Source organism: Mytilus californianus, unplaced genomic scaffold, assembly GCF_021869535.1.
Source record: "Mytilus californianus isolate M0D057914Y unplaced genomic scaffold, xbMytCali1.0.p SCAF_8, whole genome shotgun sequence".
In the NCBI taxonomy this organism is placed as follows: Eukaryota; Metazoa; Mollusca; class Bivalvia; order Mytilida; family Mytilidae; genus Mytilus; species Mytilus californianus.
Window position 1 is genome coordinate 33,531,850 of NW_026262734.1, and position 72,089 is coordinate 33,603,938.

General features: G+C 32.2%; 3 protein-coding genes across 3 annotated transcripts in view; all 3 read left to right on the forward strand.

Moving 5' to 3' along the window:
* LOC127711983 (peroxidase-like protein) overlaps nt 1–10,826 on the forward strand; it is an 11,333-nt gene extending 507 nt beyond the window's left edge. The window contains exons 2-6 of the mRNA XM_052218138.1: nt 4–81; nt 1,503–1,604; nt 6,331–6,336; nt 9,621–9,924; nt 10,652–10,826. Of these exons, the coding sequence (XP_052074098.1) occupies nt 4–81; nt 1,503–1,604; nt 6,331–6,336; nt 9,621–9,924; nt 10,652–10,826 (665 nt within the window). The remainder of the gene's footprint in view (nt 1–3; nt 82–1,502; nt 1,605–6,330; nt 6,337–9,620; nt 9,925–10,651) is intronic.
* A 12,609-nt stretch (nt 10,827–23,435) lies between these two features.
* Nucleotides 23,436–35,324, forward strand: LOC127711789 (protein unc-119 homolog B-A-like). The gene is made up of 5 exons (XM_052217928.1): nt 23,436–23,774; nt 24,023–24,136; nt 28,145–28,250; nt 30,135–30,307; nt 30,963–35,324. Exons 1-5 carry the CDS (start codon nt 23,612–23,614, stop codon nt 31,073–31,075), a joined length of 669 nt encoding a protein of 222 aa, XP_052073888.1. The 5' UTR covers nt 23,436–23,611; the 3' UTR covers nt 31,076–35,324.
* A 26,574-nt stretch (nt 35,325–61,898) lies between these two features.
* Nucleotides 61,899–65,112, forward strand: LOC127711770 (toll-like receptor 7). The gene has a single exon (XM_052217892.1). It carries the CDS (start codon nt 61,942–61,944, stop codon nt 64,216–64,218), a length of 2,277 nt encoding a protein of 758 aa, XP_052073852.1. The 5' UTR covers nt 61,899–61,941; the 3' UTR covers nt 64,219–65,112.
* Nucleotides 65,113–72,089: the final 6,977 nt, after the last annotated feature.

The following is a 72,089-nucleotide window of genomic DNA, read 5'->3' on the forward strand; positions in this document are numbered from 1 at the left end:
AAGTTCCAAAAGGTGAATTCGAAACAACGTGTATGAGTTTTGTCAGATCAGATTCAGCGCCGTACAAACAATGTGGACCAGGTATTATCATTTGCATAATGAGAAAAAGAAACAAACTTAAGGTTAAAATTATAATTCAGGAAATCTGTTTTCTTTTTAAGGCTGAATGAAATATTTAACTTAATGTGTCAAGTCTTAAATAGACCTTATCGCTATTTGGGAATCTGCGATACTTGACCTGAGAATCTGGCGACACTTGAACTTTTGAGGTCATACAACAATTACTCTTCCTTTGTGGCGTCAGACATTTTATATTGTGACGTCAAAATTTTACGGGAACCTTTGTGATGTCCAGTAATGGCGGACATATAGCGATAAGGTGTATTGCACTCCTCAAAATGTAGGCAATTCTGTAGAATTGAAAAAGATATGAAATAAGCAGCAAATTTTGTTATTACACAAACTATAATTTGAAAGCGATATCAACGGAACAATTTTCGCGATATATGGTAGGAACAGACAGTAAAAATGTTTGAAAGGTTTTGAAAGAACGTAATTCTACCCCTATTAGCAGCATCAGAAAACAAATTTGGAAACACGAATAACGTGCTAGAATAGTCAAATCAGATAGAAATCTCCGTTAATCTTTTGGATATATAAATATCTGTCTTTACAAGAAAAATAATTAATATATAAACAGTATCGTATCAAATATGCTTGAGGCTGCAGAAAATTATATTACTTTATCGGTTGACAAGATAACCAATTTCTTTAATACTCGAAAAGTATACTTTTAAGTAGGTCTTTCTTTATTCCTTTTAAAGAAATGACAGAAATGTCATTAAAAGCTTTAGAGACTCACGTGTTTTTTTTGTGAGGCATGTAATTATAGCATAGATTAGCAACTTCTTGAATCATTCGACAAACTAACTTCTTCAGGTACACACAATTTATGAATTTGTATGAAGCATAGGAACACTAGATGACAAACTAAAATTAACGACGGATCTTATGTTGTGTTATCTTTAACAATAAATTCACGTTAGTGAAAAGTTCTACAAATGAGGCCAATGATATGGCTTTCGTGAAATTCTTAGTTCAGTTAAGACATGTATACTTTGTGCTATATGCCATTTTGTTTTTCTTTGTTGGCATATTTGTTTGTTTTTGTAGTGATTAAGATTAAAACACAATGTTGACTTTTGTACCCTTATTTTTTTACATTTTTACCTATTATGTCTGTTTGTTTTGTTCACACAGTGTTGTCAATATAATGGAATTTTATGCGACTGTCATACAAGTGAGAGGTTTAGCTTGCTATAAAACCAGATTTAATCCACCATTTTCTACATAGGGAAATGCCTGTACCAAGTCAGGAATATAACAGCTGTTCTCCATTTGTTTGATGTGTTTGAGCTTTTGATTTTGCTATTTTGTAAGAGACTTTCCGTTTTGAATTTTCCTTGGAGTTTGGTATTTTTGTTATTTTACTTTTTTTGTAGGTGAAAGAAATCAGATGAATCAGGCCACATCCTATTTAGATTTATCTGTTGCATATGGAAGTACAGAAGAAGATACGTCTCGGATTGTTGACCAAACCACAGGTTAGTAATCTAGTTATAAACACTCAAAAGATCTCAGTCCACAGGCAAAATAACAGTGTGTAAACAATAGCAGTCTATTTAAATGTTAAAAATATTCATCATTTCCAAAAACATCACATATGGTTGAAAATACCGGTAATTTGATTTAGAAATAGTTCTATTTATCATTTTGTGAACTTATTTGACCAACCATGATCACAAGTACAAGTAAGAAAAGTATAACCTTCTACCTTTAGCGTATGAGTGTTTGAAATAAGGTAAATTAAGGCGGCAGTAGTTTACCGATGTTCAAATCTCGTCAATGTATTAGGAAGAGACAAATAAAGAAAACTAACAGAAATTGAAGGAATCGAATGAACTCCAAAAGGAGCGAGACCGGGTGCGTAAACAGGATACGCGTCTCCTATTATACATGCAATACCCGCCATGGAAATTCACACTTAGTCAAAATGTCACAATCGGTAAAAATTAAAGATCAGACTACTATACTGGTAACTAAATATATTAGACCAGGAAAATATGTCGCTAGTGAGTTTAGACACAGACACATCGTATCGATCAACCAATTCGTGATGGTGACCGTAAAACTTATGTACTGTCGATTTCAGTCGTTCTTCCTCATAAATCTGTTGGAGCAGTTTTTGTGTAAGGAGCACATACCTGTTAACAAAGTCTGTATAGTGTACATTCACGGGCATAACGTATTAACTGAGATATGTAAACACCATACGATGGAGCTAGGGTATGTAATTGCTGAGAAATGGGAAGTTGACGATTGGAAATTTGAATCATCACGTTTGTCAGAAAATGCGATAAAATTCGCAAAAATAGGATACGTTTTACTTTGATTTAATTCAAAATAAGTACTGGAAAAGGAAATTATTTTCTACCGACATTTTAGACCACTTTTTAGTCCTACTGGCTTCTAGTCTCACAATGCTTTTCTTCATTTTAGGAAAACTTGTCAGTGGTGGTCCAAAGGGCTGTCTTCTTCCTGATGGACCTTCCGAGGATTGTATGGGTAATTCCGGATGTTTCTTTTCAGGTGAGTCAATATTATTAAACTAAGGACGTAAGTTTATTGCCATTACAGAAGTTGTTGATTGATTGATTGTTGACTGCTTAAAATTAAGTGGTAACTATATACAGAAAATAGAAAACCTTCTATTGTGGAGGAAGAAAACGTTCTTCAATTAGGATTTGCCTTCCTTTTGTTTGTTGATAATAATGTATCGAATATGCAGACAGTTAAACACGTACAAATTAAACTCTATCTCTGCGCAATTACGAATTGTCAGTTTCCTGCTAAAAGGGGGATTGATTTATTGATTGGTGACTTCTTCACGCCGCATCAGCACGAAAAGGGGTATATCGCGGCGAGCGCTATTTATATATTTAAAAAAAGGCAGTTTTAAAAATCAGACAAAAAGTATTTTGATACTAGTATACTAAAACATTAATTTAAAGCGAACTTACATGAAAAGCAATACAAATCAAAACACTGGACGACCGTGGAACAAATATGAACTCAGCGACAACTATTTTGATAATGATTGTCAGCATATAAAGAATACATTAATTTTTTTGACATGACAATATATCATAACTCTGAAAGTGTGTAAACTGGGCCGATTAGCTCACAGACTGATTCAGACTTTTATGTTAAGTTATTATTAATGAGTTTAATCATTATTATTCTCAACACAGACATTTGTAATTTTTAAATTTCAACTTACTTCAATCAGGAAAAAACTTAACGGACCAATCACATTCATGTTTTTGTAGATATGCAAATCAGAAAAAAATATGTCATTTTGTACAATACTTTTAACATTAAAAGTTCATTTTGTTTTGTATCACAACATGACCTTCTGAAGTTGAAGGTGTAGCGTATCATGCATTGACCTATAGTAGTTCAGTAATATTGTCATTAATTTTCGGTTTTAAGGTTAAACTAAATAAATTCCAGTTTGTAGCGTTAATCCTAGCAAAGTCTGTTTATTTCTAAGTCACAAGCCAGATTTACTCTATTTAAGAAAGGATGCTTGATAGTCCATTTTTTATTGAAGATTTCAACATGGAAATGCACTACGGTCGTCAAAATTTCACTCAAATATCGCGATTGGTAAATTTACAAAACTATAGGATCTACCTCTATCAAAATTAAAGACAAACAAAAGACTGCAAAAAATATTTCGATTTAGTAACAAAATGTTCTAAAATTGATCTATATTTGTCTTTTCTCTGACAACTTCATTAGTAAAATTTAATGTTTTTTGTGTGTACAAAATGTGTTGTGACGTTATCAATATCTTCCAGTAATGATTCATTTAATATTTAAATTTGGAACATACATTAAAGGAAAAACGAGCTGTAATATAAGAATTGTCATATATTTCGATAAGAATCGTCTGTTTATAAAAAGTGTCAACATCCCTTTTTCTTATGTACATATAAGACCTCATCATTTCTGTGAGAGTAGGTCGAACGAAGAAGTACTACACTGAAATAATTTTATATCTAAAGTGTTCTTCTTTCAGCGTGATCAAAAGTACGATCAATTTCATACACATTTAATTCACTCCAGTGCCATTTTCAAAACGTCTTCCAATATTTACTCTTAAATTCAAAGTATCATGACTTCCTGAGTGAATTTGATATTTAAGAATTTTATGCTATCTCCTAATATGTAAATAGATGCAATGTTTGCACACTTATTCAAGGAGTGTACTTGGTATTCTGGACTGAATTGGATATTTTTCTAGGTTTTTAATGTATGGAACCTTGCATTTTGTTAGAACTAAAACACAATCAAAATACAGATTCGTATACATGTGTATTGTCCGTACATAGCAATTTGTAAAATGGATAGGAATTCCACCTATTGTACACTTTGCAGTTTGTAGAGACATCTTATAAATACATGTTTATGCCATCACCATGAAACTTAGATCAAGCTTTTTGTTTGTTTTACTGTGCATTGTTGTAATGTAGTAATGGAAAGCTAGTGGTCCGGGAACACAGTTATCGTCCTTTGACTTGTCTACAAATATAGTCCCTCGTTTGGACAGTTGAATACTTGCCAATTTTTTTCTTCATGTTTTATGCCTCAAATAGCAAGTAGGGGGATGAAATTACACTGTAAAAATCTTTTGGCCATGAATTTTACAGTAAAGTAGTGATTCGGTCCAGTTGAAAAAGGTAAAAAAATAGTATATTTGAAGCTGTCAAATAGAATTCAAAACCCCCTTAAGGCATCTTGGATTTTGAAGTAGCAGAAAACAATTGGTCTAGATCTTTAATGAAATGTGCAAATTTTGAGAGTAATATGTAATTCATGTTTAAGACTTTTCATGTTAATATAGAAAATTATGTTTTTTATCATATTTACGGCTAAAAAACACAATATTTTTGTTTGGTTCTTTATTTTCAACTTTGCAATATAAGGGGAGATAACTCAGATAGTAGGGGAGATAACTCAAATAAAGTAACTTTTATAATAGAAAGTGTTGTGTATTTACCTATTTTAATATGTAGCAAGAAAACAAGTCCGGTGAAAGTCCAAATGTTCATATTTTGAGTTACAGCTGATGGAGAAAGTTTTCTACAATGTTCATACATTTTGTCCCAAAAGTAGTACATCACACTGTGAAAAATGTTTTGAGAAGTGCCTGTGCACCTTTTATTTTTTCTGATTTATTTTCTAAAAGAAATGCACCACGAAATAACTGTGTTATCGGGTCTAGTGCTGTAATCGATGTTACATTTTATTATATGATAACGGGATCTTATGAAGCAGTTTTAAAAGTTCCTAATGGATTGATTTCTTTTCTATGAGAAAAAAATTCAATAACTCGAGTAAAAGTGTATGGATCTCTATGAAATTTTAGCACAAGGTTCCATACCACAATGCAAATGGATTGTTTTTGGGGGTAATGACCCAAACCGTTTAGGAATTAGGGGCCGAAAAGGATAAAAAAAACTAGGATTTTCTGGTTTCTGGACAATAGATTGAGTGAAACTCTATGGATTGCTATTCGATTGTGCCACAAGGTTTTATACCATTAAAGGAAGGTTGGGTTCTTTGATATGCTAAATCTTACAGTGTAATTAGATTTTTTTATTTTGGGACCGGTTTTCAAAATGGTCTACAGTGGGGTCCAAAAATAAAATTTGTTTGATTTCAACAAAACTTGAATGTATGGGGTTCTTTAATATGCTGAATCTAAATGTGTATTAAGATTTTGGATTTTGGGCCCTGTTATTAAATTGGTCCATGTTGAGTTCCAAGGGTCAAGTACCGTTGGATATTGGACCATAATAGGTAAATGCCCAATTTCTAATTTTTAAGTTCTTAAACAAAAGAGGGACGAAAGATACCAGAGGGACAGTCAAACTCATAGATCGAAAACAAACTGACAACGCCATGGCCAAAAATAAAAAGACAAACAGACAAATAATAGTACAGATGACACAACATAGAAAACTAAAGACTTAGCAACACGAACCCCACCAAAAACAACCTTCATTTTGTGTCAGAAACTTTGCTATGTGAAATATATAATCACAATCCAAATTCAGTGCTGTATTGCACAATTAATAGAAATTGTAAGTAAAGTCATAGTTAAAAATATATATAGCATCAAATCAACCTAATTTTAGATAAGACATTATGAATAAATATATTTTGAAATTTAATCTACATTATTAGATATTTTGAATATAGTTAAAGGTAAGTTTTGTAGTTTTTTAATGACTTTGTATTCAGTCTTAAATCTGTAAAACCCATCAGAATGAAAGTTTCATATCTTCTCTCAATTATGAAATGGTTAGGTAGAGCTGTAAATCTGTTATTTCATGCTGATAAAGGGACCGATATTATTACTTAACAAACAGATGTTTAAAACAAAAAACTGAGTTTGTTAACATGAAGGGATGATTGTGTCCAGTTTCTGATATTACCACTCCAGGACAGGAACAATAAAGTTAATTAAAATTTTGTTTATTTTAACATTTTAAAGCTAATCATGGAGATTAAAAATTAAAATGAATGAAGGAAAGTGTGTAATGTATTATTTCCCTACACATTAGCTAATGTGTGTATTTGTTTGATTATTTTGTAATTCTTTGTTTGTTATATTTCAATGTATTTCATGAGAGCCTCAGGGAAGATTAGTCTACAGCTTACTGTGTAACCCTCTTTAAATAAAGCATTATTATTACTATTAAAGAAAATTGAAATTTTATTTTGGCTTCCTATAAAAACTTCACACAATTTGTGTTACATATTTACATTTGTAATTAACTAAATATTCACATTTATTAATATGGATAAGTGTTGTGCATTAACTATTAATTCATTCATGCAGCAATTACCACCTATTATTAAGAAAACAAAACATGTGGTATTCATCAACAAACATACTTATAATTGGAGTGACAAATTTATTTGAAAATTTTGTGTTTTCTAAGTGGTATGACTGATAAGCTGATTTTCAATCCATCATCATTTTGATGCGATTTTGTAGGACTACATCAATGAGAAATGATATTTTAGAAATTGTTTTTTTTTCATAATTGTGGGAATTGTTTTTAAGAACTTCGTGATAGGTTTGTTTGTTATTCTGCATAAATTAATTTTCGGAATTCTCTCTCTCTCTCTCTCTCTCTATATATATATATTGATGAAGCGAACCCCTTGAAAAACTTAGCTTATATTGTCCATTAATGAATAGATTAATTAAATTCTTGGTGTACTTGGATATGCTGAATCAGTCCATTTCGGGGTTCAAAATTAACCTTTGTTTGATTTCAACAAAAATTGTATATATGGGTTCTTTGATATTCTGAATCTAACCTTGTATTTAGATTTTGAATTTTCGGTCCTGTAATCACATTGGTCCACATTGAGGTCCAAAGGGTCCAAAATTAAACTTTGTTTGATTTCATCAAAAATTCATTTCTTGGGATTCTTTGATATGCTGAATCTAACCGTGTATTTAGATTTTAGACCATAATAGGAAAAAGTCCAATTTCAAAATTTTCAGTTCTTTAACCACATTTATTCTGTGTCAGAAACCTATGATGTGTCAAATATTTAATCACAATCCAAATTCAGAGCTGTATCATGCTTGAATGTAGTGTCCATACTTGCCCCAACTGTTCAGTGTTCGACCTCTGCGGTCATATGAAGCTGCGCCCCGCGGAGCGTTTTATTACAAATACAGAATATATTTTTGTTTGATTCAATTTTATCAACTTTACTATAGAAAGGGAAATAATTTATCATATGTAACTTTTATAAGGGAATGTGTTCTTGATTTACCTATTTTGTTTTGTAGCAGGAAAACGAGTCCCGTGAACTAAATTTTTCTTTTTATTTTCTAAAACCATATAGTTCGAGAAACCTTCTCATATTTTATCTTAAAATTCAATTTTTTTGGTTTTCTTTATATCAGACAAAATTGTGTTTTCCATGTATAATCTTTGCAAAATCTAACAATTTTGCACAGCCTGTAGCTTGAAAAACTCCCCGTGACCCATACTTTTCATTATATTTTTGAAAAAAAGCATGATATAAACTACTTTACTGCAAATCATTACAAAATTCAATGAATTTTAATTTAGACGCCCCATCTACCTTAAGCTATTTACAATGACATACTTAGGTTAGGATGAAGTTAAACGATTATGAAAATTTAAGAAAGTGGGCTTTCAACAAATTAGTATCTTCGTTTGTTTATGTTTCCATGATTTGATTGGAGGTCCAATACACAATGACAGACCACATAGAAATAATAATAACCTTACCCTATATAGATTACTGGATATTGGTTAGGTTTGTTTCCCCCTTTATGGCTACACTCCTTCCTACCGTTCCATATCACATCATAACCAGCACACAGTATGATATACAAATCTTTTAACAATCTGCCATAAGTATATGAGTAAATTTATAAAGGGAATTCTGAGATATTTGGTCATTGAGTAACCTTGATCTGATATTGTTTATATTTATGAAGGTTTCTTGATTTGTACGTTTTATTTTAGCCACATTCGTGCATTTTTCCGTACAATGTTTATGTTCTTACGTCACAGCTAGAGTTGATCGTTCGATGACGTCATCTACACCGATTGACCTAGGGTAACTCATTCATAAAACAGCCCAATCAGCTGACAAACAATAAATTTATATTTTACAACGGGTGTGTGATCAAAGCGTTTAAATAACGTCATATAAGTATTTTTCTTAGATTTTATGCGTTTGAAATATTGTAACCGAATGTTTCATTTTCATTAGATAACTGTTTCTGTTTCATTTTGATAGCAAGCAATCAATTGACTTTTTTATATGTTTTCTATCTGTTGATAATTGAAGTTCCATAGTTTACTGCATTACTCAGGTTACTAATATAGTCAAATCCCAATGGTATGTCAAATGTTTTGCAACTGATAATATTGGCATGTACCGAAATGTCTGTAAATGCATATTACAATACTTTCTTTTATGAAACCTTTTTGTGCTAATATCTAATGAAATTAAATGAAACCGGAGAAGAAAAAAATACCAATTATAAAAGTGGAAGGGAATTTCCATTTCAGGAGATACAAGACATTCAGAAGTTCCAGAGCTTACCACATATCATATCCTTTTTCATCGTGAACATAACAGAATAGTCGACATTCTTTGTAAATTGAATCCACATTGGACTCCAGATCGCCTGTTTCAGGAAACAAGGAAAATATTAATAGGAATATATCAACATATCGTTTACAATGAATACTTGCCAATTGTACTAGGAAGAGGCCTAATGAAAAAGCTCGGCATACTGCCAACAACTAAAGGCTACAATACACGATATGACAAAAATATTGATGGAACCATTCGTAATTCATTTCCTGTAGCACCTTTACGTTTTGGACATGCACAAATTATCAACCATCTCGGATCGGCTAACAAAGACCGAAGTTTAAGAGCCAAAATTCCACTAGAACAAAATTTTTTCATAACAAGAGCTACTCGCGACGAGAAATTATTTGGAGTTGATGGAATTAGCAGATGGATGACAACTGAGTTAGGTTTTCACGCAGACAGGTTTATAGCAGATTCAATGAGAAACAAATTATTTGAAACAAGACCAGGAAATGGATTTGATTTGGCAGCAGTTGACATTCAACGTGGTAGAGATCACGGGATACCGTCATATAATGCTTTTAGAAAATTTTGTGGTCTAAAGCCAGCCGGCTTAATTAATTCTGGACCTTTTGGTTTGCCTGATCACGATCCAGAAGCAGCAAAGTTACTTTCTACCATTTACAAGTACGTATATTTTACTATAATAAATAGAAATTAATTAAGATCCTCGAACTTATATGGAAATGTCAATAGAAGCAATAAAATAATGTCTTAATATTTGATATTAATAGTAATATGCATCAAATGTGCATTTTGGCAATTAATGTCTCTTCATTGGTGCTAGAGAGGAGTTTAAGAATAAGACTGAATGAATCAACTAATCCTTTAATCCACACATAGTCAAAATGTCACAATCTGGAATAGAAGTAATGATGTATGCATATGAGGAGACGCCTATCTTGTCGACGGACTTGGTCTCATGATTTTTGGAGTTCATGCCATTCCCTAAGTTTTCTTTTTTTACCTTGATTTGAATCTTCTTAATAGTTTATGAGATTTAAACATCGGTAAACTATTGCTTAAATTTATGATATGTGAACTTACATCAATATACTCTGTCATGTAAATCATTTCTAAATTGACTATTGATTTGAGATTCGCAAATATTCTTTACTGGCTCTGACTAGCCATCTCAAGCAAAATTGATTTAATGTCCAAGTGATGCTTTCAAAATCTTTATCTGCTGCAATCCACTACGTTAAACAATTCTTATAAAACTTTTGTATTAAGTCATGCATAACTATTTGTGAAAGAAACTAAAATTTATTATTGTCATCATTACAATTACTGTCAATTTATTGGTTTAAACTTGCCATGTTTCCTCTTCCTTTAACGTTTGTTTTACTCACAGACATCCAGACGATATAGATTTAATGGCTGGTGGTATTTCGGAGATAAATATGAAAGATGCTTTGGTCGGACCAACTTTTGGTTGTTTGATGGGACTACAATTGATGTACTCCAGAGTAGGAGATAGATTTTTTTATGAAAACGAATTCTTACCAACAGGATTTACTCCAGGTTAGTTACGAAATGATAGTTTCAGACCCATAACTTGACGGATCACGCCATACCATATAGCTAAAAATGACCAAGGTGTAAGAATAAAACGTATAGCACGAGTTTTGTAAAACTTAAATGTCTTTGACAAACTCGACAAACTCTTGGTAGAATATCCATATATGCCGTTAACTTTATATTTTCAATGATGTTTACCAGTGTTCTGTTTAATTGCCATAATTTCACATACGATGCGTTATCGTAGAAAAAGTTGGGGCATCATCCCAGTTTCAAAGAGAATTATCATATTGATGCTTTCAATCTAACATGTCGCACTTTATAAATCTCATGCGTCCAAAGAGCTTTTCTAGATTTATCTGGAACGCTCAAAGCCGAATATTTGAAAGCCAAGGATGTATAAGAAAAGAAATAGATGAAGAGCTGTATGACCAAAAAGGACCTAAAATAACAGCCAAAAAGCGCTTTATTCGTACACAACAGCTACAGACGATATAAATTCCCATTCTTATAATGGAAAGATAACTTCTGAAGAATGTCAGTTTTCAGCAAAGCCAAATGATACAAGATGAATGACGAAAATAATACTTAATAAATCAGGTGTTTCGAAACGCTTTTTCTATTTTTCTGGACATTGGTAAATTAGTTTTTTTCTAGATTTATGAACATATGGTAAATTAGTGTTTTTCTAGATTTATGAACATATGGTAAATTAGTGTTTTTCTAGATTTCTGGACATATGTATGCCCCCACCGTAGTCAAAATGGGCACTAAGTGTTTCCCTTGACCGTCCGTCCATCCGTCCATCCCATTTTCGTTTCCGCACTCTAACTTAAGTTTTTCTCATCGAAATTTTATGAATCTCATACACAATGCTAAGAACTAAAACTCGCATACAGTGGTCGAAATTGTGCAGTGAGTAACTTGCCGTTCTAGAGTTATGCCCCTTTAGAACTTGGAAAATTGCATTTTTTTTGTTTCCGCATTCTAACTTGAGTTTTTCTCATCGAAAATTTATGAAACTCATACACAATGCTATAAACCAACACTCGCAGACAGAGTTTGAATTTGGGCAGTGAGTCACTCATTGCTCTAGAGTTACCTCCCTCTATAACTTGGAAAATTGCAAATGTTTTTGTTTCCGCACTCTAACTTCAGTTTTCCTCGTCGAAAATTTATGAAACTTATACACAATGCTAAAAACCAAAACTCGCAGACAGAGTTTGAATTTGGGCAGTGATTCACTCACTGTTCTAGAGCTACGGCTATTTATAACTTGGAAAATTGCTTACCTTTTTTCGTTTCCGCACTCTTACTTAAGTTTGCCTAATACAAATTTTATGAAACTCATACACAATGCTAAAAACCACAGCACGCAGATAGAGTTCGAATTTTTGCAGTGAATCATTTACAGTTCTAGAATTATGCCCCTTTTTAACTTTGAAAATTGCAAAGCTTGAGCGGGGGCATTCGTGTCCTCAGACACATTCTTTTATTTAAATTAGTGTTTGTTATCTCGTTTTTACAGCACAAAACAAATTAATCAAATGACATACAGGTTTTTCTAGTGGTTTATACAAATAAAACATCTAGTAAAATGTAGAAGTACAAATGTAGTTATAAAAGTTAATATTAGCATTACAGACCAAAGTTAGCCAAATAAAAAATGAAAACTTTTATAAATTTCGTCCATCAAATAATGTGTCATATAAACATCAACATATAATCAGGTATTATTTCATATGTTCGACCCAGATACACAATTTGTTTTTTTTCTGTTTTCAGATCAGCTTGATATAATAAAGAGCCAAACACTGTCATCGTTGTTTTGTAGAAACTTTAAGATGGGCGTAATGCAACCAAATGCTTTTGTATCATTACTTGCAGGGTAAGTTACCGTAACACATTGCTTAAGACATATGTCATAACATTACCTTCATACCGTTGTTAACAAACAATGCATGGCAATGATGTATGGCATTGAGGGCCATATGGCAATTTACTGACAGGGTGGTCATCATAAATAAGCATTTCGTTCGAAGAGGAACTATTCATTAACCTGGCAAAGACATGCCTTAAAATGAACAGTTACCTTGTGAGATAGGACATTAAAAAATCCAGCTCAGCGTGCCAGCCTAAAACAGACGAAACTATCTTCATATAAAATTAAAATGGCATTGCCCTAAAAACATGGGATATTTATCACTAGACAATAGACAATCACCAATCAGTTTATTCGTTTGGCCAATATCCGAATTTTACACATATTTACGCACATAAGATAATACAAAGTTGGTGATGAATGTCAGTTGTCTAATGCGCATCTGGTGCAGTAAAAATTGTACCGTTAATGTTATTGTTTTCTTTCGGCATCTGAAAGTCTGAAAATGAAATGCTCTTTGTTATTCACTTCATTAAACCAAAGTTGTTTGCTCAACAAAACATTTTAATTAAAATATCAGAAAATATTGTAATAAACAATTTTAAAAGAAATTCAAATTAACGTCACATATAAAATGTAAAGAATATTGATTTAATATTCATCTGTTCATAGTATGGATCACATTTCCGACCTGTAAAGTATATTGATCCAATATCCGTCTGTTAATAGTCTGGATCACATTTCCGACCTGTAAAGTATATTGATCCGATATCCACCTGTTAATAGTCTGGATCACATTTCCGACCTGTAAAGTATATTGATCCGATATCCACCTGTTAATAGTCTGGATCACATTTCCGACCTGTAAAGTATATTGATCCGATATCCACCTGTTAATAGTCTGGATCACATTTCCGACCTGTAAAGTATATTGATCCGATATCCACCTGTTAATAGTCTGGATCACATTTCCGAGCTTGAAAGAACTCGAAACATTGTACACGTAGTATGTAATAAATGTAAGGTCGGAAATGTGATCCAGACTATGAACGGGTATATATTGGATCAATATATTTACAATTTATGGAAAGAACTCGAAACATTTTACACGTAGCACGTAATCAGTGTAAGGTCGGAAATGTGATCCAGACTATGAACGGGTATATATTGGATCAATATATTTACAATTTATGGAAAGAACTCGAAACATTTTACACGTAGCACGTAATCAGTGTAAGGTCGGAAATGCGATCCATGTACGGGTGGATATTGGATCAATATATTTTACAATTTCTAACGGATTTTTTTTTTTATCATAAATGCATTTTATTTAATAGACTGTGTATTCGTTCTTGTTAATTACAATTCAGAGATGACAATGAGTAAGAAATACCCCAGTACGATATTGAATTATACTAGCTACGATTTTATTGGTAATACTCTTGATCCTACTAGAAATTGAGTACACTACAGGTCCTCCAAGAATAAGTATCTCTATCTTGATTTATACCAGTAAATTTGGAATTCTTATTTGTACAAGTAAAGTTCTGGACCCCCATTGAATTTCAATTTATAATGTAACATTTGTATAATATGTACACATTTTCGCCAATAGAAGTACTAAGTTTATTTACAGACGTATAAATATTATTGCTTATAAAAGTCAGACCAATATAATAATAAAATCCGATATGAAAAGAAATAGTAAGTTTATTTTGGTCGTAAATATTATTGTTTATAACAAGTCAGCCCAACATAATAATAGATTTCAATATAAATAGAAGTGCAAAGTATATTTTCAGCATAAATATTATTGTTTATAACAACTTAGACAAATATGATTGGCTGATAAATATTGTTATATTAACACCAAGGCAATGTGAATAAACTAACCATATATACACACATATGATATACATTTAATAAACTCACCATAAATACACACATATGATATACATTTAAGGTGGATCATCACTATACATTTCCTCAGATAGAATTTTTTTATACTTTGCAAAAATGGAGATTGCCCCATGCTTTTTTTAAAAATATAATCAAAAGTATGAGTCACCGTGCTATTTTTCAAGCTACAAGTCGTCCATAGATTATTCATGAAAAAAAACCACTTTTTTGAGAATAAAAAGAGTTCTATGAGATAGAATGTTAAGCTAAAATATGAGAAGATAGGTTTTATATTATTCTTTAAGAAAATAAAAGAAAAAATGGGTTCACCGAACTTGTTTTCTTGCTACAAGTAAAATCTGAAAAATTCACTATCATTCAAGTATATAATGTTTACTTTAAGAGTTATCTCCCCTTATATGGCTAAGTTGAAAAATTGAATCAAACAAAATTGTAAGTATTTGTTAAAACAGTCTAAATAATGCAATAAATCAATTATTTTTCTTTATTTTAACGAACAGTCTTAAACCTAAATTGCCAATCGGTCTTAACATTTGCAGATCTATGCAAAGGACTAGACCGATTGTGTACTGCTATTATACAATCCAAGATGGTGGTATACAGTTAATCTACCTTAAGTAAAGATGAAACGGTACCAAAATCCCTTTGCGACATTTTGCGTTTCTGTAGTTTTTATTTTTTTTTTTATATTTCTATTTGTTTGCACAATATTTTAAGCTATTCGTAATGGAAATTAATATTTATAAAGTAGAAAAAATAAAAAAGGAAATGTCCGTGAGGTCGCTAAAGAGAGACGAAAGATACAAAAGGGATGTTCAAACTCATTATTCGAAAGCGAACTGATATGTAATAGTAAAAAAACGAAAAACGACCAAAAGATAAACAACAGTATACAAAACACAAAATAGAAAACTAAAAATTGAGCAACACAAACCTTACTACTATTTTTAACTTCATTTACATGTTACCATAAATAGCTATGAATGAGTATAAATAAAACTTCTGGAGGCAAAATTCCTCTTACTAAGGGTATGTCGTTTGTGCATAATACTCCTTTTTAAAGAAGCGGTAAAAACAATCGGCGGGTTAGCCTATTTACCTTCAATACCTTTGTGTGAGTATAACTATCAGGCGACACAAAGCTTCTGACTGATGATCTTTTACTTGGAGTTGAGGGATGTCTTTATAAAAATAACCACATTATTTCTGTTTTTCAAGTTCACAGCTATAGTCCATTTATTCATGAGCCATTTTACATTTTAAGTTGTATGATCTAGGGAGCTACCATTTGATTTTTTAGTGGGGGGGGGGGGGGCTAGGATGAAATTTGAAAAAAAGGCAGGACAGGAGTTTTGAGTACAAAAAAAAGCAGGATGAGCAACTTTAAAAAAAAGGCAGGATGACAATTTATGTAAAAATAGTCAGGATAAACTAATAAAGCAGGACCGAATAGAGTGAAAAACAAAAAGGCAGGACAGAGATTACAACTAAAATAAAATGAAGGAAAAATTATTCATCCATAGATATACAACCAACTCAGTTGGACCGCGCACCAACATTATTTAAGTCTATTGAAAAAATATTCCTATGAGAATCTTTAGATTTCTCACAATTTGCCATCATGTACTGGGTGCATAATATTTTAAAAATATACTGAAGTGAAAGGAGGATATGGGGTATATTTATTCATGTTAACCATCGTGAATCACTATATGACATATAGCATATCTCTTATCGTAAGAGACAAATATTACAATTTTTAAACCCAAGATCACGGGTTATTCATCCTCATTTTGGTTTTTTTTTGTGTTGTGATTTGTGGACCGTTGTGTGTTTCTTCCTCGTTTTTCTTTCCTCTTTTATGTTGTCTATTTTTCTTTGAAGTAGGTGTTTTGTTGCCTCCTTTGTATTAATAGTTAATTTGTATGCTAGTTTGAAGTTTTTAGTCAGTTGTGTTGTATGTCTGTGATGTATGTTTACACACTTTTGGCTGCTGGATCCAAATTATTTTCACATTTACCTTTTATGTCTGCTTGTGTTGGTTACCCATTTTGTCAATATAACGGAACCATAAACAACTGTCATCCAAGTGGGAGGTTTAGGTAGCTATAACAACAGTTTTAACCCACCTTTTTCGTCGGAAAATGCCTGTACCGAGCCAAGAATATGGCAGTTTTTTTTCACTTGGTCCATTGGTTGATAGCATTTGATTTTGTCAGTTTTTATGGACACCCCTTTTTGAATTTGCCTCGGAGTTTGGTATTTTGGTATACGTTTTTGTATATCAACTCCCATATTCTTAAATCCATTAAAAGACTTGTATTTAAAAAAACTGAATTATGTGGGAGGCTATCTTTGCATTAAATTGCTCTAATGTAGTTGTGCTAAAGCTAAGGTTACAACTCCTTCGGGCAAAGTTAACCATAGACGTGTTTGACTCTCCTATTAAGGTTTGGATATTTTGCTATTCGGCGTTTTATATTTTTGGCTTCTCCTAATTTTGTTTCGATGGTACAAGATGAAACGTATTTCAGAGACGCGTGGTGTGTGCATGGACATTACAATATACTTCTTGTTATAAACTATAAGATTTACTATTTTAAATATGTTTTTATTTCAGGCAACAACCAGCAGTTCCATGTGAAAAACTACCTCAGCTGGGTCCACTTCAGTTATCAGCTTGGAAGGAAATTCCTTTTAAACATTAACGACTAGCACCGTTACATATCGAGGGGACAATTTATTAAGTCTTAATAAAGTCATATGGATAAAACTTACTGAATGTTTCCTTTCTTATTATAGCCAATCAGATTTACAAAACGTGCATGTGTTATTTATTCGTTGATTAGTTCATTATCGTCTTATATCATCTACCCTTCTTCTAAGTTTGTCTTTCAGTCATCCATTGTTTACTTTAAGCATGTTTTAAGTTTCCACTACAAACCAGTAAAAGTTTGAAATGGGCATTATTTCCAACACGCGTCCTGATTTTTACTCGACCGTCTCGGGGGTTTTTTGAGTTTAGGTTAACAATTCAAGTGTTTCAGTTTTTCCCCCCCAAGTTTCTTTCTGATTCTTTGCCGCTACATCCGTCCGAACTAAATAAATCTATGAATATATAACTTAAAAAACAAAAAAAAACAAGGTTTAGATAGCTATAAAATCAGGTTTAACCCCCCCCCTCTTTTCCCCCACTTCATTTCCTCTAGATAATGGCTGTATAGGAATATTAGAGCTGTTTTCTATTCGTTCCGTTGGTTGATATAGTGACATTAGTCTAACGTTTGATTTTGTCCGGTTTTATGGATCCCCTTTTTGAATTTACCTTAGAGTTCGGCATTTTTGTTAATACGTTTTATGGTATAAAAGAAGTTGGGGGTTTGAAATCATTAAAAAAAAATACACAAATTAGTTATTGATATGACTACATTGTCGGATAGACTACATAGCCGTAAATGATGACTAAAAGAAACGTTTAAAGGAAAAAGAAGATATTTTACTGACTTTCAGCTTCCCTGCATTGCAATATATATCTTCCACTTGATACGATATTTCATAGCTTAGGTTTCTTATCCTGATTTCAATGATATAAATTTGCTGCTTACAGGGAAGCTATTAAAACATGGATTCCAAGTTGTAAGGTTGAAGTCATTCCTTCAAAAGTTTTACGGACGATATCACGAGTTGGTTGACACAGATGACTGGTCAAATATGAAATTTATTTTTATTTTCTGAACTATTTTTATTTTTATTACGTTAAGACACATTTCAGATCATGTCAAATATCTTATGACTGCTGCTACTACTTTGTCATTAAAACTGTCAATCAAACTGACTTTTTGCATACAAAACTAATTTATAATAACCTTGAATTGTTTACTTAAATTATTATATGATTATCAATATGATATCGATATTTGTCCGTTGATCAGTATGTGACTTCCATTAATGAATAGTTGCACATTGTTGCTTCTACAACTTGACTCCAGAAACACAACATACATATTATATACAAGAAGGAGATGGTGTATTTTCATAATAATTAGTCCAAATAATCATGACGTCTGCAGAGGATATTTTGAATTTGATAGTTTCCGCGTTGGAAGTGTTAAAGAAAAAAAATAAAATAGCCTTCATATTTGTGTCAATAAATTTCAGATTTTCACTGTCTTAATATTCTATAGAGCTGTTTCATACAATGTTGAAAAAGTGAATTAAAAACCTGCGACTCTTTTCACAAAAAAATCTTAAGAGAAAAAAAATACTTGAAGTATTGAAAAAAAGTCATGAACATTTCAGTATAACTTACGATCATTTTTTATCGTAAGATTTTTTTGTGAAAAGAACCCCTGCTACGTCTATTTTCCAAGTGTTCAGAAGCGGTTATTTCTTTGTACTAAACAATTTTAACGAAACGAATTGTGCGAACTATAAAATATCAAGCAAAATATTTAGTATTGTATCTGTTGAATTTCTTCACAGACCTTTGATGATTTAGAGCTTGTAGTATGATTTTACACTTGACATTTGTTGAAAGCGTTATGTTAACTCTCTCAAGTGCAAATTTCATATATTGGTCTGTTTCGTTATTTACAGTCTTATTACCTTTTATCCCTTGGTTCTTTTTCTTGTTTTTCATAAAGCACCTTAAAAATCTCCTGCTGTATTCGTTTTCCGAAACTCGAGAAATCGATAAACTCTCCGTCACATATTTTATATAAGCATTCAGTTAGCCTGTCTATCATTATTTTTGGAGCAAACAATTCTTCTCTGTGTTTCGCAAATGTGCGTTGCGTAGGTATTTATTATTACTCGTTTTCATAGTTTTAGCTACTTGTAGGGAAAATCAGCACCTTTTTTTATAGCACTTTATTGAGAAAAAACCTAGTTAGCACTCTGTGTGATCTATTTCACACCCATCTCCTAGTTGATACGATATTCCAGAGCATGTGTTAACTATCTTGATTTCCTTGAAAGAATGTAGCTGCTAACACGGAAGATTATGAACCAAGGCTTCCTTGTAGTGATGTCATATTGAACATTTGACCTAAACGGTTTTTTTGACCGGTTTATCAGTATAAAAATAAGGAGATGTCGTATGATTGCCAATGAGACAACTATCCACCCAAGTTCAAATGAAGTGGATGCAAGCAATAATAGGCAACCGTACGGCCTTCAACAATGAGATACTGTATAGTTGGCTATAAAAGGCCCCGACATTAAAAATATGAAACAATACAATTGAGCAAACAAACGGCTTAATTTATAACAAAACAATTTACGAAAAACAAATATGACAGACATGAACCAACGACAACCGCTAAACTACAGGACAGGCACATAAAGAATGTGGCGGGGTAAAACATGTTTGTGAGAGCTAAAACCTCCCCCTAACCTAAGACGGTGATTTAACAGCAGAAAATAAGAACAAACTATAACAATCAGTTGAAAAAGGCTTAACTCATCAGATCGATACAAAGCCGGAAAACACCAAACAACAACAGAGATCGGACGTGGCAGGGTATTTATCCATCACTCATCCCTAACAACAAAAAAGACACTAAGTACAGATCTGAGAGTACTCGCAGTCACTGACAGCTAGTTCAAAGCCAATCACAACTAATAAACAAAAATCATGTATCTAAGACTAAAATTAGTAAAGTAGTAAAGTTTTAGTTCAAATACCGTTCTTGTTTTCAGAACTTTACGAATGGCACGATGTATTGTTGTGCACCTCTACCTATGTTTAATTTTGTTCATTAATAATAAAGTGCAATTGATTTGTCAAATTAATCATGATGATGTTCGTTTAAATTCAAGTGTTATTCAGTTTTCAATACACATTTTTATCAAATCTTTCAAATCAAAAACCGATTAATTTGTTAAAGATTTTGGTAATCGGTATCCGACGGTTAATCGGTCAACCACTTAACCGTTGATACCACTAGACCCTAGTGGTAAAGTTGAGGTCTTCCTTTCGAAAGTTTTACGGACGCCATTATGAGTTGGTTGACCTTTAAGGAATATCTATGCCACCGATGACAACGGATATGTTCCAATTATCGTAAGCGCAATCCCGTTCTCTTTTCCTCGATTGTGACATCAAAACATGAGATTTACCCACAAATTTTTACTAAAGAAGCTACACGACTGATGCAACATGCATGTTGCGCGGGACCTGCTTAAAATCCGGATCACAGAAGATCACCCCCGGGTTTTGGCGTGATTCGTGTTGCTCATTCTTAAGTTTTGTATGTAGTGTGTTGTAGACTGCTGTTTGTCCTTTCGTGGTTTTGGGATTTTTTCCATGCTTTTTTTAGGTGTCACTTCGGTTTAAGATTGTTTCTTGCTATCATCCGTCTCTTTTTGACATCCACAACGTAGAAAATAAGAGAATGGTTTTGATGTATGGGCCGTATAAATATGCATCCATATTGGGGTCATTAAATTAAACTTGTTAGCGAGTATTCCAGACTCTCTGGATGTATAAAATTTTGTAAACATAAAGAAGCCAAATTGTTCAAAATTATATAAGTCTGAAGTGCCAGTTTCCTGATGCGTCTCACTTGTAGGGTTAAAATCTTTACGTTCTCGAGAAGAGTTTCAGAGGATGATAAATATATAGTCATTATATACGAATCTTAACGCTCTGCTAGAGCTAAGGTTACATATACAATTCCCTCAGACAAATTTGACCGTTTATGGTTTTTGACTGTCATATCAAAGCCATGGTTTTTGTGCTCGTCAATGTTTTATATTTTTGTAAGCTTTTCTTACTTTGGACTTGTGTGTGTGGAAATCACAGAATACGTCTTTGTTATAATCTGTAACTGTAATAAATATTATTTGATATGCTTTTATTTCAAGCAACCAGCAGTTCTATGTATAAAACTACCCCCAGCCGGGGCAACTTCAGCTTTCAGCTTGGAAGGAAATTCCTTTTAAGATTTAACGACAGGTACCGTTTCATATTGGGGAGACAGCCGTTATTAAGTCTTTCATGAAGATTTTAAATAAAGTCAAATCTATAAAAATCACTGGTTATTTCCTGTTTTACTATAGTCGATCAGATTTAAAATCAGTACTAGGGGCCAAGAGCTCGACTTCTAATGTAATGGTATATTATGAATTAGGAAGATTTCCATTGTTATATGAGCGAAGTTTCAGGATGACCAAATTATAGTTTAAAATTCATGGTAGTAAAAATTGTATTATACAGTCATGCTACAAAGAATTAGTAGCAAATAGTAATTTATGTAAAAACTGGATAACTTGTATTAAAAAACTAGCATATGATCTTGGTATGAATGATTATTGGGACAATCAATGGGTACTTTGTTTGGATAGTTCATTTTCACAATTAACCAAACAACGGTTATATCACCAAGTTAAGCAAGAGTTACATTTTACACTGTATGGGTTTCAGTGCAGAAACAATATTTAAGACATATTTATATTATATGTATTTTGAAGCTCACATACTGTTTAACATGTGACTGATATTTCTGACGTTTATTATTTTTCTTTTTGTTAATGCTAGTTACAACTTGTAAATTGTATATCTATGCATACTATACTAATTAATTGTTAAAGAAAAACGATTAAAAGCTTAACATATTGTATTTTTTCAAAACTCACCCCCGGAGCCGTCAATCCTTGTGAAGTTATGTTAAAGTACTACAAACTGCTATTTTATATAAAATAATGCGACGTGGTATGATTGCCAATGAGACAACTATTCAACATGTGTCCAATGAATTATAGGTCTACGTAAGGTCTTCAACAATGAGCAAACCCATACTGTAAATTCAGCTATAAGAAGTACCGACATTAGTCAATTTGTTTACGGAGAACTGTCAATATTGCATATGAGTAAACTAACTACACGTAACAACAAGCATGTTCTTTTAATTGTTACCTAAGAATCAAAAAGTGATTGTTTGATTCGCCCGACCCTTTTGCTTACATAAGTTATTCCCAGTTTCCTTTAATAATATTATCTTGGTTGAAATAAGGAAAATGACAACGGTTTCTTAAAAAATAGTCAGTATGGGGACACATTTTGTACAAAGGAATAAACGGAATACAATTTTATTTTCCAGGCACCCAGAATGGGATAAACGACTCGAAAGAATGAACGAATTCGAAAAAAAACCTATTTTTTTCCCCCCAAAAACATACTTTTGATTTGACATGTATAATTAAACTTTCCATATCAATATCCAAATTTTGACATGTCTATCACTTTATTTATATCGGCATATCCCTTCTTTTATCTTTTATGCTGTGAATTTTATCAGCTTTCTAATCATGTTAAGTTTACGCTTTTACTTGCTTTTTGCTTTGATGCCTATCTTATCATGCTTATTAATTCCAGGATAATTTATAGCGCTTCATTGGTGTTTTTATTTAACGTATTGCTGCTTGTTTAATTGTATTTTTGTGCCTTTTATCTGGCTTATTTAATATCTTTATTTTGTAAACAAATTTGAAATTTCGATCTTTCCTGCCTTGTGGAAAGTAATAATAGAGGGTCAAAATTTAAAAGCATGAAAATATTACAGAATATTGAGTAAAAAACAAAAAAAAAATATTAGAAAAAGTGTGGTCCATTCCCAAGAGCCTCTGTTGCAATGTGGAACTCTTTCCAATAAATAATAAAAATGAAATTAAAAATGTTTGATGTGGTGCCACGTTGAACTCTTTCCAATACGTAATAAATAAAAACAAAATTCTATAACGTTACGATACGGAATCATCAAAAGCAAGGTTTTAGTAAGACCACAAGATCTGAGACCGGATATGGAAGGTGCTTCCCACAATTCTCGTTGCCATCGCCGCCATTCAGCATAATTGGAGATACGACGCTTTCTGCCTAAATCAGTCATTGTTTACATGACAGATGCACAAAACTACCTTAAATTCAGAAATTTTACCATGTTATAACTGAACTGTCATTAGTTAGATAATTTTTAATCCACAAATAACATTATGAGTGCAACAACAGGCAAAAAGAAAGGTGGAGGATTTTTGTCGCGTCAAGCCAAAACTAAAGACAAAGGTCAACAGTTGGAACATATTTCAGAAGACGAGTTGCTTAAGAAAAATTCAGTTTGTCCAGATGATGTACTTGGTCTTTGTAAAATTACAGACAGTGAGTTTTTCGAAATTTGTGGGAGACGTATATGAAATGATGATGAGTCACCCTGTCCGTTATTAATGTTGTTTTCAGCAAACATTTCAACATAAATATATTAAAATAATATTAAATTTAAGTGAAATCGTATGTTTGTTTATGACTTTTTTAAAAATCCTGAAATAGGTACACAAACTGCTATTAAATATTGAAATCAAAATATTCCAGTTGAGTTTGAATTGACATTTGCTACTTTTTCTTTTCAGATTATTTGTGCCCTCCAGAGGCCAATATTTATGGAATAGACTTTACAAGGTTTAAGTTGAGGGATATGGATTCTGGGTCTGTGATATTTGAGGTTGCCAAACCTCCTCCTGCAGGTAAACATTGTTTTGAACGTTTAAATTATTATTAAACAAATTCCAAGAGGACTATTTCGTGAAAAAAACTATTGATAGTATAAATATATAGTTGATTGACAGTGAAACAAACCATCTATCTGGTTCATTGAACTTTGCACCATCAGTCTTGATACTTTTTCACTTACAGTATTGCAGTACGACTAAATGTCCTTCAACCTTTCCATTTTTCTGTACTGAGATTTTTTGTCTGGCGTTTGAAAAGACGTTACTTCGCCACAGTTATGTCAACATTTTATTTCAGAGGGAGATGCACATTTGGGCTAATTGGTGTATCATTTTGGCTTAAAATAGGTTACATTTTTGGCCAATGTCAAGTTGACATTTGGGTTAAATTTTTAAGTTGATATTTAGGCTAATCTTTCCACATAGAGGTAAATTACATTAAAATATCTACAAATGTAGATTATATATTATTATTCCATATGTAAAATATGACATATTTATAATTGCTCTTTTTATGTTTCCATTCTTTTTGTCAGTTTGTCAGACAGTGTCTACTCCCATGTTACCACTGGGTTGTTAAAGTTGGATTTTCAGCAAAACAAGTCTTTTTAGCACTAAATATTGTTTAAACTATGTACAATATGATGGTGTAAAACAGCTATGTTAAGATATGAAAAAAAGTACATCTAAAGGGCTCACGCTACCAGGCGACTAGGGCGAAGAAGTCGTTTTCCCGTCCGTCACTTCGCTTTGCCCTACCCCCAAAAGCGAAAACAAGTCACCCTGTTGTTTACCATACTCGCTTTAGTCATCGGCAATATTCAATTTTTACAAAGTCGACGAAACAACAATTTTCAATTAAAAGTAAAGAAATTCAAGGCATAAACGATTTTCTTCAAAAAAGAGGTTCAAGCATTGATTTTTAAGCTGGTGGCATGTTATTTCATAAAAACAAGTTGTTATCACTTCCGCTACTTTGTTGCACGAGAACGTACATCAAATCATTCTAACTTTCGGCAAAATAAGTTATTACTTCATTAGAACTTGATGAAATTTGCCTGGAGTAAACTTGTTATCCATGTATTGCATTAAAAACGCCATATTCCTTTCCAAATAGTGTGTCAAACCTCGTTTATTTTTGTAAATTTTTCTTCTACATTTAAATTTTTGGGCACATTATTGTACAACTACGGATCAGAGTCAGGATTTCATTGGAAACGGACCCGCTATGACCGAAATCCAGATTCTTGCGATAATGACTACGGACGCATGAATGGCACTGCTGACAGACAAAAGGAAAAATTATGCATTCCACACGCATTAACATACTTTTGGTTAAATCTTCTTGGTTAATGTATATCATGTATATATTTCCATGTATATGCATTGTTTCAATTTATAAGTTAAAGTTGCTCAACTCTGGGACTATTACACTAATAAAATTATATTATGTCCAAGCTTAACTGTTAAATTTATATATCTTTTTAATGAGAAATAATTAATTTCATGAACATGATAACAGAGTAGTTTTTTTAAGTAAATTTTAATTTTTTTTATTGCCAGATATTTAATTGTTTTTTTCTGACAAGAGAACTCATTTGATTGTGCAACTAGATATGATAAAATTAAACAACTTTAAATTTGAACAGTTACTTTAATCATGTTAATTGTATACCCAGGTACAAATTGAACAATATAAAAAAGATAAAATACATATGGCCCTTAATGTATTATAGTAAAATCCAAACATTGTAGCCCCACGAGCGAACAAGCACTTCTCTTTCAAATCTCACCACTTCTCCCTCTCAATTTCAAAAAGAGAAGTCACTTCTCCCTATGATTCTAAAGTAGTGTGAGCCCTGCATCTAGTAGGTTTTTTCAAAGATTTATTCTGGTCCTAGTTCTAGATCTAACAGCCTTTAAAAACTGTAATCTTGTGATACAGGCTGATCTTCACTGAAAACTAAATGGTGTACATTTTGTAAAACTTTAATTTCTTTTCTGTTTAAACTAGCATGGTTTGAACTTTCTCATCAATGAGCTGATTTTTATGTTGGATGTATTTTTTTTATCTAATATCTTATATATCATGTATATCTTATATCAAATATTGATATTGATAAATTTTACCTGTAAATTACCTGTAAAGCTTAAAAAAATGATCAGCCCAAATGTAAAGTTGGCTCCAAAATTGTCAAATGATACCATGGTCAAGCTTATGATTTAGCCCAAAATTATGTCTTGCATCCATTTAAGATTGGTATTGGCTGCTGCTGTTTTACTAATTGAATTTTCACACCTATCCTACTTGGTCTGGTAATAGGTTATAAAGTACAATTTACCCGTAAACCTGTCACCTGTAATTTAATTAAACTTTAAAGGGGCATCAGCTACGAGAAATAAAAAAAAATTAAAATATGATTTTTTTTCTTGTTCAATCATTATTGAAAGTGAGATAGTGAAATAATAATTCTCTTTTAGCAGCCAGTTTTGGTTCAAATTTGTCATAATAAGCTAAGAAACAATGCTGATGAATTATTCACTTGCAAGTAAATAATTCGATCTCATTGAATCCGTATTCATGTGACCTTCAATTTAACCACTTAGCTTTAGATAGGTTACGCATGAATTAGGCGTGTTCAGTTATTAAAAGGAATAGAATGTCAACATTGAAAGTGAATCAAGGGTAAACCATTTGATTGACTGATTCGATCCATAAAAACTCATTCTTATACAGGTAAAAACAATGATAAATATACATTTTTAAACTATAATATGATATCAAACAGACCTAGAAAAATCCAATTGCACGAGTTCGCTATTTATATCTACATTTATGTTTATATTGGTTATATGACTGTCTGCGGTCTTAGGAGGTCACCTCAATGGTTAATTAGATGGCGTCTAGACTAAAATACACACAAAATGCTGATACTGTAAATCAAATATGAGAATTTGAGTGAAATTGGTGAACATGAATTTGACAGCTAATGCCCCTTTAACATGTTTAAAAATCATACATGATCAAGTAAAATTATCTTGATTCATACATGTTGAAATGATATATCACAATGTAGTCATTCTATATATATTCTGAAATAATAGGAAAGACCACCTTGAAAATTGTAATTGCCTATAATTGACCACTTGAGAAGTATTGTCCAGGCCTAGGGCGGCAAATACAAAATGTACCATGGGCGGTATATGTTTACTGCCCAACCTTGCATAAAATAATACAGAAACTGTTATACTTTGAACAGATCTCATATTACAAAGTGCATCAGTTTTGCAACTATATGTTGTGGTAAAGGTCTAAACATTCAAAATGATTTGTATGTGCATATCACTATCTGCCTCTATGATGACTGATCACTATATATTACAGTTAACACTGATCCTGTTATTTCCACACTGACATTTATGACTACGAGATCACAATCACAGATAGTGAAAAAGTTTGAATTGCTATGACTGCAATAGAAAAATATCCTAAATGATAAAATCCAATACATGTACATTGTGTATGTCAATACTGTACATTATGGTTTATATAGAAGTCAAGGTATTACACACTGTGTTTTCTACTTGCAGTTAAGGTAAAGGAAATCTGTTTAAAACCTGCTTGGAATGTTATTGATTTTTAAGAAACATGACCAATTTTATTTTGGCAATATTTGCAATGTACTAAAAAATTTCCTGGTTCACTGATCATGGAAATGTGTTAGTGTGAAACCAGTACTTTCTATGGTTGAAGTTTTGGTTTAGGTAGTTAACCATCAAGTTGTGGTGACATCTACTCAAAGTTTAATACAGATCTTCATTAAGATGTGAACTACAGTTGTATTACAGATATATACCAAATAACAGTTTTGAATCAGATTTCACAATTCACTGAACATGGAAATATGATCATGTGAGCAGGGCATTGTGTCTTATGGACACTTATTCTGGTCAGTACCTTAAAAATTGTATCAATTCCTTTTGACCTTAGGGAATATTAAAATTATTTCATTATTTTAATAGAAGAGGATGAAGATGTTGATCCAGACGAAATTGATCCAAATGCAGGAAGATTTGTACGATACCAGTTCACTCCACAGTTTTTAAGATTAAAAACAGTAGGAGCTACGTATGTATATAGGCATTCCTTTACTTTCTTAAGTGTTCACCATTTGTCAAACAGTGTATTATGTTTAAATTTACCATGACAGTTGGTTTGATTTTTTTAAAAATCCTAATATTTTTTTGGTTATGTTTGTGGATGGAATAAAATACCTAAGTTGAGTACTTATCATACTTATATACTTCAATGTGAACAAAGGGAGTTGTTGGTTACATGTAATTCATGTATTTTTTTTTTGTCAATGTGACAGCAACCCAATGACATATATAACCTATACATGTCAAGTTTGCAGTCTTCAGCAATAACATGAATAAAACACATCTATATAATATGTCAAGTTCTCAATTGCCACAAGTTTAAAAAAAAAGGTACTGTGTATTCAGAAATTATTGCGAAGTTTTTATTAATGCGAAAAATGCGACTGGTAAGGATCGCAATAATAAGAACTTGCATTCTGACATCTGATACATATATCTCTATGAAGCTTTTGATGAAATCGCAATATTTAACCTCGCATTCTGGTGCATTCTTTGAAAATTGCAATAATTTATATATTTACAGTAATTAGTTCGTGTGAATTCATTTACTTTTGTGGATACCAACTTTCGTGGATTGGGGATAAATAGTTTTCCTGGATATCTGATTTCCTGGTTTTGCCAATTTCTCCATGTAAGCATATATAAAAGGTTGTTCTATGGTTAACGTGTACCCATCATGCCCATGAAAACCACGAAAATTGGTATCCCACGAATAGTAGAGTCCAAAGTATCTTACAACAACACCAGATTCTCTCAATGTAAATTTTGTCTGATTTGGTCTATTTGTGAGATACAATGTACTATAAGCAATAGGTCAACTATATTTGTTGTATAAAATAATTGTAAGGTGTATATGTCTGACTGGCAGGATTTATAATGAAAACCATGCCATAGAAAATGTCAGAATTCTGACAAAAATAGGAGTATTAAAAACCAAACCTGAACATTGTGGTCACACATATGAACTAAAAGAGAAGAGAGGATTACATCAATGAGACAACAAGCTAACAACCCAAGAACAAAGTACCATTTGGAGGTCAACATTTGGTCTCCAACAAAAGACTAGTGAACATGTCTATACAATATGTCAATCTCTAAATCAGGCAAAATCTTGAAGAGTATGTAATAAAGGAGAAGGTATGGTGAGGCCATTCATTGGCACCTTGTTTCTGAAAATCAAAAAATATTATAAATCTACCACTTATATTTGACTTAATCATAATGCAGCAGCCTGTCTGACACCAGTATTTATATTTTTGTATTTTGTTTTTATACATAATGGTTTTAGGGCTTCAAACTTCTTGCGTTTAGTGCAAAACAGCAAAAACTGCCAAAATAGCCTCATTTTGAGATCTTATCGTTAATATTCAGATATATTACTCAATTATATTAATTAGTAAGTTTTATCCAAAAAGATATTTTGCTTCAAAATATATTTTACAAATATGTTAATATATGTGAATTATCTTTTTGGTTAAAGCTGTTGCTCATTTCTAATTATTATAGATTTTGACCAAAAAATAGGCATTAAATGGCCATTTTTAGGCAAATATTTAAATTTTGACATGTTTATGAGTCATACTGACCTCACATGTGACCTTTCTGTACTAAAGTGTCCAGATTATATTAACCTGTTCATTTATCAATAAAATTAACATGATTTTGAAAGGCTTGAATAAGTTTACTAGTTTTGCGATATCCGGGTCAAATAATGGCTCTTATCATACCTCCTTATTTGGGTGACATGGGAGAGAAACAAACTACAATATAGCTTTTAGCAGTGGAATGAAGTTAGAAACAGTTTAAGTAGACATGATAGAAAAAGTTGTATTTCATGCATTTGATATTTCAGGGTAGAGTTTGTAGTTGGAGATAAACCAGTCAGCAAGTTTAGAATGATAGAAAGACATTTCTTTAAAGAAAAACTGTTGAAAAGTTTTGATTTTGAGTTTGGGTTTTGTATCCCACACAGTAGGAATACAGTGGAACATATATATGAATTTCCTACATTAACCACAGAAGAAAGTAAGTGGTTTTAAGATAAACAACAATACATTTTATCAAAGACATGTGCTGTTAATGGTTGTAGTTTTAAGTGGCTTTTTATTTTAGTCCACTCTTAGATTGAACCACCCTGCTTGACTTGCTCTATAGTGTCAAATATGTTTAACCTGGTTGTAATAATATTAATTTTGACCAGACTTATTTAATTTTCATCTGAACTTACCAAATTTACCAAAATTTTCTGTAAACCTTGATGTTTTCACTGGTAATTTCTGTAATTTCAATGCATTAACTTTTTGGTATGAGGGTTAAATTAACACATCCATGATAAGTGCGCTCTTCACCATGTTCACATCAATATTGTTAATTTTTTTGAACTATTTAGTAGGTGCTATTTTCACACATTTTTTCTGGTTGGAAAATAAGCAAACAAATTCTGTGAATAGGATGTCTTGTACAAAGGAAACCTACTTTTCATGATTGGAGTTTTTCATTGTACTACAAGATACATGTAACTGTTAATTAATTTGATAAATTTAAATGCTCGAAGTTACAATCAAATGAATCAACAGATTTTCCTTGCATATAAAAATTTTTTTGAGGGAAAAAACCAAAAAATAAAAAGTATGAAAATAAATACCAATTTTGAAATAAACTTATTTTATTCTATTTTCAGTTCAAGACATGATGGATCATCCATTTGATACACGATCAGACAGTTTTTACTTTGTTGAAGACAAGCTGATCATGCACAACAAAGCTGATTACGCATATAACAGTGGAGCATAGCCAAAAAAGACAAAATTAAACAGATACCAGATCTCACTGGTCACTGGCTTACACATACAAATTTTCATTGATCAATGGCTGTAAATAGACATTATGCTAATCAGTCATATGATTAAAAACAAAAATATCAATGAACAGGGAATAACATTGACTTGATTTGTTTCAGCTACAAGTTTTTATTTATCATAGCTGAAATACCTGACCTTTTAGCAACAAACCAGGAGAATGTGAATAAAAATCACAACACTTGATTATTGTCCCACCTGTGTGTAGCCATTTTGTGTTGCTTGTTTATTGTATGTAGATTTTTTATTCAGGGAAAATTGAAAAAGTCCTAATATATAGAATTTTTTAAGTTTTAAGATATATACATTTATAGATATATTACTAACAGATTTTGCATAATAACTGATAATTAATACTTGCCGCTTAAAATGATAACAATAAACATTACATTATAAGTATTTTTCCAAAATATGCTCAATTAATTTTTTTCTGCTTTTCTTTTTTGGCAAATGAACTGTGGGACAATATCCAAGTTCTATCAACTTTTGTAAAATCTTACATTTACTTAAAATAAGCTTTCTTTTTTCAAAAATTTTGAACTTTTTCAAATTCAGAAGATTGGGATTTATTTTGTGTTTTAATTGATAAACGACCTAAACAATTGACCCATCCATATAAAATTTTATTACTTAATTGATTTTTGTTTTTATTAAATACTCTTCACACCAAATAATTCTTTTGGGACGATTAATTTCTCCCTTATGGGTAACATAACTTTTTCACCAATTACCTTAAAAAATGCAGATTCAAAATTTTGAACCTTCTTCAGTTGACATGATGATGAAGTTGGTGATTCACTGTAAAACGTATGTGTCTGTGGGTGATATTTAGTTACAACATTTTCATTATTAACTTCTATCATCAAATACACAACTTAGAAGAGAGAGATATATTTAAGGGGATAGCAGAAAGTCTTCTGCATGAACCTACCTTGTTGGTAAATACCTAAAAAAGAGTTGAGGTCTGTTGTAAGCCACAAAGTTATTTTTGATATTTGAGAGTCATTAAAGATTGTATAAGTGTTTTTACCTGATTAAACCTAATTATATGGTGCATAATTGTTACGATGTACATTCCATCAGAATGATTGTAAAGTTAGATGAATATTGTGTGTAATTCTAAACTTTTGTAAATAAACACGTTTACTTGAAAAAAAGGATAACTTATTTAATAATTTAAATGCAGTTTGTGCAAAAACCATGTTGGATTTTTTGTTACTGCTTCATTCTGAAAAATTCCCTTATAGTACAAATGATAGACACACTTTTACATGTAACTAAATGGAGTTGTATCATTTCATTTGTTCTTTACACAAAGGCTGTCAATTGATGTACATGTATGTTAAAAAATTGTGTATGTTGTCTTGATTACACCACATTGAAAAAAATACCAGTGAAGGTTCAATATCTTATGAGAGATATATATTTTTTTATAGACAAACAACACTTTGGCATGGTAAAGAATTTCTCCAGATAATTTTCATCCATGCAAACAAAAAGCTAGATAGGGCAACTATATATCAAATTTTAACAGTAAAATGTTTAATCTGAATAAGGGAATTTATACAGGTGAAATGTACAACCATCCCAAGCTGTAATAAATTTATAATAGTACTTTTAAATTCTGTGTATAATCATTCAGTTCACTCCATTTGATCAAATTATATTTATATTTTATGCCCCATTTATGGGCATTATGTTTTTCGGTCCGTGCGTCCGTTTGTTCGTCCGTCTATCTGTCCGGCTTCAGGTTCAAGTTTTTCAGGTTTAAGTTTTTGGTTAAGGTAGTTTTTGATGAAGTTGATGTCCAATCAACTTGAAACTTAGTACACATGTTCCCTGTGATATGATCTTTCTAATTTTAATGCCAAATTAGAGTTTTGACCCCAATTTCACCGTCCACCGAACATAGAAAATGATAATGCGAGGGGGCATCCTTGTACTATGGACACATTCTTGTTTCATGTTAAATTGAGAAATGTATTTCAATGTGATAGAAACAATTTTGAATCATTGTGTGTAATAAAGCATTGTGCAATACTGACTATTATTTAGTTGATTTCTCATATTGTTTAGTTTTTATTTACATTTCCTTTATTTTCTACTTTGTTAATTACAATCTTGTTTAAAAGGCTTAATAGATATTAAAGTATAGATATTCATGTCATAGTATTTTTTGAAAGAATATATACAAATATGTCTGCATATTTGTGGGGAAAAGTTTCAGAATTTTGTTAATCTTTTGTTCAATGAAGATTAATTTTTAATTGTCTTCTCTTGTCTTCATGCTTTCTATACTATTATTATATGATGATTTCAGACAATCTTGAAATTTATACAGCAAAGGATATTTCCAAGTGTAAATTGGAAGAACATAGTCCAAGTATAGTAAAAAAATTAATCAACTCCTGGTAATGGTCATTTCTTATACTTTTCCTTCATTTATTCTTGAAAATGTACAGACTCTATACTTATTTTTTATTGGATTTCACATGAGTCTCATATATATTCACTTTTTATCATATTATTTAGTTTTAGTTAAGGAATTTATTTATTGTAATCTTTGAACATTGCACAAATCTATTTATTCTTATGTACATTCCAGATTTGATTTCCACATATCATATTTACATTAATTTACATGATATTGTAAATAGTCTACATATGTTTCACTACTGAGTATACTGTCTGAAATTCATATAGTCTGCCTACAACAAAATTGGTTCAGTTAGGAGCTGTTTAAATTAGCTTTTTAGAAAAGAAAAAGTTACTAGCTTTTACATGTTTATACATTGTTTTCTTCAGTTGATGTAAAGATGAATTGATATTTAACAATCTGTAGACAGAAGAAGTATAATTTCTTGGTACAGTTTTTCTTCTATAAATGAATTAATTACAGTTCTATAGTAAATAATTTAAGTAGAAAAAAGGGTATATGGAAAATAGAAGTTAAGCTGGACTATGCAATCAATTATTGCCTTTTATTACTAAAAATATATATTGAGTTAAGTGTCTTTCATTTTAACAAATTTCAAAATAACATTAAACTGTACAATTGTGTTTAAAGGTATACTCAGAAAGATAATTGTAAAAAGTGATTTCTTCAGCACTTTCCTTCGAAGGAAGAGAATAAATATTTTTTTTTTCATTGTTTATAGAACAGGTTTTGTATTCAAAGCTATTGAGGGCATCTTTTCTGCAGAGGAAATGTGGCTTTTAAAATTTATAGATCAATAAGTGAGAGGTTAAACCAAAAAAATATTGTTTAGACACATACATCCTCCCAAGAGGCATTCTCTCCCTTTAAAAAAAGCCTAATAAAGGGGGACTACAGTTAATTGTAGAAATTTTAAAGTCACTATATAAAGGAATGCATATCAATTATGCAGATTTTAGTTTTTTTTTAGGAGATGCATGTTTTCCGTCCAATAGTTCGCTGTTTTTGTGATGTCAAAATAATGTGCTAGAAGTGGTATACTACAAACTTGATTTCATGCAATTATGGTGCATAAAATATCGGCTATATTTTTGTTTTCAATTTGTTTTGAAATGTTTGCAAATTTCTTTCATCAATTAAAGAAATAAAAGAACATGTACATGACAAGTATTTAAATCTTATAACTAATTGTATATTTCAAATAACTCCCTTACAATATAATTGTAAATAGATTATAATTTATGGTGTTAATTTATCCAGACATTTTAAATTCATGGAAATGCAAGATGAAAAAAATATTTGAGGAGATAGAAGTCCCCATTGTTGATTGTTTTAATATTTACAGTATTTTACAGAATTATGATTGGTTACAGCTTTAGAAAATTTAGTCCTTAGTAATGATAATATTACAATTCCAAAATCACAAATATAACAGACAAGTCTTTATTTTGAAGTGATAGTCTTTTGCTATGAAAAATACCCATTCCTAACTGCACCATGTTTTGCAGAATTGTCTTTAACTTGTGAACATGTTTGAAGGTATTTGTGGTATAAGGGGTTTTACAGTAGTGATCCTCAATGTAATATATAAATGTAGTCATGATATTTTTAGTAACACAAATGTACAATTGAACGAGAGCTTGCTTTTAAAGGCTAATGTACAATCTTACTACCTATTTTGGTATACTTTAATGACTTGTTTTACGTTGTCTATATCTTCGTATAAAATAAACATATGTCACAATCAGAGCTGGCTTTGTTTTGTTGTCGAGCCTGCGACTTTTGTCGCAGAAAGCTCGACATAGGGATAGTGATCCGGCGGCGGCGGCGTTAGCTAACTTCTTAAAAGCTTTATATTTTAGAAGGTGGAAGACCTGAATGCTTCATACTTTGTATATGGATGCCTCATGTTACGAAGTTTCCGTCAGTCACATGTCCAATGTCCTTGACCTCATTTTCATGGTTCAGTGACTACTTGAAAAAAAAGTTAAGATTTTTTGAAATGTTAAATTCTCTCTTATTATAAGTAATAGGATAACTATATTTGGTATGTGCGTACCTTGCAAGGTCCTCATGCCCATCAGACAGTTTTCACTTGACCTCAACCTCATTTCATGGATCAGTGAACAAGGTTAAGTTTTGGTGGTCAAGTCCATATCTCAGATACTATAAGCAATAGGTCTCGTATATTCGGTGTATGGAAGGACTGTAAGGTGTACATGTCCAACTGGCAGGTGTCATCTGACCTTGACCTCATTTTCATGGTTCAGTGGTTATAGTTAAGTTTTTGTGTTTTGGTCTGTTTTTCTTATACTGTATGCAATAGGTCTATTATATTTGGTGTATGGAATGATTGTAAGGTGTACATGTCTAGCTGGCAGGTGTCATCTGACCTTGACCTCATTTTCATGGTTCAGTGGTTATAGTTAAGTTTTTGTGTTTTGGTCTGTTTTTCTTATACTGTATGCAATAGGTCTACTATATTTGGTGTATGGAATGATTGTAAGGTGTACATGTCTAGCTGGCAGGTGTCATCTGACCTTGACCTCATTTTCATGGTTCAGTGGTCAAAGTTAAGTGTTTGAGTTTTGGTCTTTTTTTCTAATACTATATGCAATAGGTCAACTATATTTGTTGTAAGGAAGAATTGTTAGCTGTACATGCCTGCCTAGCATGGTTCATCTGACCTTGACCTCATTTTCATGGTTCATTGGTCAATGTTTAGTTTACTTGGTTAATGTTAAGTTTATGTGACAGTTGTAATAAAGCTTTATATTTAGGACTATCAACATAATATCAATGATTAGTAAAGAAGGCGAGACATTTCAGTGTGTGCACTCTTGTGTTAATTGGATTGGTTAAAGTTTTATACTTGACCTCAAATGCCTTAATTTACTCTCTGTAACAACACAAGAACTTTTGTAACACGTACTGTTTTACTGCTTGCCACCTCAGTATACCTACTTGGCCAACTATTTCTTTTTTTAATTGTCTGAATCATTCATGCGCTGAATATGCAGGAAACATTTTCTGAAGGTTGATACGAAACAACACCTTCAACAGTTAATCACTCTTGAACTCTGCATTAAGTGTCGGTCTAAGTCGAGAGCATGTGCTATTGTAATAATAATTTTTTTTAATACACCCCTGCAAATAATGTGTACACTGGATTACAACTCACTGTCTGACTGTCTGTAACACATTTCTGTCATATTTCTTCAGCCACAAGTCATTGGGGTTTAGGAACCTTGACTAAGTTGTGGAGGCACTCTGTATTTGGTAAGCAGTTCTATTAACACTGGCAAATTTCATATCCATGGAGATTGTCTAGCCCTCCCCCTAAGTCATGGTTTATTGACCTAGAAACTTTTGCATAAATGACATATAAAAGTTTGATTTGGTCAGTTTAAGATGAACTACTTAATATGTAACTAGAGGCGCTAATCGAGGTGACTTCCAAAGACTGCCGACGGTTATTTAACCTGAAAACATAAATATAAAAAGAAATAGAAAGTGAACACATGCAATTGGATTTTTCTAGGTCTGTTTGATTTTGATCTGAGCGTCACTGATGAGTCTTATGTAGACGAAACGCGCGTCTGGCATATTAAATTATAAGCCTGGTACCTTTGATAACTATTTAAACAAATATGATAATCATCGTTTTTACCCGTGTACAAGAATGAGTTTTTGTGGATCGAATCAGTCAACCAAATGGCTTACCCTTGTTTCACTTTCAATGTTGACATTATTTTCCCTTTAATAGCTGAACACTCCTAGTTTATACGTAACCTATCTCTAGCCAAGGGGTTAAATAGAAGGTCACATGAACACGAATATAATGAGGTCGAATTATTCACTTGCAAGTGAATAATTCATCAGCGATGTTTCTTAGCTTATTTTGGTGGAATTGAACCAACTGGCTGCTAAAAGCAAATTATTATTTCACTATTTCACTTTCATTAATTATTGAAAAAAAAAATCAATATATCTCGTAGCTAATGCCCCTTTTAATGTAGATCACATATGGTACGCTTTCAAAACATTAAAACAATTTAGAGCATTTGCAAATTGGCCATTCGTAATTAAAATTAAGTCCGTTCTATGAAAAATACATACATTTAAAGTTCCGATGTTAAACACTTACTGGATTTTCATGCTTAATATTACTCTCCATCACCGTTTCTAATTAGATGGCATTCTTTTGAAAGAGTTAAGGTAATTTGATGTTTTACTCTTCTTTCTAACTGTTTTCTGAACTTGTTGAAGGCTATGGTATACTTCTACATTTGATGCATTTTGTGTGGTTTGAGAAATCTATAAAAGTATGAAGTTTCAAAAATGCTCCTAGATACTTCTTTGCTATATCTTCATATTTCAACATATCATAATTGATAATAACTATTTCTCGATTTAAATCTGACTTTTAGTTAAACCAAGCATATTTCCATTCTTTCTCAATCCACATTTCAGAGAAACCCTCATAATCTTCCCTAAGAATAATAACAAAATTGAGACTTTTTGACATTGTTTCAATGATCTCTTCTTCACGCGGTCGTCCAAACTCGCTATCACGGAAGGGTAGAAATTCTCGCAGATTTTCGTCTTCAATGAACGGAACCAACGGCGTAAATTAGCATCATCTTCACAGCATGATATGTAGACATCATAGATCTACAATTTTAAAGGAACTTCAGTTGTTTTGAAGTATTTGATTAATTTCCGTGTCATTATAAATATTTCGAACCGGAAGTAGTATACTATTGTTGAAGAAAAAGCAACAACAAGCACTATCACAGCCAAAGAGATGGTTAGCCATAATATGTATCCACTGTAAAATTTACGTTCTAGGTCGACATCAGTCATGCTAAGAATATTTACCAATTTATTTTTGTAATCGCAATATATTCTCCTATTATTGTAACATTTACAATGAGAAGGTAGCAGCCATTTTTGAAGCCAGGTATCTTTACATTAACACTCGAGTACGATATAACCAAGATATATCTGACAAAGTTTGAGAGCTTGAACGTGGAATTTTCTTTATTTTATTCCCTGAAAAAATAATTTTTGTTACGTTTCTTAATTTATAAAAGAGTTCGTCTGAAAGAATTTCAATTTCGTTGTACGATAAATTAATACTAGTCATGTTTTGACTGTATGAAAGTATAACACTCTCGTTATCTACTCGGGATATTTGATTATTCGAAAAATCTACTTCAAGATCTTTTATATACGGTAAAGCAGACGGTAACTTTGTTCTTCCTGTTCCGGAACAATCCACAACAGTCCTTGTTCTCCCAGGCTGGTAAAACACCGACAAATTGGTGGACAACTGTCGGCAATTGATAGATTGCATGTTAGAAGGTCAAAAGCTTTGCTCTTCACTAATTCAGGAAAATACATATTTCTTAATTCAGGCGGAGAATGGCACCTTAAGTCATAAATGTCTCTGTCCAGCTTTTCCACAAACCCTGTGGCTTTAAGAGCAAAAGGATAAAATCTGCAATCACAAGCCCATTTATTTTCCCGGAAATCAAAGGAATAGTATAACAGTTTTCCAAATAAAAAGAAATTTTTGAATCCTAAATCAGAAAAATCGAAGAAAATAGAGAAACTGTTGCTGAAAAAGTTTACTAGCCCGCCACTTCCAAACTGTGTATCCTCTTTGCACTCCCACCTCAGTTCATTGGTTACCTTTGCTATTTGGTTGAAGGAGAAATCTACTCTGAAAAAAATCAGGCTGTTTTGTCCAGAATATATTTGTTACGTCCATACTTTTCAGTAAATTGTAACTAGCATCAAACCTTAGAAGACTGCCATCCATATTCATAAAAAGTCCAGGTTCAATATACTTCAAAACATTATATGAGAGATCAACATAGCGAAGATACCGGTACTTCATTCCAAAAAACGTATCATTTTTCAAATACTTTATTTTATTCCGATACATTGACAGAGTTTCCAACCTTTTTACACATGCAATAGTATCTATGTTTGCTATTTCTTTAAAAGAGAAATCAATTTCAATAATACCTGTAAAGTTGCATAAATTGATAGAAAGTTTTTTTAACTCCATCGAAATAATGTTGTATTTGGTAATACTCATGCGATAAATTTGATTCATTTATGACTGCCTCCTCCGAGACTTCATCATACACTACATTTAATGTCGACATTGTCTTTTCTTTAACTTCGACTTGACACACGCAGCAGTTCACAATTGCTGATGCTCTTATGTTCGAATCACACGTCACAGGACAGTGCCAGTCGGATCTGTTAAAGAGCACCTGAAAAAACATCGGACGATGACATCAGGCTTACTATAGGAAACATACACACCACCATGAAACCAAATACTGTAAATCTCATTGCTTGAACTTAATTTTCAAATGTAAAATACAAACATATTTTATTATTACTTTCTAGTATTCAACATCCGGAGACGACAGACTATTGTACGAATGTAAAATTAGTCGTTAAGTCGGGTTGGGATTAGGTTAAATACATTTGATATTGTAGATGCGCATTTAATGCGAATGTCCTCACGATTGACAACAATTTATGTATATCCATTTTAATGTAGTTTTTACAGGTGTGAACAGATATATAAAGAACGTTGACACACGAAGATAAAAAAATCACGCATAAGGGTTAATAGCATTTCAAATAAAGATTTCCGATTGTAAATGAACATTCTTTCTGGAAAAAAGTAATTGAATATTATCATTTACTTTTGTCTAACAATACTTACTTAAAATAAAGCCTAATATATAGTATATTTATTCAATACACAAAATAGCTTACCTTAACGCACTTATAACACAAAGCAAAGGGATACCGCTTTTATTGCTGTTCAGTATCTCAAAGTCCTGTTGAGGTATAAAACACGTAGCAATAGCTCATCTTAAAATGGGAGTTCAAGACGGGCCCTAGAACTCAAACGAGAGAAATCATTTGCTGTAACTGTACACTGAAGACTGACTATTCAAAATTATAAAAAAGAAATAGTTTGATATTTATCCTGCAGGAAAGAGTATAAGCACCATTTGTCAATACCAACAAAGAAGTAAGAGATAACTTTATCAATTGCATGTCACTTTAGTTTTTATTGAATTAATATTTATTATCGTTTGGTAACGCCTAGTGGCAAATATTTCATGCCTATTTGTTCAGTAAAGTGCTTCAACCTTGATGAAGGACAGGAAATAAATAGACTGCCATTGTTGATACATCTCACAAAACCAATCGTGCGCCCTTTAGTATGGGTTTTGCAAATTGGCATTTGTTCTTTAAAATATACAAGCTTTCGTCTTGTTATGTTTACATGCAATACTATGTTTTTTTTTTAAATTTGTCACAAATCATATACAAGTTAATTTACATAACAATTAATGTTCTATTATAATTGATATAACAATATTTCTTTACTCTAGTCATTTATTTTTAGATGGAACAAATTTTTAAGGCTTGATCTTTGCAAGTGTGTATTCAAAACGATTATTGAACTTGGAAGCAGTTATATAAAGTAAAAAAAAATAATTCATATTTGAAAAAAACAGAAAATCATTTAGCATTTCTTTCATTTACGATGTAAATAAAATATCTAAACATGATAGCAATTGTGTAGAAATATGAAAAAGAAGCCGTTACTAAAATAAAAGCAAATAGAAAACCTTATTCACTATTTTCCATTTTTAATCAAGGCTTGAAATTATTTTGGACCTACTAAAGCTAACGCAAGAGAGTTGGCAAACTTGACAAAATTAACTAAAACATAATTAAAGTAAAAGCTTTGATGAATAGGGATATGCAATTCAAAACTTCGGGTAACACCAGGACTGAATCCATAGCTTATGATTTAAAATATTAAAAATTTCTATAATTACATTACATGTATGTTTCATAAGAATTCGTTCTTTTGAAAAGCTTTAAGCAATTGCGAGGTATTCCAAAATAAAATTCATGACTGCATGTGCTTCCTATGAGAACGTCACTACAATGAATAAAACAAACGAAAATCTTGTATCAAACATGTTCGATTTTAAATAAGGCTTTTGTATTATCTATAGTATTTGAAATGTAATATATTTTTCCAATAAAAGTGATATAACAAGATTAAAGTAGAAAATTATAATTAGATATACAAGAAAAAGATTTAAACCCATAGGCGACAGATCATTAATAAACTGATTGATTTATTGATAGGTGTTAAACGCCACTTTCAGCATTATTGTACTATTTGGTGGCGGTCAGTTTTTATTGGCAGAGGAAGCCGGCGTGCCCGTAGATAACCACTGATCTTCGGTAGAAAAACTTGCAATCCTAGTCAATTAAGATTGGAGTCGAACGCTCCTGCCACGTCCCGGATTATAACTCACAATCTCAGTGTTGACAGGCTAGTGATACAGTAGTTAATAAAATGACCGAGACATCCTAACGATCGACATCAATTAAACATAACAATAATTATTTTCGGACGCAAGAGGTTTTACTGTGTTGTTTCTATTTTGTTCACCCTTGCTTTGATATTTCATTTAATTTGTATTTTATCGAAAAAGTTCGAAAAAGACTATATAAGATATGTACTATCAACTACACACAATTTTTTTTATCGGTGTCGTTTTCAATTTACTATCAAATACAACACCTTTTTTGTTGACGATTTTATTAGATTTCATTTTGTCTGCTTGTTTGAATTTTCTAGTCAGTTGGGATGTATGTTTACACAGTTTTGGCTGCTGGATCCCAAATATTGTCACATTAACCTATTATATAAAGATAAGAAAATGTGGTATGGTTGCCAATGAGACAATTCTCCACCAGAGACCAAATGACATAGAAGTTTACAACTATAGGTCATCGTACGGCCTTCAACAATTAGCAATACCCATACCGCATAGTCAGCTATAAAAGACCCCATAATGCCAAATGTAAAACAATTCAAACGAGAAAAACTAAGGGCCTAATTTATCCACAAAACAATGAACGAAAAACAAATATGATACTTTAATAACATAAACGTTACTAGTTTTACTGCATCAGCTGCGCATTTCGACAAAAGAGGGACGAAAGATATCAGAGGGACAGTCAAACTCATAGATCGAAAACAAACTGACAACGCCATGGCCATTTATGTCTTTTCAGTGATGCTACAGGCCAAATTATTTAAAAATCCGAAACCTATTTCAAACTTGCAAAGATGTTAAAACCAAAAAGGACTTGGAGTACAGTCTAACACGGACAGGGAATCAAGGCTATGCCCGAAGTTTATTACACTTATTAAGGTGGTACCTAACACTACAGGGAGATAACTCTGTAAAAATCAGCTAAACGTTTTAATTACTTTGTATTGTTAAGGAAATATTAAGCTTCTCAAAGATCAAAATTAGTGTTTGTCAAACTGCTATATAACCAATGAAATTTTTCTGATAAAGTGGTTGGTTCAATTTTTTTGAAATTTTTATATTTTTGTCAAAGGGTCAAAGTAAACATTTTGTCAAAATTTTATGAAGATTAAACGAGCCAAATTAATATTAGTCAAGGTGTTGTGTACCACCTTAAATATCAATAGACTTTTGGCGAGATTTTCCCCTGTTTTGTCAGTTCACTTTAGTTTTTTTTCAAAGACATTTCTGCTATGAAAAACAGTTATAAGTCACAAAAAGTTTGTCCCTTAGGGATGAATAAACGTACTGAATAGTAAGCTAATAGAATACCCCTGAACCCCGAATACAGAAAAGTGAAGCTATTCAAAAGGGATAACAAAAGGAATGATTTAAGAAAATACCATTTAACGGAAAACAACTATGGCAATATGTAACAGTGAACGCTAACCTTTTTAAAGTAAATTCACTCGTATAAAAATAGCATGAAAACCTTTCGGTAAGGTTTTACCTCAAACGAAATACCATACACTAGTGCAATAAAGCATTTCAAGAAATTCTACACGCCGGAATGAAGGTACGCTTACAAATACGCTTGAATTTAATTGTTAGTAGTGTTCTGCTGTTGTGGAGCCCAATGAAAGTCCAAATACTGTTGTTATACAATTAACATTGACATTATGCAAGTGTCCCATTTTCTGTTATCAACGTAAGTATCAATGATGGATACAAGAAAAATAAAAGAGATTATTTTGTTTTGTTATCCAATGTGTAATTTTTTAATTGTTAAGTGTTTTAATTATAAAGTCGGATTGCGTGATTTTGAATATCAGTGTGTTTGTTTTTACTTTTTAAATCTCAGTGTGATATTTTTCATTTTCAATGTGTATTTACATATTCTCAGTGTGTGTTTTTAAGTTTTTTTATAATTTTTTTCTGTGTTTTTTTTTTATCTGTGTTTGTAAATGCTTATACATAGTTTTGACGAGTACTGCTTGCCATAATCGGTTATATAATGTAGATACAAACAAATTGAAAGTGATACGATATATGATTGCCTTTTGTGCTGTCGAGCCCACCTTTAACTGCAAAAAAGAGCCGAAAGATACCAAAGGGATAATCAAACTTATAAGTCGAAAACGATCTGACAATGCCATGGCACAAAACAAAAAAACGACCTGAAGACAAACAACCATATACAAAACACAAATGAAAACTAAAGACAGAGCACTACGAACCCCACCAAAAACCTGGGATAATCTCAGTTGCTCCTGAAGGGTTAGCAGATCCTGCTCCACATGTGGCACCCATCGTATAACTCATATACAATATGCAGATTTATGCCAAAGCAAATATTTGTAACAAACAGAAAGTATCATTATAATGGAAGTAACGGACTAAATTGTACTACCTCCAAAAACAAAACCAACCCCAATTATTTATTAACAATATCGGGCCTGTTTATCGAAACTGTCCTAAGATCGGTCCTAAGAATTTCTTAGGACAGAAATTAGGATAAAGTTAGGACCGACTTACGACATGTCTCAGCATGCACATCGAAGCTATCTTAGGATTATCTTAGCTAGGATATCCTAACCGCTGTCCTAAGTATTGGCGTTAGAGAAAATAACAAATTAAAAATGAAAAAATGAAAATATTGTATCAAATTTAACTAATAACTATAATTTAAAAAAAAAGATAAATAATTAGAAAATAATTATAAGTTTTAAATTAAAGGTGATAAATACTTTTTATATTATAATTGTACATTTAAACTCATATTACAAAACATAAGACAAAAAATATAACTACGTTATATATAAGAATTGAGACAAACGAATTGTAAATAGTTAAAATAAGATATATAATCGGTAAAATCATTATATGCTTTGAGTGAGCTGAATTCGAAGTGTCCCGGTTTCATACTTAAAAGTTCAAAGGCAAATCTCGTGCATCTTTCATATAAATACTGAGTACTTCAACTATTTTATTACTGCAAATAACATGCGATGATACGTGTAAATATAAGAGACGAAATTCGAATTCTACCGATGCAAAACTACAGACTCTCATGGACGACGTGGACAAGAGTAACAATTTTGTAACAAATGGTGCTGAAAAGAGGGATAGGAATTTAATATGCATTAAGGGAACTATCATTTGATTTTTTTGCAAAAAAAAGCAAGATGACAATTTATGTAAAAAAAATGTCAGAATAAACTAATAAAATAAAGGCAGGATGAGGAACTTTGCCAAAAAAAAGCAGGATGACAATTTACATATATGTAAAAAAAAAGTCAGGGTAAACAATTAAAAAAAAAAGGCAGGACCGAATAGAGTGAAAAATAAAAAGGAAGAACAGAGTTTTCAACAACAAAAAAAGCAGAACATTTTTCATCTTACACCCTAGGCACCCCATCCCCCGTCATAAAAATCAAATGGTAGTTCCCTAAAGTAAACTCAACCAATACAGGCCATATTTGTTTATAAAACAACCATTCTAGATATATCCTAAAGTTAGGACCATCCTTAGACCATCTAAAGACACCTAAATTGGTATCCTAAAGTTAGGACAATTCCTAGGATTCTCCTAAGTTACGACATGTTTGATAAACCCACTTAGGATTAAAATATGTCCGAAGTTGGTCTTAGGACACGTCCGAATCCTAAGACTGCTTCGATAAACAGGCCCCAGATGTATAAATATTGTTATTTTTACGACAATCCGTCTGTTTTCTCTTTCACAGTTAACCTAGGACCTTTCATAACTTTTTATTCGATAGTGGTATTGCTCATTTTGCCATACAGTGAACAGTTTTGTTTACACACTTCACAGTTCTGTGTTTTTTTGTGATAGTTCATAATCATATTGCATCTCGTTATCGTTATATCATAACTCTGTAAAGTTTGTGTAAAAACATGACAAAAAAATGATATATTTAGAATGTTTTTTTTTCATACTTTATTTTGGAATATCCACATTTCGAACTTACAATTAAGTGATTCTACTGTTTCAAACAATAAACAATCGCTTTAAAACAGATTTTGGTCCAGCAGCCTATCCGTTACATGAGTTTGGAAAAGTTGTGTTATTTTCATTAAACCGTTTTTCTCTGCATAATATATTGCTGTCTTTCCACACTCATCTTTTTTGTCAACCCGCACACCTCTGTTCATTAAATAACTAACAAGCGAAACAGCTTCCTCTTCTCTCTTTGCACGGCAACATTTACATATCATTATCAAAACCGTTGCTTCATATTTTTTCGTAAGGTTACAATCGGATTTGTTCTGTAGCAAATCTCCAGTTTTGGCAAAATCACCTTCTTTTATAGAAATAAATATGTCATCTTTTCCACTATCAAGATTTTCTGCGAGAAAACGGTTATACGTATTCTTAAATTGTAGTCCAAACCCAGCCATGCCTTCAAAACACTTTTCAGAATTAAGTTATGCTTAAATACGACGTTCGTTAGTCTTTCTAAAATATGATTGTCATCTACTTATATAGGTTTTGTGGCGCCATTTGATACCTGTGGATATTCTACTTACAAATAACCTGATATTAGTTTAATTAAATAACGATTGTTTCGACAGGTTAACAAACTGTCACAGATAAAGTATGTTGAAGATGTGCTAAAAGGGGCCTTTTATAGGTGACTATGCGGTATGGGTTTTGCTCATTGCTGAAGGCCGTACAGTGACCTTTAGTTGTAAACTTCTATGTCGTTTGGTCTCTGGTGGAGAGTTGGCTCATTGGCAATCATACCACTTCTTATTTTTATGTATACTATTGATATGGTTTTATCTGACAACAAGGGAAATAAAAAATCAGATGAGATAACATCAATAAAAACCCAAAGAAATATTTTGAATAAACAAGTAATTTCTTTTCAAATCAAATGTTGTATTTTGTTCCTTTTTTTTAAAAGGAAAACACATTATGTTTTTCACGTCTAAATATGTGGTTCAAAATTGTCAACATTTCTATTGAAATATTCTCTAGTTTCTATGCATTCTGTCACGGATTATTCTTTGTGCTCTTACTTTATTATAATGTTTTGTTACATCCCTGAAAACGCAAAGTATTTGATATCGAGAGTATGTACCATGTTATTTTCCATATAATTTTATTTCAAAGTGCAAAATTCATTTGAAAATAATTAATGATTTTGATTGTTGATATAAAGCGCTGTTACAAATGTCATTAAAATTTCAAAAGAATTGTACGCGTTGAGCTTCCAAGACCCGACGAACAGACATCCGGATTTTCTATGTCCCCGCTCCGTAGTGTGGCGAGAACTCTTAACGGTGGAATGGTAGGACATCATTAAATATGTATGACGTCATATCTAAAATGGCGTTCCTAGTCATGTTCCAACAAAATAATAACACAATCAGAAAGGAGATAATATTTCGAAATAGAAGTCATTCCTTAGATGTTTATGATGATTTGGAACTAATATAGGTACAGAATGCATAGAGAGACTACTTTGACAGTTTAACAGATACAAATATAATGTAGAGCCACAGACTATGCGTTCACAAAGTGTTCCCGCAAGTTTTCAGGTTTTGAGTCCCCTTAGATGTTACGCTACTGGGTCGTTTCAATAGGTTTTTGGCTGATATAGTTTGTCTAAGTATGGAAGAATTAGATTGATACTTCAATGTTCTAAGTCAACCAACAATGTCCAGATTAATAAGTAGGACATTAAGGGCTTTAGCAGCTAAAGCAGGTGATTTTATAAAGTCCTCATTGTTTCCACAGGAACTGCTTGCTGTAAAGAAAGGTTTTTGAAATGAGTTTAATATGCCGAATACGGTTGGGTGTGTCAGTGCTACACTTATAGCCATTAAGAGACCCACTGAAAGAGCATATATATGCAGGAAAATGTCCCATGCATTAAATGTGCACGGCGTGTGTGTTCACAAACAAAAAAGACTGATCGATCTTGTCGTCAAATGGCCTGGATGTACGCATAATGCTTACATTTGGAATAACTGTGAATAAAGGAATTTGGTTGGAGAATCATTATCGTCTTTGAGATTAAGCAAATCCTCTTCGTCAATATCTATTGAAACCATTGAGAAATCATCTTCGTCAATACCTATTGACATCATTGAGAAAACCTCTTCGTCAATACCTATTTACATCATTGAGAAGCCCTCTTCGTCAATACCTATTGACACATTTGAGAAACCCTCTTCGTCAATACCTATTGACACCATTGAAAAACCCTCTTCGTCAATACCTATTGACACCATTGAGAAACCCTCTACGTCAATACCTGTTACCAATATTGAGAAACCCTCTTCGTCAATACCTATTGTGAGCATTGAGAAACATTGTAACACCAGGTGAAATAGCTTTTAATTCAGTTCATAAAAGACCAAGGCAAAGAATAGAGGATACCTTTGGTCGATGGAAAAGCAGTTGGATGAGAAAAAAATTAAATATCAGCGAGAATAATAATTCCCCCTTTCATTATAATAATCGATTTATCGGATCGTTTGATATGTAGACAAATCAGATTTTATTTCTGCTTGTCATGCTAACATAATATGATATTGTGATACGCCGGTTACCCAGATTAATTACTTTTCAGTGTTAATGTTTACGGAAATAAAAAAAAATATGCTATGTCTCTAAATATGGTTTCCATGTTGACGTTTTTAATCAAAAAAACATTTCGGAAAAAAATATGGTTTCTACCCCCAGGCATAGAAAGCTTTGTCCGTATTCGGCACAACTTTTGTAATTTTCGGTTTTTATGCTCTTCAACTTTGTACTTGATATGACCTCCCAATATTTTTAATTCGAGCGTCACTGATGACTCTGATGTAGAAGATGTCTGGCGTACCCAATTCTAAATCTGGTGTATAAAATTATGTTGTGTTATATTAAATATTTCAGGAGTTTTCCAAAATTCTTCAAAGAACTGTCGACTAAATTATACCCGATTCAGTGAAGGTATTCTAAGGTTGATATGTGTAACCATATTAAATCTGAGGTACATATCCAAACGCATCATAAGCATGGTAATTATGGTAATAAGCAAGAAATAAGCAAGAAATATGCGCACAAATCTCAGTGTGTAATTTTTATTCACATTATTTGTTTTCAAATTTTGTTGTCAAATACGTGTTGTTTTATTCTGAGTGTTTAATTTCAAATTCGGATTGCATGATTTTGAATTATTAGTGTGTATGTGTTTTTTGTTTTTTTCGGCATGATCGGTGTGTGTAAATGCTTATACATAGTTTTGACGAGTTTTGCTTGCCATAATCGATTATATAATGTAGATACAATTGTAAGTGATACGATATATGATTGATGTTGATGCTTAAGAGCCCATCTTTAACTGCAAAAAGGAGGTGAAAGATACCACAGAAATAAACAAACTTATAAGTCGAAAACGAACTGACAATGCCATGGCAAAAAAAACAATAAAACAACCAAAAGACAAACAACAATATACAAAACACAACATTCTAAAGACTGAGCCCTACGAACCCCAACAAAAACTGTAATGATCTCAGGTGCGGGAAGGGTTACCAGATCCTGCTCTACATGTGACAGCCAACGTATATTAAAATCATATAAAATATGCAGATTTATGCCAAAGCAAATATTTGTAAATAACATAATGTATTATAATGGAAGTACCGAACTAAAATGTACAACCTCCAATAAAAGAAACCAACCCCAATTGTTTATCAACAACCTGAATGATAACTAATGTTATTTTTGATCCGTCTGTTTTCTTTTTTGTATTGTTTTACTTTTCACAGTTAACCTGGGGCCTTTTATAACTTATCATTCGATGGTGGTATTGCTCATTATGCCATAAAGTGAACTGTTTTGTTTACATACTTCACAGTCCTTTGATTTTTTGTTTTGTTATAGTTCTCTCATTTATAATTATGTTACATCTCCTTATCTTTATATCATAACTCTGTAAATCTTGTCTATAGACATGACAAAGAAATGCTACATTAAGAATGTTTTTAAACTTTATTTTGGAATATCCATATTTAGAACTTACAATAAAGTAAACTTTCCGTTTCAAACAATAAACAATTGCTTTAAAACAGATTTTGGTCAGCATATCGGTTACATGAAATTGTAAAAGTTGTTTTATTTTCATTAAACCGTTTTTCTCTGCATACTTTTTTGCTGTCTTTCCACACTCATCTTTTTTGTCAACCCGCACACCTCTGTTCACCAAACAACTTACAAGCGAAACAGCTTCCTCTTCTCTTTTTGCACGGCAAAATTTACTTATCATTACCAAAACCGATGATTCCTCCTTTATCGTAAGGTTACAATCGGATTTGTTCTGTAGCAAATCTCTAGCTTTGGTAAAATCACCTTCTGTAATTGAAATAAATATGCCACCTTTTCAAATATCTCGATTTTCTGTATGAAGATCGTTATACGCATTTTTAAATTGTAGTCCAAATCCAGCCATTCTTTCTAAACGCTTTTTCAGAATCAACAAAGTTATGCTTTGATACAATGTGTGTTAGTCTTTAAAAAAATTGATTGACATCTACTTACATAGTTTTTGAGGCGCCATTTGATACCAGTGAATATCACATTTTCCTGCGTAGATATTCTACTTACCAATATTTGTTTTATTAAATAACGATGGTTTCGACAGGTTAACAAATTGCCACAGATAAATTATGTTGAAGATGTGCTATACTATTGAAAGACGTTCGAACATTCTGTTATTTTAAATTTATTTGGGGGGAAAGGGGGGGAGGGGGTATAGTTTTATCTGAAAAAAGGGAATAAATAATCATATATGATGAAATTAATAAATGCTCAAAGAAATATTTTGTATAAACAAGTAATTTCTTTTCAAATTAAATGTTGTGTTTTGTTCTTTTTTTCAACATCTTTTTGATAAGTCTCTTTTGAAATATTCTCTTGTTTCTATGCATTCTCTCACGGATTATTCTTTGTCTTCGTAGTGTGTTATAATATTTTGTTACATCTCTTAAAACGCAACGTATATGATATTGATAGTATTTACAATGCAATTTTCCATATAATCTTTATTTCTTAATGCAAAAGTCATTAGACAATTATTAATGATTTTCATTGCTGATATAAAGCACAAGTACAAGTGTCGTTAAAGTTTGGTAAAAATTGTACGCTTTGAGCTTTTCAAGACCGGACTTACGGACGTCCGGAATTTCTACATCCCCGATCCGCAGTTTGACGGGAACACTTAACGGTGGAATGATATGACGTCATTAAATATGTATGATGTCATATCTAGAATTAGTAGGGTTCCCAGTCAAAGGATTTGATCGATTTGGATTAACGGAATAACCCACGGCTGTATTTTATATCATTTGAAAGAGACGAACAAACCTCATCGAAATATTGATGTCGTCGTTGTCTACAGTGGTCACGATTTTCTTAAATTTGGGTCAAAGGTCAAAGCTAAAATTTCAGGGAAATGCAGAGTCACGTTTAGACAACTGACCGCCCCTACATATATGCGTTTATAGCAAAATAAATTCGAATAATTCAAAGGATTATAACTATAGTTTCTATATTTAGGACTAATTTGATATTTATTTTGCCAAATATGGTTCGAGATTGACATTTGTACATATAGGATGCAGATTTACAATTTTCATCCAACTGTCAAATAACAGTTACTTGACCTATTAAAATTTCTAAATTCGGAATTTTTACATAAGATTCGATACAAGTGATCTCTAGAGATGTTTGTTAGATAATAACGTTTATAAGTTGCCCTACCAAAATGTTATTTTATCAATCTCTTGATAGAAGGTGTTCGTAATGATTTTCTGGGTAAATATTCAATTTTTTTTTGGTGAGTGGAAACACAACAAAATGTATTTAGTTTCAAAACTGGTGAAATATTTACACAGAATGGATTGAAATTAGCAGGTCTGAGTATATCTTTGCTTTATAGAAATAAGAAATACGGCAAACGGTGAAAAAAGGGGAGGGCTGTCTGTTAAAATTATGAAAACAAAATGACAATTAGAATCAGGTAAATCACTCCATCTTACACACTTATATGACATATTGAGCATATATTGGCCTACAATTAACATTTAGTTAAAGATTATCTACAAATAGAGGGTTATGTAAAGAATCGATGTATTTTACTAACACTTGTAAACAACATCAATCTAATTAAAATATAGATCTCTGATTTCTTTATCCTCATATGAGCTTATATATACAAGTACGCTAGTTAATATAGATCAGAATTTTAATCAGATTGAAACAACATAGAAAAATTGCCGAAGCTAGAAGAAGCTATGACTTTTCATCGTCTACTGTTAAGTTGACAGCCCACCGACCAGGTATAGGTTAGAGATCTAATTTCAGTTGTTCTTTTTTAAATCGAATTCGACGCAAGTCGCAGATTGCGAGACATAGAGAATGCAATCTGATGGCTGCGCATGTGGCTGCTTTATAGCTTTATATTTCAGAGGGTAGAGGAATTAGATGATTCATACTTTGTATATAGATCCATTGTGTTACGGAGTTCCCGTTTGTCATATACTCATTGCCCTTGACCTCATTTTCATAGTTCAGTGACTGCTAAAAAAATTGTATAGCTTTTTTTCGTCATGTGAGTGTCTCACTTATCGTGAGTTCTAGGATAACTATATTTGTTTATTAATATATGGTATCCTTGCAAGGTCTACATGTCCAGACATGGTTCACCTGACCTCGACCTCATTTCATGGATCAGTGAACTAGGTTAAGTTTCAGTGGTCAAGTCCGTATCTCAGATACTATAAGTAGTGGGTCAAATGTATTTGGTGTATGGAATGATAGCAAGGTGTACATGTCTTTATGGCAGAGTTCACCTGACCTTACCTCACTTACATGGAACATTGATAATATTAAGTATTATAGATACAATGAATAATAAGCGTTGATTCTTTCATGAATCAACTCTTATCCATTGTATCGCTAACTTAAACTATTGTGTTGATGTATTTTCAAAATTAAAGCCTTTTCTTAATTAGAAGGTATTGTAAGTGAGTTTAAATAACCATGTTATCATGATGCATTGATAAATTTGAGTTCACAATTTATTGGTTAGAGAAATAAAAATATAACATTACACGTCTGTCTTTAAATTATCAGGCATCTGTTTATCATCGGTAATTTACATAATAAGACATATTCGAACTTATTTCTAAATATATATAATAAGTATGCTACCGAAATTTCTAGCAAGAAGCCTCATTCTAGGCATTTCACGATTTACTCGCATAGGGATTTGCAAATAAACATTTGTAAATACATGTAGATATATAGTAAAACAAATGAAAGCATATTATATTATAAACAAAAACGGACAAATTGAATGTAATCATTTTCATTTCAAATATGTGAAACAGCCAATAATAATCCAAAAATAAACGGGAAAACCCGCTATTATTACAAAAATATCCACAATAATATACGAAATGAGAAACGCAAAAACTAAAGAATAGGGACAACAAAGGGAATACAGGGATTCGAACCTAAACCGACATGTCTCTACCTTTAACTTGACTCTTTAACTCAATGATCTTAACCATTCAAACTTAATGAAATTAGGCACACAAAGGAAACAATTGAATATAATTTGGTGAGTCTATTTAAGCGACAGATTTAGGAAGCGTTGATTCTAGAAAAAGAATCCGAGGTAAATGAATAGGCTGACGTCACGACAATAGTTTAATTTTATGTAATACTTGTTGTATAATATAAAAATAAGGAGATGTGGTATGATTGCCAATATGATAACTGTCTATTAAAGTTCAAATGAAATGGAAGTAAGCAATTATAGGCAACCGTACAGCCTTCAACAATGTGAAAAAACCATACCATATTGTCGGCTATAAAAGGCCCCGATATGAAAAATTTGAAACAATTCATTTGAGAAAACTAAAGGCCTAATTAATAACAAAACAATTTACCAAACACTACAAATATGACAGACATGAACCAACGACAACCACTCAAATACCGGCACGATCCCTGATCTGGGACGAATTTATAATCCTTTTCTCTAGGACTTTCGACATAATTCAGTCTGTTAGTAAAGCATGCTGTACCAGTAGAATCCTAGTTTTTACGGTAATGGTGTTTATGATCATATTTTTCTCAACCTATTGATGACGTCCTTTCATTGGCTTTCGGTAAAAGGGACGACCAAGGGGTAGGGGGAGGGGAGGATGATTTTGAAAATGAATAACTTGGCCTGGAATGAACTGAAAATAAATGAGATGCACAAGATGAAAATGAATACTCATCAACATGAAATGCAGGATAGTTGAGGATAAAAATGGGTACAAAAGTGAAAATAAATTTTCGCACAGCAAAGCCGCGAAAAAAAATAAGCATGCGTAGCAACAGATGAAAAAAATGGTCTTACAGAAAAAAAATACTCTTGCCGCCAGCCCCCTCTCCTCCCGGCCCCCTTTTCCCCGAAAATAAAATGGTTGTACTCTAACGGCGAGTACTATAAGATCGGTACTTTGTGTCTTTTGTCTTCATGTTAGTTGTTTTCGTTCTTCATGCCACTTTGATGAGTCAAGCCATTTTCAACTGTTTTTTTGCAACATTTCCAACATGATTGTTCTTATGTTGTGTTGTTAAACCATTGTCCAGGTAAGGGGAGGGTCGAAAGATCACAAACAAGTTTAACCCCTCCAAATTCAGTATGTGTCTGTTCAAAATCAGGAGCCTGTATTTCAGTGGTTGTCGTTGGTCGCTGTCTGTTGTATCTGTTTTTTGTTGTTGTCTTGTCGGGGCCTTTTATAGCAGATCATGTAATTTTGAACTACCGATCTTTTTTTATTTTTATTATTTTCACAGAAAATAAACCCAAACATTCCAATTTGAAACATGGTAGATAGATTGAACGTGCATGCATGGCACATATATGTCATTGGTTTAAGTGGTTTGCGCGGAACAACCTATCGCCAATTAAGCTTTGAAATTACTGCAGTTGTGTCTGCTGGTGTATAATTTATAGCACAAACGTTGGTACATTTTTGTTGTCGTTAACACCGAGGGGAATTTAGGTCGAAAACTTCATGCAAGACCATAACATAGACTTGATGTGCCATATTTCGGGTGTTAAACGAAACCGACCGATTTGATTCTTATACTACAATTATAACAAAAATATCTATTCAATAAAAAGTTTAAAGTTTTGAAAAACAGACAAAAAACATATTCCTCCGAAAAAATAACAATCTACAAAGTTAGCTGGCTATTCAAAACAAATAAATCAACCACACAACAATCAAAAATGAGAAATGAATTGAATGACCACTGTCCTTGTTAATGACCTAATAGTGTAAGAAACAAAATGATAAACGGCACGAGATAATCCGTATGTAATCAATGCCAGAATGTTGACTTAATTTGTGTTTTTAACGGCTTTTATTTCACACATAAAATTTGGTACACACAAGAACTTTGACTTATTGCTTTAATCAGAGTAAAAAATATCGTGATGATACATGTTATAATTTTGCTTTCGATGAAAATGTGGTAAATTTCGGGTAAAATTTTACTTTTACTAAAATGCAAAATACTTATACAAAAACCACTTAAATACTTTCCGCTTTCGTTATATGATATATTTAATACATAAACTATATTATAAGTACTATTTCAACCACCAACAAAGAGCGCAATAATTTTATTTATTATGTTGAAAATTCCCCGTACAATGTGATATCCGGGTGTACCCTTTAAAAACACGAAATTTAGAAAATCGTGACCACGGGAACTTACGACGACAATCATGATGATAAAATATAATGATTTTCCTTTAATTTGCAAAATAATTTAGCCGTGTGTTATTCCGTTAACTTAAACTCGTCAACTACAGGACTTTTTGGACACTGGTCACCCAACTGAATGGCGTTCCAAGTCCTGTTCCAACACAATAATAACACAATCAGAAAGAAGAGAATATTTCGAGATATACTCATCCCTTAGATGTGGATGATGATTTGGAACTACTTAGAAGGTACAGATAGCCTAGAGAGACTATTCTAAGAATACAGTTTAAAAGATCATTTAGAGCCACAGACTATGCGTTCACATAGTCTTCATGTTTTGACTGCCCTTAGATATCACACTACTGTGTCGTTTCAACAGGCCGTTGGCGATTTAGTCGGTCTAAGTCAACCAACAATTTCCAGAATAAATAGTAGGATTTTAGTGGTTTTATCAGCTACAGCAGGTAATTTTGTAAAGTTCCCATTGTCTCCGCAGGAACAGCTTGCGGACAAGGTTAATGAGTTTAATATGCCAAATACGATTGGCTATGTCAATTGTACACTTATAGCCATTAAGAGACCATCTGAAAGAGAAGATCCATATATGTATGCAGGAAAATGTTCTATGTATTATATGTGCAAGGTGTGTATGACCACAAAAAAAAGACAGACCAATATTCTGGTTCAATGGCCTAGATGTACGCAAGTTGCTAACATTTGGAATAACTATGAATTGAGGAATTGGTTGAAAAATCATCACAACATAGGTCATCTTCTTGGAGATTCAGAATATCCTCTTTCTCAATACCCATTGACACCATTGAGAAATCCAGTAACAACAAGTGAAAGAGCTTTTAATATAGGCCATAATAGAGCAAGGCAAAGAATTAAGGATACCTTTGGTCGATGGAAGAGCAGATATATGTGCATACATAAATATGGAATGTTAAAAAAAATGTAATATCAGAGGGGATAACAACCCCCATTTCAATATAATCAATCGATTTATTATAAAAAGTTGATAAAGCATCAGTAGGTCTCCTCCATTAAAATATAAAACCTTTTTGGTATATTTTTAGCTGGTAATCAACGTTTTCTTTTCTTTTTAAATACTCAATTAAAGATTGAGCCAAACAAAACAAAACAAGCAACGGCAAAGATGACACGTGTGGATCCTGTCTTTTGTACGTTTTGTTTATTCTAGTGTCGTCCTGAATATGCATGAAATATTTGCCACTGGACGTTAAACGAAAAAAAATCAACCAATAATTTGTTCAAGTGCTAATTAACGAATGAAATCGTTCTAAAATTTAATTATGTCCCTGAAGGTGGAACCATTAATTAACAGAGTCCCTTGACAGATAGACAAAATTGTATTAACCGTTATCTTGTTATATATTCAATATATGTGAAGATCTTGGATTATCAGTAGACATTCTTCAGACTAAAGAACTGGAAAATGAGGACAAAAATGAGGATATCAAAGACTTTGATGGGCGTCAATTGAGGAACAGGCTAATAATAGAGAGATTTTGAAGTAACGCTTAATAAATTGACTCTAATATCTAATTATGTAAATCATGTTATTTTAAAATAAATACAAATAACGTTAGTTTCTTGAATCAAGAGACATTAATGTCCCGCGGAAAGACTAAAACGATGATGGCTCCTGATCTGCGTTATTATCTATCTCTTGTCTCTTGACTAATGCAAGTACTCTTCCTAAATTTCAAGTCATCTTTTTTCTACAGATAATCACTTCCTCTCAATGACGTAATAGTTTCCATCAGAAAAAGAATTATTGATTGATTGAATGCTTGATTAATTGATTGATTGATTGAATAAAAATTTAAGCTACATGACATTGTGATGTCACGGAGTGTTAAAATGTATAAATTGGGTAAATGAAGGCAACAGTAGTATACCGCTGTTCAATAGTCATAAATCGATTTAACTGAAACAAATCCGGGTCACAAACCAAAACCGAGGGAAACACATCAACTATAAGAGGAAAACAACGGTAAGTTTTGAATGGAAAGATTCAAGATAGAAATTTTTTTAATTCAGTTTAACAGTTGGGTAGCTGTCCCATCGATTTTTTCTTTTATTTTTTAACATCTTTTGTGTATAAAAATGGAATGGAAGAACGTTAAAGAATGATTGCAACAAATATCCGACGAAGGCGTACTGACCTATTGAAAGGCAAAATTCCTGCCATTATCATAACAAACTCTCATTTCTCCGTGACTGTCCAGATATCCTGCGATTCACCCAGACCGATCTGCCTGTTGTTTTAATTGTAAATTGTGTTTCTGAAATATTTGCAACTGGAAACCAAAAAAACCTGACTAAATCAATCAACCAATCACTGAATTTAAGACGTCAAATATTTGCCACATCATACTTTCTTTTATTCTCTAACTGTACAAGATAATTGCAAAAGAAATAGTAAAAACATATTTGATGATAATACCTCATTTTGTTTATATTAAAGTGCATGTTTTTTTTTTAAATTATCATCTTGCTTTTCAGCATGTTTTGTTCGTGTTGATATAGCATGTTTATCTATTGTCATACAAATTCACAATATCCAATAAAATGAGTAGACTTGGATATATAAGGCCTTCTTATTGAATACAGTAACATTAATGTTCAGTGGAAAATTGTTTTAACATTAATTAATCTCCAATTAAAAATAGTTTGCTCGCCACTCTTTGTGATTAATGTGAGATACCTCTTGTTAACTTTTTCAACATTTAATCATTATGGGGAGATAACCTAATTTGGCTTTCAGATATAGTCTTTTTCAAAGAAAATCAAATGCTTTATGTAGATTTTAATCATAATTTCTTACTAAAGCATATGACGTAAATTTGAAGTTTTGGCAATAAAGTGGTGGTTATGGTGTTCTCTTCATGTGTTTGTGTGTGTGTGTGTGTGTGTTAGGGGGATTATACAGCATACATGTATATGTCTTTAGGGAATCAAGTTACGCAAATAAATGTGTCTGCTTCATTTGAATTCTGACACCATTATATACACAATATTGAAAATGCTAAATGTATGCTTTTACAAGTTACAGGATCAATGTTGTTGGATATGAGGGGATGTGGACAACAACTTAAAATAGTATATTCCGGACAGGTAGAATGACTACAGTTGTCAAATGAAACATATATTACAATGTATACACCGGAACAATTAAACAGAAGACTGTTTACACTCCTTTTAATTACTAATCAGACTACGGCTTGAAGTAAATAATATTCCATTATTTTTTCGTGGCAGAAGCATTACCCTCTTTTAAAAAATGCATTTCCCGTACTCTCGAGGTATGATTCCCAATCGGACAATGCATCTATGATGATGGTTTTTTTACGACCTTGACAACCCATGAGGGTCTTGCACGGTCGGTAATGTATCTATACTTTACCTAAATAATATTTATATTTGTAAAATTATGATAGGTTCTTTATATTAGTATATGATATTTCCAATCGTTTCAAAACAAATAAATAAAATTATAAATATAAATAAATGTCTTTAGTAAACCAAATATAAATACTAAAATCTATTAAATTTATAAATTTTGTAATGATTTAAAATCAAATAACTATACGTAAATATGAAATAATGAACCTGTTAAAGGGAGACAATAAACGCATGAATTCGATAGGCTTGTTGGAAATGGAACATAGAAAAAAGGGATGTAGCTCTTGCATACAAATGACACATCAAAAGAATAAATTAACACAACATTCGTGCGTCAGCTTCTATGAAGATTCTAAATTATCCATGTAACCAACAGTTGTTTATCTATAGGATAGTGACTGCTAACGAATGCTTACCCACAGTGAAGTATATTTGTTTGAATTTTTTTAAAACCTACTTAAAAAAATGCTTGAACTACTTGATTTTCAAAGCTCATAATTAACATGTTTTCACATTGATATAATATAGTCTTTTAAACATTATTTGCCACTTCCAGTATAAGAAACAATACAGATACTATACTTGCATGAACTTACCCAAATAAAGATTTAATTAAAGCCTGATCATTTTGACATTGTTTATTTTTTTTTTATCCGTGTCGGTTTTTTAATATTATCACAGCTTCCTGTTAAGATTTGACTAAGTAACCATATCCGAATACCGTCAGGTAGAATCGCCAGTTGATAACATGATTGTATGTCGACACATAAAATACTCTACGCTCATACTCGAGAGAATACACGAAAATACACGAGAATACACGAGAATAACGTTGAAATGATAATACATAATCGCCGCTCCTAATTGAAACATCTTCATTGACTTCATACATACGGAAATAATAGTTTGTCTATGTAAATAAATAGTCTTATCAGGAAATATTATGCGGAAAAGATATGTTTTAAGTATGCTTTGAGTTGGAGTTCGTTCGGTATGTTTGTTATTTTACTTTTGACCATCTCAACTTCGAAAACTCCTACAACATTTATTTAGGAAGTGTTCGTATGAATTTTACCTATGGCGAAAATCTCAGAATCGATCGTTTTTATTATGATAAAATTGTTTTTGCAAGAAATTTTTCAATCAATTTAATTTAATTTAAATATATCGATTTTATAAATCTTTTATTTTGTATTTGAAGCATACATATTTGTTTAAGACCCCTGCAGAAATATAATTATATATCTGTATAAGATTTATATTTTGAATAGTGCAAATAAAGATTTTGTTCGTACATAGTCCTGTGTATATCGATCAACATTCCTATGAAGTAATTATTTTAATTATCAAGGATTTTACAAAATTGTAACCTAATAAGTCATTCTTAAGTGTGATAAAATAATGTGGTGACAAGTGTCTGTATATTTTTAGTATGAGAACCAATAAGTAAAAATAGCTTTTCCGTGTAAATAACATTTTCGAGATTTTTTTTATATTAATCCTTTGAATTTTTACGTCCAAAGGTTAACATTTTATGTAGATTCTCTATTTTCCAGAATATGCTATCATTTCATATAACAAATGACCATTAATAAAATGATGAGTGACACAAGGTATTCGGTGACAAGTCATCAACGAATAAAAAAGATTAGGATTGTTAGGGGAATGAGCAAATGGAACATACAATCACACGATCTGTTACGTCACAAATATTCCACAACGATCAACCAAATGATGATGACGTCAGAAAGCTTTCGAAGACATTTATTGAAAATTACAATTAAGATCTCTTTGTTAGTTTTCATGTAAGCAGCAAACCTACATTTAACAATTCCTGATACGAAACACAAGCCATGGAATATGTTGTCATCTTGCAAATAGTTTGATTGCAGGATTTTTGTAACATGAAAAAGTTTGCAAGAAAAAAAAAGTTAATCAATAATCCTGCAATATTCATAGACAAGAGAAAGGAAGGAAAGGATCATGACAGCATTAAATGGAACATACATGTTATTTTTGATGTAAAAATATATAACAACGATAATAATGAGACCCGAAAATTTTCGAGCTTTATGTCAAGGAAATCCTGATATGAAACACATGACATTGATAATTGTATCATCTTAGAGATATATCAATTTACAGGGGCTGCTGAAATATCATTACATAAGAGAGAACGTTAACAATGAAAAAAATTAAAGAATTCTTTCTGTCGTAATGATCAACACTACAAGTTATTGTTCTGTACGTAATGACCAGTTAAATGTTCGGTAGAAAGAGAGTTTTCTTCACACAATGGATTATGCATGCGGTTAGCTCAATTATTTAAAACAAAATCTGATAAAATAAAAAAACCGTAAGACAATAATAAATAGAATAATGGTCCCATATTGTCTTTCTGAAAGTAAATCTTACAATAGATATTGTACTTTGCAATAATTGCAATTAGAATTAAAACCTTTTGATGCAATTTTGGGCTTTATGTTTCAAATATGTCCGTGTGGAATAGGATATCAGTTAGATCTTTTCTATTTCATAATGTTTTTCGCTGAATTATTTCAATGGGAAACTAATAAACAAATCAAGGGTCATCTTAAAAAATATTATGTTTAATTGTCTTGTGACTGTGAAATCATGATATATAATACATTACATACACATCAGGCTTCACTTTCATGTACGTAAGAATATGTAATGGTTTTTTTTTAACATATGAGATAAAGGACAATTTAATTAATCGATAAATGAATGCAAGTCGATAAAGACAAAATGTACATAAGCATAATAGTTCTTTATGTGGTTCCTTACATAAGTTCAGGATTAAAGCCGAATTATGTTGAAGAAGATATGCAATCAATGTTCAACAGACCAGATTTGAGATGTCCTACGAAATGTAATAGATATCCTGCCATACATCAGATGCATTGTTGTATCTGCCGTTCAAAATCGGATGTAGATGATCTTGGAAATTTAACAATTGAATACAAAGAGGGTCAATGTAATTCCGAAATTGTGAATCATGGAGGAAAACATGATTTTTATTCGGTGTATCATCGATATGGTCATCTAACATTTCTACCAGGGAACATTTGTAACTTTAAAGGATTGTTTATAATTGATCTTTCCTTCAATAATATCACAAGTATAGAAGAAATTTCGTGCTTGAGAAACTTGGATACTCTTCTTCTTCGTGGGAACAGCATACAGGTTTTGAATAAACACACATTTTTGCATATGAAGTTCATTCGTATACTTGACTTATCATTTAATAGAATTGATATGATAGACCCAGGGTTTCTCCTGAAAATGAACGGAAGTTTATTTTATCTGAACTTATCCTTTAATAAGCTGGTCAAATTAGATATAACAAATGGAATAGCTTCACGACAGCAGTATTTTTGTGAGGCAAATTACTCCCACAATGCAATAAAAACTGTAACAAATGAACAATCATGGAAATGTAAAGACAGTACGACACTCGGTCATGGAGGTATGGTGGTTTTGTCAAATAATTCTTTTACATCATTCTTTGATGTGTATATGTTGAAGTTCTTTGGCTTTCAAAATCTTCTACAAATCGGAAAACTTATCTACTACGGATTTGACTTCAGAGATAATAAATGGAATTGTGATTGCAAAATATATCAGTTTGCTAAAGCTGCAGAACGATTTGTGCAGGCAATTACGAGGGATTACTTTGACGTTAAATGCTATACACCAAAATTATTTAAAGATAGGTCAATTTTGACAATTGTTAAAGAGCGCCAATATGAAAACTTGATTTGTAATTTGTCTTTAGCAGACAAATGTCCACCAAGATGTCGCTGCATATACCAGCCAGCAGTAAGAAACAGAACTGTAATTGACTGTTCTAATTCATATCGCACAAAGATTCCACATGCACTTCCTGAATACAAAAGTTTAGAAGTCGATTTATCAAATAACGACTTGTGCGACCTGCAAAACCAGTTCAAATCTAAACATACGAACACATCCTACTTTGAACGTGTTCGTTTATTTAATTTTACAAACAACAAAATTGAAATTCTACCACGATCTAATTTGTTTCTCTTGAGGACTGCAGAAATAGATTTTAGGGGAAACACTATTAATTCCTTACATAGATCTCTTTCAGTATTAAATCCTTGTAACATTTATTTAGGAACTATAATAATGCAATGTGAATGTGATGATATTTGGTTGCAACAATGGCTTCCAAAGGAGGAGTCTAAGTGCGCAAAAAATTTGCAAGTACTATGTAGAAAAGAGAAACAATTAATTTCCATAAAGAATATGTCTAAGGAAGATCTTGGGTGTAGAATACCGAATAAAAACATCATAGGGATAAGCATTTTTATCGTCGCTGCGTTCGTTCTTGTAGTTTTACTGTCGGCAGTTATATATATCTTTCGATTCGAGATATATATTATTGGACGAAAAGTCATAAAGAATTGTAATAGAAGTTCATTTCCGTTAACTTTATCTTACGATGTGTATATTTCTTGCAATGAAGATGACGAGAATATTAGACTGTGGTTATTATCAAATTTATTACCAAATCTCGAACAAAAAACGATTAAGGTGTTTTGGCCCTGCAGAGATAGTGTAATAGGGTCATTACGTGAACAGGAAATAATTGAGGTGATGTCCAGTAGTCACTACTTTATTATTATTTTGAGTGAAAAGTACAACGGACCTTTGCGTTGGAATGAGAAAGAGTGGAAATATGCTTGGCACAATTATACACGTGATCTACATCGTGAAATAATTATAGTTAACTATGATCTACTTGCAGCTAATGAAATTGCCCAAAAATATTTGGGAGCCTTTTTACGAATTGGACAATATATTGATTTCTCTAATCATAAAAAATCAATAGAGAACGAAATAGCGTCAATGATTGCAAAAAATTATAACAAGATGGGGAATTATGCACGAGAAAACCGTGTCATTGCTGAGATCGAAGAGGAAAAATTACCATTTCTGAAAAAATATCCTTTGTATTCAAAATTAGTTTCAAGATAAGTGTAGTACAGAAGTTTGCCAATTTAAGAAACATTGAGTTCAAACCAATTTTTTGCTTAATCTTTAGTTTTCCATTGTTTACTATTTTGTACTATTCTCTCTGTTGGCAATGGTGTTGTCTATCTTCCAGTTTAAGTATTTGAATACTTTTTTTTATCTGAAACATATGATGTTTTGGGACCATTGTAATCTATTGGAATCATTTTCTAATCTGTATCTTTACCGATTGTGTACGATTTCCGAGTTTGACTTTTAAACTGAATGTGTATTTGCATGACGGGTGATGTATGCATAGCAATAGACGCAAACCCTATCGACGCACCATTCTTGTTTTTTTTAGTTCATGCAATTCCCCCAATTTTGTGTTTTGCCTTGATTTGTCTTCTTATTCGATTTGTTATATCTAAACATAAGTAAACTAATGTTGCCTTAATCTATGACGTTGCTTCTCAAAATCAGCATAAAACGACAGTAAGGTTAAGCATTGACACAAATTGATTTCAGGAGAGAATAGGAGAGAAGGAGTTTATTAATCTTAAAGTCCGTCCATCTCTTAGTTTGATCATACCCTTGTTTTCTGTCCGAACGTGTTTTTTTGATTGTATGTTAAATATTTTTTGTAAGCATTTTCTTAATATTTATGTATAATTTTTATTTTCTGATATTATTATGTTTTATTGGATTCTGCTTTTGAAGAATTATTTTTGTAATATAAATGTAATTGGTGAATATTAACGTCTTAATCAGTTAATTACCTAAAAGCTAAAAAAAAAAAAATAAATAAAAAATCAGAAAAAAAATCTTATGCTTTTGTTTTAATGCGATATATAAATATTATACGAAAGTTTTTAAATGTAATTGTTATAAGTTTTGAATAAATCAATCGTAGTTTCATTTCCGTAATATGAATATGATTTATTTCACATTGAGTAGTCTTAAGTGATATTATGTGGAGTATTTCCTGTATCTACGATATGTTAAACTTTTTTCTAGGATTTAACATCATATCATTTTCAGCACACCAGCTTTAGATGATATTTCATATTTTTTAAGGTTCGCATTTATTGTTTGTGAATTATTACATTTGCTATGCAAAGTAGAATCATCTTCAACTTTAGTGTTTAAAAGTTTAAATTTGTTAAATATCGAAAAGCAAATTTGATATTAAAGGTTAAAAGTTTTTTTTAAATCATTAATTGACATGTCCCAAGTGAGGAGCCTGTAGTTCAGTGGTTGTCGTTCATCTGTCATATTATTTTTCGTAAATTGTTTTGTTATAAATGTGACCGTTAGTTTTCTCAATTGAATTGTTTCATATTTTTCATGTCGGGGCCTTTTATAGCCGTCTATACTGTATGGATTTTTCTCATTGTTGAAAGACGTACGGATGCCTTTAATTGCTTACATCCAATTCATTTGAACCTTTGTTGTCTCATTGGCAATCATACCACGACTCCTTATTTTTACATTGTTCTTAATTATTTACAAAAAAAAAAATTATCATGCTGAAAATCAAAATTATGATTTACGTTTAGCTGAGAAAAAACAATAATTGCTTAACGTTTTGCAGACTTAATGGAACATTGTATTGTTCCAATCATACCTGTAGATATATATCTTAGTTACCAAGATTTTGGTTATTAACAAGCTAAAACATGTTTATTTATAAAACTAATTACAGGGGATACGTTATCTATGCTGTAGCCACAACATCGTTTATGTTCATGTGTATCTCATTGAACACATAATTTCTCCAAATTAAAGAAGAAGGTGAAAACACGAGTGTGACTTAACTTGTGGAACTGGAACTAATCTCCAAAGTCTCTAAAGTACAACATAAATGATCTAAATTTCCAGTTAAGTGTTTTTGAAGTCTGTTGTCTTTTGATTATGATCCTCGCTTGTCCACTTACGACATGCCTTTCATTGCTGTCATGGTTAATATCGCCCAAAATCATTCAACCATGAGAGATGTTAATGTGCATATTCCAAGCAAGAACCCGTTAGATGTGTTTGTTTACATATTAATGTGTTTTATGTCATTTGTGTGATTCTGATGTTGACGACAGATCATTTATAGTTTCTAAAATTTATTCAGTACATTTCGAAACTGTCAGCTTTATATTTTGTACATAAAAAGTAAAATTACAAAAATACCGAACTCCGAGGAAAATTCTAAACGGAAAGTCCCTAAGTAAATGGCAAATTCAAAAGCTCAAACACATCAAACGAATGAATAACAACTGACTTGGTACAGACATTTTCTTATGTACAAAATGGTGGATTAAACCTGGTTATATAGCTAGCTAAATCTCTCACTTGTATGAGAGTCGCATAAAATTCCATTATATTGACAACGATATGCGAACAAAACAAATTGACATAATAGGTAAAAATGTCAAAAAAAATAGGGGTACAGCAGTCAACATTGTGTTATAATCTTAATCACTACAAAAACAGGCAAATATGTCTACAAAGACAAACAAAAAGGCATATAGACAAAGCACATTTTAGCAAAAACGAAAGACAAGAATATAAAAATTTTCCACAGAACAACAATACAATGACGGGATGTACAAGTACAGAGCCACGTCAAATGAATCACTACAAAATCAAGCAAATATGCCAACAAAGAAAAACAAAAAGGCATATAGACAAAGCACATTAGCAAAATCGAAAGGGAAGAATACAAAAATTTACCATAGCACAATAAGACAATGACCGAGCCACGTCAAATGGATATTACCAAAAATAGGCTAAACAGTAAACGTAATAATTTACAAAGACAAATAAAAGAATAATATAACACGTTAGTAAGATGATAAACCCGTGTATTGTTGTGGACCTTTTTTTATTGGTTTTTTGGCTGTCTAGTTGACGTTACCCAACATTTATTAATATATTAACCCCTAAAATATGTTTTCCATTTGTACTGTAAATAAAGAAAATATAGTGGAATCATGATATTCATGCATGAACATTTACATAAGAAGTATTCAAAATACATGTTTTTATTATGCTATTATAAAGCATGAATAAAAAGAACACTAAAATTATGTTTTTTGGATAGCGTTATTCGTAATTTTTGTTTTATATTACGGACTGGAGAAAATTTTCGAATAATACATTTTTTTCTGAAGTTTTCTCGAAAATGTTCATGACATCATTGAGAAAACGAAATCCTTTTCTCAATTTCACTCCGATAGAGCGTTAAGCTTGTATCTTTTGACAGACCCAAAATCAATTGCTCGTTTCATCCTGTATAATGGAAGATTATTTATTTTCAGCTCTTACTAGGCAAGTATATTCATTTTGAAAATCCTCCTTCCCCCTAAAGAAAATTGATTGTCCCGTATGATAGCAAGGGTTTAAAATAATTTCTGGTCTATGCAGGTCCGTCCGTTCGTCCGTCGCGTTCTAAAGATAAAAGTCTCAAATTATATTCAAAATTAGAGTTTGGCGCGGACTAAGTGGTTCACTGAACTGTGAAAATGTGAGGGGCACGGTTTTTTATGGCCACATATTCTTGTTTAAAAAATATTAATATACATGTTCATGTATGTGTATCTTCAATATCCATAACCGCTTCCGTGATCTTGTGATAGCGTACTCGCCTCGGGTGCGGGAGTTCTTGGGTTCGATCCTCGGCCGGTTCAAAACAAAGATTGGTTGCCTCTCTGCTAAGCGCTCGATATTTAGGAGTAAGAGCAAGAATTGTTTAGTCCGGAGTCAGAATAATGTGTCCGGGTAGGATGACATGTCTTCCTGTGGACTGTTAACTTGTGCACTAGCACGTTAAATAATTTGGATCATCGCTTTGGTCTAGTAGAAAGTCGGGTTCATATTTATCTTCTACTCTTGAAAATGCATATTCAAACTACATATGCAATGAACACTTAAAGCCTTTCGTCCGGTTGATACTTATATGTTTGCGCTGCCAAAAGTCGTGATCTTCTAAACTGCATTTCGAATAAGAAATGATTGTAACAGGATGCTGTTACAAAGTCTCCCAAACGAAGCTCCCATAATTCGTCATTCCCAGGGACCATTGAAAATTGGCTTGGTCCAATAAAGTTATATGCATTAGTGATGCCTGGGGACTGACCCTGTATATCATTCAAATCATCTTGGAATGACAAACCAGAAATATATGGTTTAGGGGTGGGGATCCCGACCATTTACAAGATATTTGAACATTGGGGGTGGGTGGAACCCCTGGGTACTGACCCTATACATCATCCAAATCTTCGAGACATGACGAACCAGAATATATATGGTTTAGGGGTGGGGATCTCGACCATTTACAAGATATTAGAACATTGGAGTTTGGGGAAACTCCTGGGGACTACCCTATACGTCATTCAAATGTTCGCGACATGACGAACAGGAATATACATGGTTTAGGGGTGGGGATCTCGACCATTTACAAGATATTAGAACATTGGGGTGGGAATAACACCTTGAGACGGACCCTATACGTCATTCAATGGTTCGAGACATGACGAACAGGAATATATATGGTTTATGCGTGAGGATCTCGACCATTTACAAGATATTAGAACATTGGGGTTGGGAGGAACCCCTGGGGACTGATCCTATACGTCATTCAAATGTTCGAGACATGACGAACAGGAATATATATGGTTTAGGGGTGGAGATTTTGACCATTTACAAGATATAAGAACATTGGGGGTGGGGGAAACACCTGGGGACTGACCCTATACGGCATTCAAATGTTCGAGAAATGTCAAACAGGAGTATATACAGTTTAGGGGTTGGGATCTGGACCATTTACAAGATATTAGAACATTGGGGGAAGGAATAACCCCTGGAGACGGACCCTATACGTCATTCAATGGTTCGAGACATGGCGAACAGGAATATATATGGTTTAGCGGTGGGGATCTCGACCATTTACAATATATTAGAACATTGGGGGTGGCGGAACCCCTGGGGACTGATCCTTTACGTCATTTAAATGTTCCCGACATGACGAACAGGAATATATATGGTTTAGGGGTGGGGATCTCGACCATTTACAAGATATTAGAACATTGAGGGTGGAAGGAACCCCTGGGGACTGACCCTTTACGTCATTCAAATGTTCGAGACATGACGAACAGGAATATATATGGTTTAGGCGTGGGGATCTTGACCATTTAAAAGATATTAGAACTTTCTCAAATGGCAGGGGGTCGGGATGACCCCTGGGGACTAACCCTGTATATCATTCAAATCATCTTTGCATGAAAAACCAGAATATATATGGTTTAAGGTTGGGAATCTCGACCATTTACAAGATATTAAAACTTTCTTAAATGGCAGGGGATGGGGGTGACCCCTGGGAACTTACCCTGTATTTCATTTGATGTGCTTTAACATGACAAACCAGAATATATATGGTTTAGGGGTGGGGATCTTGACCACTTACAAGATATTTAAACTTTCTCAAATGGCAGGGGGTGGGGATAACCACTGAGGACTAACTGTTTGTTTCATTTAATGTGCTTTATCATTAAGAACATTTTCAATTAAAAAGACTGTGTCTATCCCAAACGGTTTTAAATTTATAATCATTTGAAAATTAAAAAAAATAAAATCCCATAGGGTTCTATAGTAAAATCCTCCTTTCTTTTTGCCCCTCGAAGTACCCCCATGTAAACCCCATTGCACAAACAAAACCTTGATTGCATCACTAGACATGTTAGTCTAACATATTGCGGAACCCTAAGTTAATCTGACAAGAGGTTTTGGAGAACGGGTGCGGACAAGTTCAAATTTAAAAGCGGCGGAAGAAGAAGAAGAAGAAGAAGAAGAAGAAGAAGAAGAAGAAGAAGCAATAAATGCATCAAAAAAGAAAAATAAATAGCGTGCCGTTTAGACTGCATTACGCATCGAAATCTTATTATCTTATTTTTTCTATGTTTCTTACTTATGACACATGCCCTTTAATGATTTATGCAGTAAAAACAAATTCAGTAACTTAATAAATTGTGTATCGATAAAAAGGATAAAATAGACAAAATACTATAAGTTGATGCACTCAAGGGATGTAAAATATTTTGCCTGGAGATGTCTCGTGTTTTTGGACTCATAACGCATCTCAAATTGTCATTGCCGTTAAACAAAGCAGAAAAATCCTTAATCGAGCATACGTTCTAAAATACAACCTTTTTAGGGAAATTTTGATCTATAAATTTTATAATAAATTGAAAATACTTTTATCAGAAACTAAATGGAAGCGATAGTTTTATCTTAACTTTCAACTTTTGTTTAGCGACAAATTTTGACAAGCACTGCTTTCGACTTTTTTTATCTTGAAAATATCCCGCTTAACAATCTCTCCTAGGAAAAAAAATACATAGATAGATAAAGAGAAAACACCGGCTAGGGAAAAATAAACATGTAAAATATAGGATAATGGAGCGTTCATCAGCAAAGTATATTGTCAAATAACTGTTAAAATCAAAACCATGAAAGATAACTCAAATCGATCGTATGATAGGTAAATGGGATACGTAGTTTTGTCAGTGAAAATTAAGGCGTGAATCTGGAGAACCACGTGATAAATAAAAATGCATGATTTTTATCATTTTTCATCATGTCGAAATTATCTAATACGGACTAAAATTCCAGTGCATGATTTTAAAAGTCTTGAAATGCTCTGTTTAAACTTGAACAACGTATTTAACAAAATGCATAGGTTGGCAATACCGTTCACATTAGGTACGTACCTCCAGTTACGTACGTAAGTCATTTTGTTGGAAATCTCTTCTATATGCATGATACGGTAATGTTTGGTTTTTTTTATAGTTAAAGGGCGTACGCACAAAGTTCTTTCTATTAACGGTCCTTTGGTTTTCAATATATGTCTTCAAATCGATCGAACAATAGAACAAACATGGTCTGTTGGACGTCCGAGTTGTCTCTATAGATGGTCCGAGTTATCTCCATAGACGCTCCGAGTTGTCTAATTTATAGCGGTCCGAGCTGTTTTCTGGTCGAGTTGTCTTTTACTGGGACCAGACTTGGTCTTGTATAAAAGTTTCGACGAGTACAACTCAGTGTAAAAAGTTGCACCAAAAATAGCCTAATAATTCTACAGAATATGATTTTTGTTTTGCTTTATTTCATGCGCACGAGCTAAATGTCCCCATATAATTTGAAAGAATTGAGGTTAAATGAATTATTTTTTTTAAGATAACTGTCGAAGGATTTTACCACAATAGTATTTAGAGGGTGTTATCGCTGTTTGCAAGACATTTATTTGACTAAATACAAAAATAGCATTGTAAAAGATAACTTTACCGTTCCTTGCGATTCAGTAAAAAGAAACATAAACAATACTCCTATCAAGTTTATGAAGTTTAAAAAATTATTGAAATCGGTATTATTTTTGACAAGCCAGTTTGTATTTTAAATCATAAGACAGTCGGAATAGAAACATTTAAATTGAATAAATACGCACATCACATCTGTACCCGTTGCTTTTGAAAGCTGTAAGAACTTTTCCAAGTTTTAATCTATCATTTTCAAAAAAATCAATTTTTACGATATCACAATAAAAGGTAGGATGAGAAATACCGTTTAATATTAACTTTTTGCGCTGATTAAAGTCATCTTCATTAGAACATATTAAACAAACAGTACAAGTTGTGAAATGTGCTCGACATAGGATGCAGCAAGACGAACATTGTTATCTTAACAAAGGAAGTTTGTTATGGTAAACTTAAAATCTTCTCATTTGTCGTATTTTCTTTTTCAATTTGAAAATCTCTTTTAATTCATTAGACAACATCAAGTCTATAGCTTTTAGCACATTCGAATGTTTGCAGTTCCAATAACCAAGACATGGATTTTTTTTGGAAATT

Excerpts from the sequence above, each read along its gene's own strand:
- LOC127711789 (XM_052217928.1), top strand. The coding sequence starts at position 23,612 with ATGAGTGCAACAACAGGCAAAAAGAAAGGTGGAGGATTTTTGTCGCGT. Across the intron at positions 24,137-28,144 it reads TGCCAAACCTCCTCCTGCAG|AAGAGGATGAAGATGTTGAT; the intron begins GTAAACATTGTT and ends TTATTTTAATAG. Across the intron at positions 28,251-30,134 it reads TTAAAAACAGTAGGAGCTAC|GGTAGAGTTTGTAGTTGGAG; the intron begins GTATGTATATAG and ends TTGATATTTCAG.
- LOC127711770 (XM_052217892.1), top strand. The coding sequence starts at position 61,942 with ATGCAAGTCGATAAAGACAAAATGTACATAAGCATAATAGTTCTTTAT.